General features: G+C 44.5%; 2 long non-coding RNA genes across 2 annotated transcripts; one reads left to right on the top strand and one right to left on the bottom strand.

Annotated features, from left to right (window-relative positions):
- Positions 1 to 11129: 11129 nt before the first annotated feature.
- Positions 11130 to 11855, bottom strand: LOC138917741 (uncharacterized). The gene is made up of 2 exons (XR_011426184.1): positions 11739 to 11855; positions 11130 to 11344 (listed from the first exon to the last, which is right to left on the bottom strand). It is a non-coding gene; the product is annotated as an uncharacterized lncRNA (long non-coding RNA).
- Positions 11856 to 19022: 7167 nt separating this feature from the next.
- LOC111768037 (uncharacterized) lies at positions 19023 to 25908 on the top strand. Its single transcript, XR_002800004.2, has 3 exons — positions 19023 to 19148; positions 22704 to 22795; positions 25418 to 25908. It is a non-coding gene; the product is annotated as an uncharacterized lncRNA (long non-coding RNA).
- Positions 25909 to 59129: the final 33221 nt, after the last annotated feature.

Genomic DNA, 59129 nt, shown 5'->3' with positions numbered 1-59129 from the left:
CTGGAGGAGCATCAGGCACTGCTCCCCACACTGCAGGGCGACAAGTACAAATAAGGAAATCATCATAAGAGTTGGGGGCACTCAGGGAGGGGCAGGAGGCGGAACATGGAGAGCCACAGGAGTCCAGGGCAGAAGGAAGCAGGCATAGGCAGCGAGTTCTGGAAGAAGAGACAGGACTGATGCCCACAGGGCAGTGTGAGGAGGGCCTGTGCAGAGCAGAGGGAGGAGGGATGTGCCAGGCCAGGGAGCAGCATGGGTGAGTCCCAGGGCCCAGAGAGCCTTTGATCTCTGTGGGGAGCAGGGTGGCTCCTGGGGCAGAGCTGGAAAGGCCAAGGGCAGGCTGGACTCAGGAAAAAAGACATAACATTCAAGGAGTATAAAGCATCTGTCAAGCTCAGTCATGCCCCCTGTTTGGCCCTGAGAGTGACAGGGCTCATTCTCTCTGCCCAGAGAGGGACCGGACCCTGCACCTCTGTGTGAGAGCTCACGACCTGCCCAGTGAGTTGCACCGGGAAATTGGCCCAAGTTGCCCAAAACATCAAATGCACAGAGCAGGGCTGGGCCACTGGGTCCTGGGAATGCAGCCTCAGGAGGTTGGGGCTGGGCTGCCTGTTCCCCAGTTCAGCACTTTCCTCCCAGGTTTCACCTACAGCCCCTGCAGAGCGCCTTTGCCACACAGCAAGCTCCTTAGACGGGGAAGCAGTTCTGAGGGAAGATCAGAATCTAGCAGGTGCCTCCTGGGACAGCCCTGGCCCCCACCTTTCACTCTCACACTCATCCTTCTACCTGGGCTTCCTCCAAAGGCCTCCCCATGGGGACTGACCCCTCATGATGACCAGGAGCCCACCTTCTAGAGAAGCCACCTGCCCTGCAGTCACTGAGAGAGTGAGGGAACCTCTAACCTCCCACTTACCGCACCAGTGGGCCCTGTCGGCTCTTGATTCTCAAGTTCTTTGCTCATTTTTGAATTGGGTTGTTTGCTTTTTTGTTGTTGAGTTTTAGGAATCCTGTCTATATTCTGGATATTAGTCTCTCATCAGATATATGATTTGCAAATATTTTTTCCCATTCTATGTCTTGCCTTTTTAATCTGTGGATAGTGTCTGTTGATGTACAATATTTTTTTAATTTTCATGAAGTCCAATTTGTCTATTTTTTTCTCTTACTGCCTGTATCTTTCGTGTCCTGTCGGAGAAATCATTGCCAAATTCAAATGTCATGAAGCTTTTGTCCTGTGTTTTCTTCAAAGAGTTTTATATCTGATGTTTAGATCTTTGATCCATTTTGAGTTAATTTTGTGTATTGTGTTAGGTATGTTACCTAACACAAACACAAGTTTGTTTGGCCACCACACAGGAGGGGGTCCAATAACTGGAACACCAGGCTTGTGGCAAGGAGAGAGGTTTATTTTCGGTGACGTCAGCTGGGAGATGGGAGTAACCACTCAGATCCATCTCCCCGAAAGAAAGATGGGAGGCAAGGGGTTTTAAAGGTGGTGGGGAATGCGACTATGTGTAGGTAGAGAGGTGGCGAGATAAGAGAATCTGCAGGGGAGTGTCCTTGGTTGTCTGCTTCCATGATGGATGGTGGATTCCAGCACCATGAAGCCGAGGAGTTGGGGTCTGGGAAGTTTATCTTCTGGATAGTCTCTGGACATGTTTTCTTGCAATAAACTTCAAGGATCTGTAATTAGCCAAGACTTCAGTATACGGCCACCTGGGTTTTAACAATTTGTAACCTCTATGTGCATTGTGCAGAAGGGGAGGTCAGTGCTCTCATCTCAACACTAGTTTCATGCATATGTGAAGCTTGGGGAAACAAAGTTTAAAGAAATTGATATTTATTTATGAATGCAACTAAAGAAAAAGCGAAAGGGGATAGGTGCTTTTGGTTTTAACCCCATATATGCTGGGGTTATTGTAGGGGAAACAATATCAGGGATGGTATCAGGTAAGGGTCCCAATTCATTCTTTTGGATGTGGATATCCAGTTTTCCCAGCACCATTTGTCGAAAAGTCTGTCCTTTCCCCATTGAATGGTCTTAGTACCTTTGTCAAAAATCATTTGACCATATGTGCAAGGGTTTACTTCTGGGCCCTCTATCCTGACCCATTGGTCTATACATCTGTCTTTTTGCCAATACCCCACTACATTGATTATTATAGCTTTGTAATGAGTTTTGAGATCAAGAATTGTGAGTCCTCCAGTTTGGGTCTTCTTTTTCAAGATTGTTTTGGCTGTTCACGGTCCCTTTAGATCCCATACAAATTTTAGGATGGGTTTTTCTATATCTGCAAAAACATCATTGAGATTTTGATAGGAATTGCACAGAATCTGTAGATCACTTTGGGTAAGAGTGACATTTTAATGTTAAGACTTCCAATCTGAACATGGGATGTGTTTCCATTTATTTATATCTTCTTTAATTTCTTTCAACAATGTTTTATAGTTTTCATTGCACAAGTCTTTCACATCCCTGGTTAAGTTAATTCCCAAGTATTTTATTCTTTTTGATGCTATTGCAAATGAAATTGTTTTTGTAATTAGCTTTTCAGATTGTTCATTGTTAGTGTATAGAAATGCACCTGATTTTATGTGTTGACTTTGTATCCTGCTAATTTGCTGAATAAATTTATTAGTTTTAACAGTTTTTTGGTAGAATCGTTAGGGTTGTTTACATATCAGATCATGTTGTCTACCAATAGAAATATTTTACTTCTTCCTTCCTTGAATGCCTTTTATTTCTATTTCTTGCCTAAATGTTCTGGCTAGATCTCATAGTACTAGATTGAATAGAAGTGGTAAAGGCAGGCATCCTTACCTTGTTCCTGATCTTAGAGGAAATTCTTTCAGTGATTCACCATTGAACATGATGTTCCCTGTGGGTTTTTCATACATAGCTTTTATTGTATTGAGGTCATCTCCTTCTATTCCTAGTTTGTTGAGTACTTTTTATAATGAAAGGGTGTTGAATTTTTTCCAATGATTTTTCTGCATTAATTGAGATCATCATGTGTTTTTTTTTTCCTTCATTCTGTTAATGTAGTGTATTACATGGGTTGATTTTCAGATGTTGAACCATCCTTGTATTCCAGGAATAAATCACACTTGGTCATGATGTACAATCCTTTTAATATGCTGCTAAATTCTGTGTGCTACTGTTTGGTTGAGGATTTTTGCATTAATGTTCATAAGAGATATCGGTCTATAGTTTTATTGTACAGTCTTTGTCTTGTTTTGTTAATCAGGGTAATGCTGACCTCACAGAATTGGTTTGGAAATGTTCCCTCCTCTTCAATTTTTTAGAAAATTGGAGAAGGATTGGCATTAGTTCTTCATTAAATGTTTGGTAGAATTCATCAGTGAAGCCATCAGGTCCAGGCTTTTCTTTGTTGGGAGATTTTTGATGAATGATTCCATCTACTCACTAGTCATTGGTCTATTCAGATATTCTATTTCTTCATGATTCTGTCTTTCTGTTTTTGTGTTTCTGGAAATTTGTCCATTTCATCTAGCTTATCCAATTTGTTGGTATATACTTTTTCATCATACTCTCTTATAATCCTTTTCATTTCTGTAGAGTTGGTAGTAATGTCTCCACTTCCATTTCTGATTTTAGCAATTTGAGTCTTCTCTCTTTTTGTCTTAGTCCATCTACCTAAAGTTTTGTCAATTTTATTGATTTTTTTTGAAGAACTACTTTCGTTTCACTGATTTTCTCCATTGTTTGTTAATTTTCTATTTCGTTTATCTCTGCTCTAATCTTTATTATTTCTTACTTTCTGCAAACTTTCCTGGTTCCTTAAATTGTAAAGTTAGGTTGTTGATTTGAGATCTTCTTTGTTTTGTACTTTAAGTGTTTATATCCGTATACATCCCTACTCTGCACTGCTTTCACTACACTCCTTAATTTTTGGTATATTGTGTTTTAGTTTTCATTCATCTCTAAGTATTTTCTAATTTCCTGTGTGATTTCTTCTTTGATCTGTTGATGGTTCAAAAGCATATTATTTAATTTCCACAATTTTGTAAATTTTCCTGTTTTCCTTTTGTTACGGATTTTTAACTTCACCCTGTTGTAATCAGAGAAGATACTTTGTACAAATACTGTCTCTTTAAATTGATTGAGACTTAATTTGTGGCCTAAAGAATGGTCTATCCTGTGCAAAGTCCTGTGTGCACTTGAGAAGAATGTGTACTCTGTTTTTGTTGGGCACAACATTCTGTGTGTGTCTGTAAGATCTGGTTGGTTTATTGAGTCATTTAAGTCCTCCATTTCTGTACTTCTTTTCTGTCTGGTTGTTTTATCCATTATTGTGAGTGGGGTACTGAAGTCTTCACCAAGGCTTCCCCTGAAAGTTGCAAGTCTTCATGATTCCAGAGTTCCAAAATAGGTACATCAGATGGATTCCACCATTGCAGTTTTTGTTCAGGTGGAGAGACAGATTCCTGGTTCTTCCTACTCCTCCATCTTCCCAGAATCTCTGACCAGCCATTGTACTTTTGTGTGTGTGTGTGTGTGAGGTTGATTGGTCCTGAGCTAACTCCTGTTGCCAATCTTCCTCTTTTTGCTTGAGGAAGAGTGGCCATGAGTTAACATCTGTGCCCATCTTCCTCTACTTTTGCATGTGGGTCACTGCTACAGCATGGCTTTATTGGTGGCATAGGTGCATGCCTAGGATCTGAACCTGTGAACCTGGGCCACTGAAGCGGAATGTGTGAAACTTCACTAGGCCATGGGACCAGCCCCACAACAGTTGCACTTTTTAAGTGGAAACCTTTGTAAATGGAAAAACAGCATCATTTATCGTATATAGAAAGATGCTTGAAAATAGATACCATGAAAACCAAACAGCAGGATAACCTTCCAGAAGATTCTCCGACCAAACCAGGGTCTCCATCAGTGCCTGAGAAAGTGTGGAAATGTGGCCCCAGTGTAAGCATGAGAAGTATGAGACCTGCCATCCCTCAGGGTCCAGCCTCATCTGCAGCTCCCTGTGGAGTTGGGTGAATTGACTCTCCCTCCCCAGGGTAGGGATCCTGTCACTCCACATCTCCAACACCTAGCATTGCCAAGATCTTTAAATTTTGCCAATCCAAGGACTCTGAGGTGATATTTATAGGTGTTCTTTATATTTTCAAGTACTAGTCCTGTGACAGTTTTATTCTTTGCAAATGTCGTTTCCAGTCTGTGACTTCCAGGTCAGAAGTTTGTTTTTAATGAAGTAGACTTTCTCAGCCTTCTCTCTCATGGTTTGCATTTTCTAGGTCATAAGAAATTCTGTCCTATCCCAAGATCATGTTTTGTTGTGTTTTATTTCTCATTTAGGACTTTAACCCAAATAGAAGTGACATTTGTCTGTGGTGAAGGTAGAGATCTAATTTCCTGTTTTCATATGATGGATCATTGTCCCGGCAACACTCACTGAACTGTCCAGACTCCTGCACTGCTCTGGAACCTGCTTTCAGATGCCTGGGACATTTTGGACACATGCACAAGAAGTTGGTGGCAGCGGATGTCTCCTGGGACATCCAGTGGGTGCTTACGGGAGAGGAGTAGAACAAAACATTATTTTTCCCCATACACTAATTTGTACTTTTTGAGTTTCATTTGCACTAATCAATAAAATAAAAAGAATCATTTATTTAAAAAGTTGAAAAGCGAATACTTTTCTCACCATGAGTTGATGCTACTTACAACCTAAAATCCACTTGCTAGGGAACTCAGTTCTGAGGGGGTAGGGAGTGGGAAGGAGTGTATTTACACCATAGAATGAGGAGATCGGCTCAAATATGGGGGCCCCTGGGGAACTGTCAGGCTACTCGCAACAGATCAAGAACTGACTTAACAAATCCTCCCTGAATATCTCTTGGTTATTCTTTTCTTAACAATCAAAGGACAGCTGGCTCTCTGGACTTTCCAAATAACTTGAAAACGTCTCAGGGAGCAACTCCCCCGGGACTTTCTAAGCACTGATAATACTAGTATTCAAAATAATAACTTTGGTACTAGAGTTTTCTGAGGCCCTAGTTTGGTATTTCCCCAAGAAACCCATCTGTCATAGACTGTTAGGCTAAGGTGTCCACTGCTAGATCAGCATTCACTGACATGGGTGGTTACAAATTTGAGAAATGTCACCATATTACAAATGTTACTCTGAGTTTCCCATGGGTTTCAATTGCTACTTTGTTTATATTAATTAATACAGCCTGAGAGTAATTTATGCTTTCATTTTTTGATTGCTTTGTTCCTGTGTCAATGCATCTTTTCTATATTGTTATGGTCTTTGTGGTCAACAAGTTCTTCCTGCATTGGAAAGTGGGAACCAGTCTGGTGGCTGCAACCCTTGGCTCAAAAGCCCACAAGGGGCCAGAATGTTAGCTGGTTTTTAGCTCCTCGTTCTCAGTTCTGTCTTCCAGGGCATCCAGTAGTGAAAAATAATGAGTCAGGTGTGTTTTCATCAGTTGTGGCCCAATCAGCAGAGTCGACAGCATGGAGAAGAGAGCCCAGCTCTTGAACAAGCAGGAGGAGATCCTGGGACTCTGCACAGGGCAGGGGATAAGGTGGGACCACCACATAAAAAGAGTGGAGTGGTGGGAAAGCAGGGCTTGTGGAGCCCTAGGAAGCAAAAGTGAGAGTGAACTGGAAGGCGCCTCCCTCCTGCTCTAACCCGGACCTGCGGACACCCATCGGGCAGCATGATTCCTCTCATCAGCTCTGCACCAAAGCCCGTGGAGTCTCCACAAGATCTCACCCGTCGGTCCGTTCTCTCCTCTCCATCACCGCCCTGCTCCAAGCCTGAAGCGTCCCTGGCTGCGGCCACTGGGGAGCCTACTTGCAGGTCTGGAGGAGCCTTCTCGAGCTATGCTCAGGGCACTTCAAGCCCGTGCTCACGCCTTCTGATGGCCTCTCCTCCACGGCGCTGCCCGGTTCCCCCGCCCCCCAGCCTCATCTCGGTTGTTGGGGCTGTTCAGGTCTCACCGCCCCTCCTCTCCACTCCTCAGACAGAGGAAGCCTGTCTCCATGTCAGGGCCTTTGTGCTCTCTCCACCCAGAACCCCTCTTCCCGGAGGACTCAGTCACGTGACCTCCTCTTAGAGAGACCTTCCCTGACACGCCAACCCCAGAAGACCCTTCCTCCCCACATCACTTATTGTGTCCCCCTGATCACTTCTCATGGCACTTTCTTCTATTGAGAATTGTCCAATGTTTACTTGTTTAATGAACGCTCACCCTCTGGAAGGCCTGCCTTGTCCTCCATCCTGGAATAATGCTGGCACAGAGAAGGCCCTCCACAAACAGCTGTTGGGTGAGTCAATGCATCTCACAGGGTAACGTGGTGAGACCCTTTGAGAAACTGGAAAGCAGGCTAGTTCAGAAAGCATGGCTGGTCTTTCATTCATACCAATGAGAACTGATGTGCGGTTCGCACTTGCTGCTGAGCTCTCTGGTCCTTCTGTTCACACTGATGAGAACTGATCTGCAGTTCGCACTTGCTACTGAGCTCCCTGGAGCCAGTGCCCCCCACAGAGTCCTGAGATGGAGATGCTGGGTCTGCGAGAGGGGTCAGGAGGCACCACGTTCTGGATGATCTACAGTCTGGCTCATGATCTGTGCTGCTTACGTGGGGCTGCCCCAGTTTCTTGCATCTCGGATCCACACCATCACTATCTCTCTTGGTGCACATTTCCTCCCCCTCGGAGATCCGTCAGAATTCCCTCAGTGTGCACTATTGTGCCCTAGAACTGGTGTCTGATGTGAAAGTCACAGGTTCCTTGCACAGTGACCAGAGCTTTCCTGCCCTTCTCTGCATCTGTGCATTTTACTTCCACTCTCTTTTCCACTTGCTTCTCAACCCCAGGTACCACCTGTGTAGCCACCATATGTCTCCTTCCTGCACCCACCAGGGCAGCTCCTTCCCAGACCTCTTGTGTCACTTTATTCATCTAGCATTTCTCTACATTAATTATTAACTAACCCCCGGAACAGGTCTGAGAGTTTTTCAAGGAAAGAACAATTTTTGTTTGTGTGAGGAAGATTGGCCCTGAGCTAAAATCCTTGCCAATATTCCTCTATTTTGGGCAGGGTGCAGACACAGCCTAGCTTGACGACCAGTGCTAGGTCCATGACTAGGATCCGAACCTGCGAACCCTGGCCTGCTGAAGTGGAGTGAGCGAACTTAACCACTGTGTCACGGGGCTGGCCCCAAAGAAAGAACAATTTTAATCACCTTTCTACCCTTAAGGCCTGGGGCATACCTGTCTGATAAGTGGGTGAATGACCAAGACCCTGAATACGTGAATGACTGAGGGAATGAATGAATGAGTGAGTGAATGAGTTGAGTGAATGAATATGTGAATATATGAGTAAGTGAATGAATGATCTATCCTCCCTGGCTGTCATGGCACCTACACAGTGGTGCTGACACAGGACCCATGGGGGACAGACGTGGGCTGAGAGCAAAGTTCTTCATTTGGGGCTGACCTTGGAGGCAGCCTACCCACATCCATCCCCATCTTCCTTCTTCCTTGCTCAACACTCAGATTTCCATCAGGTCCTGGGCCCCTGTAAGCTCCACGGCACCTTCCCAGACCCAGTGCTTCCCAACCACTCCTGAGTCAGACAGCATTTGGTGCACTGGTGTCTATAAAATTTAAAGATTCTTTGATGGTGAATACAACACACTGACACTTGGACAGATGAAAAGCATCTGGCAAGGGACTGAGTAGGGGAGGCCGACCCCTCCTGCAGAGGGAATATGCAGAGGGCCCAGGGGTGGCTCCATCCTAGATCAAGGAGGCCTCTGTAGCCATGCTGAGTTTGCCGGGTGCTGCTTTCATGACCCGAGGGCAGCTGGGTGCAGAGGGTCACAGGCTCAGGTCCGTGAGGGCCTCTGTGTGCAGGAGAGCCCGGGACGTGGTCAGCCATTGGTGCTCCACTGTGGGCAGACGGAGCTGAGAAGGGCAGGCTCTGCATCAGAAGCCCAGGGGCAACTGCGGGGCAGCACAGGCTGCCCAGAGACCCCAGGAGCCCGAGGGGAGGCTGGGACCACCTCTGCAGGGAAGGTGTTTCTAGGGCCCTGGCAGGAGCGCCTGTTGATGGTCACATAAAAGCTTCCAGAGCCTTTGGTTGGGAGAACCCCACAGAAGGAGCGCTGGTTTGTAAGGAGCAGCGCCAGTGAGACTAAGTGGAATTTGTCAGTGAGGAATTATTGCCTCCAGAGCTCAAATGGACTAAAAGATGCTGGACTGTGTGTCCTCAATGAAGCATTAAACACAGTTCCCTGGAGGAGGACGTCATCCCTGTAACGTCACAGCTGTGCTCCTGGGCAAAGCCGGTGCAGGTAAGATCTTGCCCGGAAGACTGTGCAGTGGCAGAGCTATGGGGTGACCCCTGGATGGCCCAGAAAAGGTGCATTGTGTCCTCTGGAGAGTTTTACAGTGTAGATTTTATGATTATTCAGGTCTGGCGAGGCCAACAGCTCAGTGTTCAGATGCCACTGAAAAGACAGTTTGCAGCTCACAGTCCCAGGAGGAGGGGCACGCCCCAGCACAGGGGTCACGTGGGGAGGCATCAAGGTCAGTGAGGGGGCAGAGGGAGCAGGAGCCTTGCTGTGGATTCGCAGGAAGGTGCGGGCAGGGCAGGGCGAGCAGGCTGAGGATGGGCCACTTTGAGTCACTTTTGTGGGCTCTGGGGCAAAGCGGTGGCCCTAGGTGTCTATGTCCCTGGCCCTGGGGATGAGGGAGAGGAATGCTGGCTTCTGGAGGGTGAGAGCCAGGCAGAGGAGGGGTGGGGCACGGGCTTTGGACTGACTGGTTTGCAAGTAAGTTGTCTGTATCTCTAAGAATTGGCCACCCTGGGAGGGGCCATCTCTCCTTATCATCAAGACCTCAGATGCCAGGGCATCAAGAACACAGAAAATGAGAAAATATAGTTACTCCACAGAGGGCCAGGCACCCTGCAGCTGGGAGGCTATTGAAACAGGCACTGAACAGCACACACCATCCAAATCCACAACAGCAGAGTAGTCACTGGCTGCTGACTGGATGGAGTCAGTGATTTCAACAACGGGTACTGGATATGGGGGTCTGACTGGATGGACCACAGCAGGAAGGCTGCAATAATTCACCAAGAGGGGCCAGATATCTTTTCAGGGGTAAGAGCAGGCAAAACTGGGCTGTCAATGGAGAAGCAGCGGGGATAACCACGCAGTCATTCATGAGTTTATGTAAGAAGTTTTAATCCTTTACGGCCTTGTTATAACTTACATAGGGCCATGGTAACTGTTATAACCGGGGGTCCGTGAGGTCGCATTTTGTCAAACTTATTTTTAAGTGCATATCCTAATTTAACTTATTACTCACTGTGTCAGAGCATCTGTGAGATATTTTAGAGCAATGGGTATTATGACTATGGGAAATTTAGCCAAGGCTACAGTTAAAGGGAGGGACACCTATCTTTTCTCTTATATTTAGCCACTTTCCTAAAATTATAGGGGTTCCCTGTTTAATGGCAGTGCGGCGTCCAGGTGCAACTATAATTTGAGCCCCAGTATTGATTAAGTCCATGAAACTTTGTCAATTAGTGGAGTTAAACAAATGTTAAAGTTCACTTAGAATCTATGCTGTACAGGCAAAAACCCAATCAGGACTCTTTTATCTCTGTTGTTATATAATTTTTTAAATAATGTTTAGATTTTCAATTGAGTCAGGTAATGGATTTTGTTTCAATTTAATTATACATATATGTATATAAATGTATAATTATGTGTATATATATATATATATATTCTTTTTTTTTTTAACCTCCTCCTCCCCCATATCCAGGTATCTGTCATTTTCTTTGGAAGGGAGGCTTCCAGCAGCCTAGAGCCCTGGTTTAGTTTCTGTCTCTGAGAACAGATGGTGCGGCCTTCTAGGAGGTTACAAGGAAAGGAGGGGCATTGGCCTCCCCTTCCAGGGATCCGGGTTTGCTCTGTGGAGAGAGAGCAGGCTCTCCTGGGACAGCACAGTTACCCCTGTCTGAGGTCTCAGGCCCTTTGCACGTGGACATGGGGGGCCCTCACTCAGGCCCAAGCACACTGGCAGGGGCCCTGCAGTATTTAAGCAGCTGGGTAACTTCTGTGGGTGTTGGGGTGGGGGAGGGTGTAACTCACAATACCCCTGAGGACCTGGGGGCAGGAAGTATGAGATGACATCAGCCAGGTGTAAGCAGCAAGGAGACAGGAAGGTTACAACCCCTACCTGAGCCACATCCACAGTGAGACCGGGGTGCCATTTCTCTCCCACAGGGGAGGCCAACCAATGCCTTCTTCCACAGGGATCACCCGAGACACACCAGGGTTCTGTCCCAAAACAATAATAAAGACAAATGACACAGAAGCAATGCCCTAACGTGGGCCTCCCCTGAGCTGGCATGCAGTCCCTGAGTTGGGACAATTAGCACTTCATGTGCAATATCCCCCACTGAGGAAATTGGGGTCAGGAGAGAGTGGTGAGCACTGGCAGACACAGCAGCGGGCAACAGGGCCAACACGCAAGCTCTGTGCCAAGCCCCTCTCCATGGACTGAACCAATTAACAAACCAAGAGCAGTCCCCCCATGAGGCCATCTAGGACCCAGAGGTCACAGCCACGCCATCCTGTCACAGCACCAATTGTCCCATGAGATCTAAGGGTTCCTCTGGTGGGGACACAATACAAAGACCCTCAGAGGAAAGGCAGGCTCCTTGTCACTTACAGCTCCAAACCAGGGCCAGCTGCCAGGCAGGGCCACACAGGGGCTTGCCCCAGGGACAGGGGCCAGGCAGCTGGAGCTGTGGGCCAGCCTGTGTGTGCCAAGTGCACCAGGAGGAGGAGAGTGGCAGGGGTTGTGGGAAGCAGGCTTCCCAGCAACCAGGGGTCAGGGGCGGTTCCCCAGAGGAGGCTGGATTGGCCTGTTTGAATGATCCCATGGGCCGGCAGGGAGCAGACACCTGCCACTCAGGGATAAACAGGAGCCATGCCTGGTCCCTTGATAAGGAGGCTGGTTGGGCAGGGCCCTCATCCATGGGCAGAGCGGGGAGGGGAAGGCGCAGTCAGACCAGTCAGTCCTCCTGTCTCACCAGACGTCAAGGCGGCACATGACTTTGGGCCTTAGTTTTAGGCCTCACAACACAAAGGGGTGCTCTGCACGGTGGCTTTTTCACGTCCTTGGATATTACTGTGTGAAGATATGATGCTTGGAGCTGCAGCAGCCTCCCTGAGATGATGAGGAAAAGCCATGGAAATAACTGAGAGGCTGAGCCAGGACCTGACTAGGGTTGAGCTACCGAATTAATCCACCCTGCAGGCAGCACGCCTCCGGGCTTTTCAGTACATGAGATCCAACAGTAGATTCCTTATAGTTTAAGCGACTTTGTTTGGGGATTCTGTTCCCTGCACTCAGAAGCAGCCTGATTGACTGTCCACACACTGCATGATTCCGTGCATTTCAGGGGCCCCAGCTCCACAAGGCTAAGGAGCTTAGACCCGCTGTGGGTCCCTCTGTCTCTCTGTGTCTCTGATGTGCCGTTTATACAAAGCCCCACAAGCCCCCAGTCTCCTGGAGTGTACTGGGGGACAGGTCCCCCGGGGGCTGCCCAGCCCTGGAGAGGCCGGGTGCAGTCCCAGGCAGGACGCCCACCTCTGACTTGGAGTCAGTGAGGCTGAGGGCAGTCACGGGCCAGCCTGGCAGTGGGGGAGGTCAGAGTCAGTGACTCACTGAACCAGACCAGGGGAAGCTGGAGGAGAGGGGACTGTCCCCTCTGCTGTGGTCACTAATGACCTGAGGGCCTGAGGAGAAAGTCGAAGTGCTGACCACCGTGAGGCCAAGGTGCTGGGACCAATGCCCTGAGCCCTGGGCCACAGGGGGCTCCGCACCCAGGAGGAAGGGAGCCCCTGGGAGGGTGAGGCCCTGGCAGCCTGTCCCAGGGCCAGAGAACACTCCCTGGTGGGCTGGGTGCTGTTGGGGGCTGTCCCTTGCAGCCCATGACTTCTAGGCAAGGTCGTTGGTGCCAGGAGCTGTGTGCCAGGTCTCCTGTTGGCTAGAGCCATGTCCCAGGTCCCTTCTGAGAATTAGAGGGTGAGAGTGGCCAGTTATTGGCTGTGTATTAAGTGTTAAGGGCTTTTACCCATGATCTCTGATCTTCACAACCATCCTTATAAACAAAGAAAGTGATGCTCAGAGAGGCCAAGTGACTTCCCTAAGCTCACACACCAAGGATGTGGGGAGCCTGCTTTGTCCCAGGTCAGTTCCAGAATGCAGAGCCCACCCTCCTCCTGGCCCCCATCCTGGGTTTCCAAAGCCTTGGGCAGTTGCTGCAGTGGCCAGCATGGTGATGAAGACACTTGGGGCTGTTACCTTGTCCCTGAGCCTCAGTTTCCTCATCTGTAAAGTGGGGGTGGTCCTGCTGTTAGAGTTGACAGGGATGTGTGTGGGGCCTGGCTCAGAGCAGCCCTTGACCGCTGCGTGACTGGCCTCCTGCTGGACCGCCTCCTTTAGAATTTACCTCCATCCGTTAGAGGAAAGAGAGGAGATGGAGCTATGACGGTATTATGGAGTCTAGCCGTAGGCCTTCAAGAAAATCACGATGACCCCATCATCTCATCTCCCCACTGCAAAGCCAAAGGTGCAGAAGCCCTTGTCCTCACCGCCACCAATGTGCCGGGAGCTGGGGGTACATAGGCGGCAGTGTACACACAGGGGTGGGACTGCCAACGTGCTCCAGGGTTTATTGGCTGGCAAGAGACTTTGGAACTTAACCTTTCTTTCCATCACTCTGCAGCCAGAACAGGACTGACCAACAGTGGCCCATGTTGGGCTAGGCCACTGGTCACTGGGTGCCTCTCATCCTCTGTCCAAGGCCAACTGGCAGGTCTGGGCCTCAGTGAGCCCACAGCAGGACTGATGAGCAGACCACGAGAGACCTGGGCCCCGCCCCTGCGGCTCTGCAGGCTCCCACAGCATAGGATGGAGTGGATGTGGGAAGGCCCATTCTAACTCCTGGCACCTGGAGTGGAGGGTGTGGTGGCTGTGGGGTGAGGACAGAGGGGGTCTAAGGAACGGGCCCTTGGTGGGTGCTGTGAGGCCTGCTGGGCGCTGGGTCACAGAGCATGAGTTCAAGTCCACTTCTGTCACCTGGAAGCTGAGGCAACTCACTTCACTCCCCAAGCCTCAGCCTCCTCCTTGTGAAACAGGTGCACTCGTGGTCCCTCCCTGTGGTGTCCTTAGGGACTCACTGAGTCTTTCCTGTGCTGTGCTCATCCCATCTTAGTGGCTAACAAAGGAGAGCCTCAGGCACTAGTTATCACCCAGAATCCTCTCCACCTCTCCCCCCTTGGTGCATCCACCCAGCCTGCATTCCCACCCCTGGGCCGCCCCCCGTCCTGGCTCAGGACGGCCCCTTCCCCCCACCCCCAAACCTTATACCTGCTGCAAGCTCCTGCTCCCACTTTCTGTTCTTCCAGACTTTTCTTAGCATGATTCTCCCCCTGCCATGTACCCTCCCCCCACACTCATTCTCCGTGGAGCCTGCAGCTGCCAAGGTGCTATGGGCTGAACTGTGTTCCCCCAGATTCACATGGGGAAGCTCTCACCCCACTGTGCTGGTAGCTGGAGGGGGGCCTTGGGAGGTGATTAGGTTTAGATGAGGTCATGAGAGTGGGGCCCCAGGATGAGATTAGTGTTCTTAGGAGAAGAAAAGAGAGACCAGAGCTCCCTCTCTCCACCATGTAAGGACAGAGGGACAAGGCAGCCATCTGCAACCCAGGGAGAGAGCACTCACCAAGGAGAGAATCTGCGGGCACCGTGATCCTGGACATCCCAGCCTCCAGAACTGTGAGAAATGAATGTCTGCTGTGAAGCCCCCAATCGATGGTGTTGTTACAGCAGCCTGAGCTGACTCACACACAAGGGGAGAGTCTCCACCCTTCTTGATGAAGGGTCCCTTTGATCATTATATATTGTCCCTCTGTGTCTCTCTTTACCTGTCTTATTTTGAAATCCACTTGGTCTGATATGAGAATTGCAACACCTGCCTTTTTTTCCTTGCTATTTGCTTGAAGTATTGTCCTCCACCCCTTCACCCTGAGTCTGTGTTTGTCCTTGGGGCTGAGGTGTGTTTCCTGGAGGCAACAAATTGTTGGATCTTGTTCTTTAATCCATTTTGCCACTCTGTGTCTTTTTATTGGAGAGTTCAATCCGTTCACATTGAGAGTGATTATTGATGCATGTGGACTTAATGCTGTCAATCTGTCGCTCATTATCTTGTTTTCCTGTGTTTCTTTTCCTGTGTGCTTTAGACTACCCATTTAATACTGCAATTTCTTATGCTGGGTTTCTTAGATTTTTCCTTATCTATGATTTGTGACTCTGTTCTGTACTTTATTTTAGTGTCTACCTTGAAGTTTGTATTTAGAATCTCGTGTATAATATAGTCTATTCTCTGGTGGTCTCTTACTTACTCGACCAATACTGATTTAGACCCTTTGCTCTTCCCCTCCTAAATAATTATTTTCATTTTTTATTCCAACTCGTCTTATTAATTTGTAGTTAGAGTGCTAAGATCATCCTTGTTTTGGTAGTTTCCTTACTTTTACCCTAATGCTATAGTTGAATATTTGCTATCCTGTTCTGGTTCTATCCATCGGTCTCCCTAGTCTGTGGCTTGTGTCCCCTTTCTCCCTTTTATCTTTTTTCAAGTATGAGAGCCTTCTTGAGGATTTCTTGTAATGGAGGGCTTTTAGTTACAAATTCCCTTAACTTTTGTTTGTCTGGAAAAGATTTAATTTCTCCCTCATATCTGAAGGAAATTCTTGCTGGATAGAGTATTCTTGGCTGAAGGTTTTTATCCTTTAAAGCTTTGAATATATCACTCCATTCTCTCCTAGCTTGTAGGGTTTCTGTAGAGAAATCCGCTGACAGTCTGATAGGGGCTCCTTTATAGGTTATTCTCTTTTTTTTTCTTACTTCCCTGAGTATTCTCTCCTTATCATTCCTATTTGCCATCTTTACTACTATGTGCCTTGTGGTGGGTCTTTTTACATCGACAAATCTAGGAGATCTAAAACCCTCCTCTACACACATTTCTCCAATGATCCCTAGATTTGGGAAGTTCTCTTCAATAATTTCGTTAAACACACTTTCTGCTCCATTTTCCTTTTCCATATTCTCAGGAATTCCTATGATCCTTATGTTCTTACTCCTCATTGAATCCATTATCTCTCGGAGATTTTCCTCATTTTTTTTAATTCTTAGTTCTCTTTCTTCCTCTGTCTGGCGCCATTCAGCCTGTCTGTCCTCGATTATGCTGATTTGCTCCTCTAGGTTTTCTACACGGGCATTCAGGGAATCCATATTCTGTTTTATCTGGTCCATTGTGTTTTTCATCTCAAGTAATTCTGTTTGATTCTTCTTTATGATTTCAATCTCTTTTGTGAAGTAACTCCAGAACTCGGCTTGTTTCTCTATCTTTCTGTCTACCTCATTGAGTTTTTTGATTATAGCTGCTCTGAATTCATTATCACTTAGTTTACCTAATTCCAAGTCCTCAGGACTTAATTCTGTGTTTTTATTGTTTTCCTTCTGGTCTGGGGCTTTTATAAATTGCTGGATGGTAGAGGGGCGGTTTTTTCTCATGGTGGTAGAATTCAGTTGCAGTTACAGCCTGTCGCCACTAGATGGGGGTCGAGAGTGGCATGTTAGCTCTCCGCCTTGGGCCAAGATGGCTGCGCCCACTGGCTTTGTTAGGGGGGAGGGGCTGTTACACGTGCCAGTCTGGGTTCAGATCAGTTCTGTTCTCTGGTCTCCCAAGGCCCTTGATTTATAGGGTCCCCGCGGACGGAAGCTTTCCCCCCGTCAGTGGGTCTCCACTGAATCAGCGGCAGGAGTCCTGGATGATCCCCCGGTCGCGCGGCCCCTCCCCTGCTCCTTCCCGACCCGAGCCGCAGCGATCGCAGACTCTAGGGGAGGGAGCGATGTTCTCTCCTACCGTTCCAGCACCTCCGAGGGTGTAAGCAAGGTTATGATCTCCGCCTTCTTGGTATTGTAGGTCTCTAACGAGCTGGCATTATGTTTATTCTCTGAAATTCAGTTCTTCCAATCTTTTGTTGTATTTTGGAGGGGAGAGAATCCTGGGTCAGCTCACCCCGCCATTTTACTCCCAGCAGTCTCCTCGAGAGTCTTCACCCTTTATTCCAGCTGTAAACCCACCACATCCACTAAGAGCCACCAAGTGTCCTGGGCAGCAGCCACTGCACTGAAGCTGATGGAGATGAGCCCACACCAGCTCTATCAGGAAGTCTGCTGGAACGCCCACTATAAGGACAGGAAACAGGGGCACAGAAAGATGGAGTCACTCGCCTGAAGTCACACAGCTGGAAAGTTGGGATTTGCACCTGGTTCTACTGGGTTCCAGAGTCCATGGTCTTAACAACAGTGCTGGATTCTGCCGCAACCCAGCGAACGTGCCTCTGGGTCTCAATAATTCGAATTTAGAATTGTTATTTATACACTCACAGTTTGCAAAATTTACATAAAACATAACTACTTGAGCCCAATACTAGGGGCCCCTCCCAGGACCATGGAAGGGCCTGGAAGCTGAGGCTTCACAGCTTCACAGCAAATCCTCCCCTGCTCCTGGTCTAGCCCTCTAAATCTTACAAACAACTGAAGAGCAGATTGATTAAATAATAGGATACATGATGGATTTTGAAATTACTGGCTAGATAATGCAAATTTAGAGCAATAATACAAACTGTGGCTCCTAGGGAGAAATCAGGTCTTACGTGGACTAGATTTCCTCTGTTATGACCACGGCCCCTTCTTCTTTTCATTGTTTTTAGTCCATCCCTCTGTCCACAGGGCTTTTGGCTTTGGGGTCACTGTGGTCCCTCTCCAGCCCCCCAGAAGGCCTCCTCCATGGCCCCTGTCGTCGTCCCTGAGGGAGGGGTTGGGGCAGGACCTGTCAGGCAGAGCTTCCTCCACTTTACAGTTTAACACCGAACCCACCAGACTCACAAACTCAACACCTAGTGTTACTGAAGCATTAATCTCAGCCAACACATTTTTAAATTTTCCATATTTTATCTAACATATTTAGCAATCAAAGTAAAGATGCCTTTATTTCTTGATCACTAAATTCCCTTAAGTCTTTAAAATTGCAAATATAAATGTAGTAGTTTCTCTTTTCCCTTTAAGTATCCCAATTATTTGATTTATACTAATCTACCTGAATATTTAAATAACTCAAAAATCTAATAAATTAAATTCAGAACTATGTGTTTTAAGTTTTCCAAGTATTCTATACTGTTGAAAAATTTTAAAGATTTTAACTTAAAATCACAAAACTCAATTGACGACACATTTTAAAATAATCAAACTTTTGCTCTATGAGGCCAAATTCTCTTCAGCTTGACAAGACACCTAGGATGTGAGATATGTACAAATTTACATGCAAACTTATTATCACAGGTTTAATTCTCAGGTAATTCTGTACTTCATTCTAAACCTTCCTGGGCCCTGGTTACACAGACGGGGCAGAGCCAGGACAGCAGAGCAGAGGGAAGGCTGGAGCAATGGCGCTGGTGGAGGTGACCAGCATGCCTGAGGGGCCTGCAGCCCTGGGTCAGGCCCGGCCTGTGGGAGGAGTGTGGCAGCTAAGGCTCCTCCCTGCCCTGGAGGGGAGGCTGGTTCCCTTTCAGGTGCCACACTGCTTTCCAGGCGGCGGACACAGAAACGGAGGCCTGAAGCCAAGCTGGAGGGGTTTCATCGCCCCTGCCTCGCAGGGATTCTGGAATCTGCCCCGTGGAAACTGCAGTGTGAACCTACAGGAACACCGAAAGACGTTCCAATCCGCTACTCGGAAGGGCATGTGCAGTGTCAGCCCGTTTACCTTCCCACGTGCGCAGCAGGCGTTCCCATGGAAACGTCAGTGGAGGCACCCACACTTCACAGTAGAGGCTTGACCCCTGGGGTAGAGCAGGGGGCGGGGCCAAGTGTGACCCACCAGAGCTGAGAAGCTGGGTTCTGACTCCACCATCGCAGGACATGGAGGGCACAGGTGCGCAGCTGTGCAGGAGGAAGATGTGGAACACAGACCAGAGAGCTCGCTCAGAGCGGGACCATCTTTAAGTGAGTGAGCACCGCGCCGTGAAGTCATGGTCTGAATGCACATTTGCAGGTGGATAAACCCCAGAGAGGGCCTGGAGGTGGCCCTGCGGCCGCTTCGGACACATTTAGGGAGCTTTTGCTGGACTGAGAGGGGAGACTCTCGTGGGCTCCCCAGGCCCACTGCGCCCTGGCTCTTCTCAGCATTGTCACCCCTTCCTGTCAATAACCTCGTCCCTGGACAGCTGTGCAACTGTGGTTTCATCCTGGGAAAACCACCTGCCGAATTTCCACTGAGGGGATGAAAACCCTTACAAGACTCCTCACAGCTCCCTCTCATGAGATAAAAGGCTGAGAAATGAGGAAGGGCTTTTGGGAGCCAGGGGCTGATCCCCAAGGGGAGGGGGAGGGGCCCACCTGCTTGTCTCCAGTCGGGGCTGTGAGGAGCTGCAGGAAGAGTTTAACCTGTGACCCCGCAGTTTGAGGGACCCAGGGGCTGGTCTCAGAGTCAAGCCTGAAAAATCAGAGTGAGTGACAGGCTGGCTGGAGCCCAAGTGGGTCATGGCGAAGGATGCCAGCAAGGTTTGCCACAGACCAGACGGGGGCCAGACAGGACGGGGGCCTGTGGTGCTTTTGGCTCCTGTGGGAGGAGGACAGCACTGAGGGGCTGGAGGCGAGGCTGGCTGCCCAGGGCCTCCTTGGTAAGCAGCCCAGGTGGACAGAGCCACATCCTCCCTCCTTCAGGGTCTGCAGGCCAAAGGGGACAGCAGAGCACCTGGGGGAGGGGAGGGGAATGTCCTCAGAAGTCATGGAAACACCTGTCTGAGGAAGAGGCATCTTCCCACCTCTGCCAGTGCCCCTCACACCACAGGACCATCTGGAAAAACCTTCCCCTGCTGTTCCTTCCTCTTTCCTGGCTCACCCTGGGAGGGTCAGAAACTGCACTGGCAAGAAGGGACCTGAAGAAGAGTGGAGGAGCCTGCCATGCCCCCTCCTGGGCTGCAGCAGGCTGAGCCGTGGGGCTGGGAGGGAGCGGGGGAGACGGGACTGAACACAGGATCCAGTCTCCATGACCTAGGAACACCTGACAGCTGGCCCTCCTCTGCATCCAGGGTAAGAACCAGCCCCAAGAGTGAGTTAAAGGGACAGAGGGAAATTCAAATGCAGCTGCTTTCCGATTGCTTACACAAGTCCCCCTGAACATCACAGGCTGTTGGAGGGGCCGGGCTGGTAGGAAAAGTGGAAGCAACTTTCCTCCTTCCCCCTCCTGCCTCTTCAAATGCCAAGCAGAGTCCCTCCCACCCCCTCCTGAGTGAGGTCTCAGCTTATCTGCTCCCAGCATCCCTGTCCTACAGAGAGAGCTGGAGCCAGCTGTGCAGACCTGAGTGTCAACATTCTGGGATCCACAGGAGAAAAAGTAGAATGGAAAGGTAGAATTAATTTTAATAATGTATTTTATTTAGCCCAATATGTATAAAACATCATCATGTAAGCATATAATTAATATAAAAGTTATGGAGAATTTTACATTCTTACTTTTTCCATACTAAGTCTTTGAAATGCTGTGTGCATTTCACACTTCACAGCACTTCTCTGTTCCGATTGGCCACATTCCAAGTGCTCAGTAGCTGTGTCTGGCTCTGATGTCAGGGATGGGTTTGTTTTCAGGTGTTAAAATATCCAGTCAGGTCTGGAACCAAAGCTGTGTTGTTTTATCCCATTTGCACGTCCCCCTCCCAGCCCAGGGGGACTTGGGCTCAGACCCCTGCAGTGGAAGGGGCAGCTGGGGGCTTTCTCTCTCCCTCACCTTTTTCACCTTTTCTTCCACTCGAGAGCTGCTCTTTGTGCCCCCAGCACCCTCTTCCTCTGCCAGGACCAGGGGGCAGAGGCAGTTAGAGGACAAGGACAGAAGCCTGGGCGCCAGGTCTCCCTGCAGTCCTCTCTGCCTGGGTCATGTCCTGGGCAGCCCTTCCCTCACTGGGGGCTTTTGTGCTGGGGACTCCACCTGTGGGTGTTTCATGGGGCTCCCCATTTGTTTGCAGCTCAGCTCTGTGCTGCTGGCTGTCCACCCCAGGCTGGATTCCCCTGGGGGAGGTCACCTGTCTCTCCAGACCTCCCAGGCTCCTTGGGGATGCTCATGCCTGGGGCTGCCCCTGCTGCCCAGGGAAGGCAGTGCGTGCCCTCCATCACTGTCTCCTCCCTCTGCAGGAGAGGGCCCTCCAGCCACCTGTCCTGCTCTGAGATTTCCCAGGCATAAATCTGGAGCTGGGCCCTGGAGCCCACCTCCCCACACTCCTGGGGACCCAGACAAGTTTTCTGGTAACTCTCTTGCTGCCCCTTTATTTGGCTTGGGGGCACCCTCCATTCCCCTCTATCATCAAAATGGGTAAGGACCCCATTGTCACCCTGTCACATCCTCAACTACAGCCAGGAAGGGCTCACCAGCACCAAAAGATTAACATTGGCCATCCCTGGGGAGGAGCGTTCCAAGTGATTTTTATTTTCAATTTTTGTATGTTTAAATTTTCTAAAATATTTTTTAAATATCTACAGTTTATTATTCCTATAATGAGAATTTTTTTCTGAGAAAACCAATGACTCCTGGGAGTCAAATAAGATAAGGATATGAGTATCAAAAAAATATACATCAAGAGCGAAGTAAACAGCTGTTGTTGGTGTGCAGTGTCTGTGCACACACATATGGAAGGAAAACTTCTCAGACAGCCCCTCCCCTCCTTCCTCTGCTCTGCGTCATCTCCCAGGCTCCTGGCTGCAGGGTTCTGTCGCTGGCTGAGGTGGGCTCTGGCAGGACAGCGGAAGGAGGGTGGAGGTGAGAAGCCCGTGTTCTCTCCCTCTGCTGCTGGGGGTGGCACTGGCTGCAGCAGCCATGGGCTCCAGTGGCTCCTGTGGCCGTGGTCCCACTGCAACAGCATCAGCAGCAGTGTCCCCCTGGGCTGTGGTGTCACCACCTCCCTCTTGTGTCCCTCTGGCCCTCAGGGCTGTCCCCACTTCCTGCAGTTACTCATCTCTGGGTTCCCTCTCGTTCCCCTTTTGACTCCTTCGGCCCTTTCACACCTTTTGTAACCAGTTCCCTGCATTAAACCCCTCCTGTGAGATACCTAACATGGCTGCTGTGGCTGCTGTTTTCTGAACTGGACTCTGGCTGATTCAGTCAGCCGAGCACTGTCCCCACGTCAGCCTGGGCAGCTGTGTGGGCCAAGCATCCTCCTCCTCACTCTCCACTCTGCAGCTCCTGGCTGCTCCCCCTCTGGCCAGGTGCTCTGCCTCCCACAGGGGGCAGGTGTGTGGTCATGATGTGGAGCATCTGACCTGGGCCTGCAGTGCAAGTGACCCCTCAGGCCAGGACTCCTGGTCTCTGGTACCTAACATCCTGTGCCATGCCTGGCCCTGAGACCCTCCCCCCCACCCCAGGGGGCAAGGCAGCCCCTGGAGGCCTGTCTGTTCTGTACACCTGAGGACTCTCTCACTGTGGCCTCAGGCCACACCAACCCCACAGCCGTGACTCCAGACTGTCCACACTGAAGGACACCTTGGGACATTTGAACCTTTATTTTCCAGATAAGGAAACAAAAGTGAAATGGAAGCAGAGGGAGAAGTGACATGCCCAGATCACACAGTGACTTGATGGAACAGCCACGGCCAGATCCCAGGTCTCCTGCCTCCTCATCCAAAGAACTTAAAAAAAACCCCAAGTTCTAATTTTAAATCATTGTAGAGTCCCATACAGTTATAGGAAATGATACAGAGAAATCCCATATGTCCTTTGCCCTGTTTCCCTCAATAATAACATCTTGCAAACCACAGTGCACCATCACAACCAGGGTACGAACATGGACACAGTCCATGGATCTGTTCAGATGGTCCCAGTGTTACTTGTACTTGTTGTGTAGGTATGCCTGTGTATTGAGTTCTATACAATTTTATTACATTGTAGATTTGTGTACCCACCACCACAGTCAAGACACAGAATACATCCATCCCCACAAGGACCCCTCCTGAGCCCTTTATAATCACACTCACGTCCTTCCTGCCCCACCCTCTCTTTATCCCCTGGCCCCCCAATCTCCTCTCCATTTCTAGCATTTTGTCATTTTAAGGATATTATTTCCATGGAGTCATACAGTGTGCAACATTTGGGGATTGTTTTTTTTCAACTCAGCATAATTCTCTGGAGATTTCTCCAGGTTGTTGTGTATCTCAGTAGTGTGTTCCTCTTAATTACTGAGTAGTGTTCCATGGTGTGGATGGACCAAGGTTGTTTAAGCATCCTTCTGTGCAAGGACACCTGGCTTGTTTCTGGTTTGGGGCTGTTACAAATAGAGCTGCTGTGAGCGTGTGAGTACAGGTGTCGTGTGAATGTAAGTTTTCGTTTCTCTGGGGTAAGTGCCCAGGCGTGTGATTACTGGATCGTGTGGTAGTTTCACGTTTAGTTTCATAGATTTTACATACGTTCCCATCAGTGATGTGCAAGTCATCCAGGTTTTTTGCATCCTTGCCAGCTTTTGGTGTTGTCATTATTTTAAATTTGAGCTGTTCTGATAGGTGTATGGGTTTAATTTGCATTTTCCTAGCAGTGAATGAAGTCAAACAATTAATGTGCTCATTGGCCACTTGTCTATATTGTTTTTCAGTAAAATATATTCTCTACTTTTTAATGGGATTCTGTGTTTTTATTATTGAGCTGTCAGAGTTCTTTACATATTCTGATACAAGTCCCTTATCAGATATATGATTAGCAAATGTTTTCTCTCATCTGTGAGTTGTCATTTCACTCTTTTAATAGTGTCCTTTGAAGCATAAACCTTTTTAATTTTTGTCAAGTCCAGTTTATTTTTTCTCTGTTTTCCTTTGCTTTTGGTGTCATATCTACGAACCACCACCTAATCCAAGGTCACAAACATTTACTCCTGTGTTTTCTTATAAGGCTTTAGTAGTCTTAGCTCTTACACTTGGGTCTTTGATCCATTTTGAATTAATTTTTGTCTCTGATGTGAAGCAGAGTTCAACCTCATTCTTTTGCATGTGGATACCCAGCACCTTTGGTCAAAAAGATGATTCTTTCCCCATTAAATTGTCTCAACACCCTCGTTGAAAATCAATTTACCGTAAATGTGAGGATTTAATTCTGGATTTTCATTTCCACTCCTTTGATCTATGTGTCTAACCTTTTGCAGGTCCCACGCTGTGTTGATTACTGTACTCTGTATTAAGTAGACCTCAGGCCCTGAGTCCCTCAACTTTGTTTTTCTTTTCCAAAATGGTTTTGGCTATTCTGAGTCCTTACATTTCCTTATGGATTTTGGGGTCAGTTTATCAATTTCTGTAAAAACTGCCAATGGGATTGTGATAGAGATTGCACTGAACCTGTTGCTTAGTTTGGAGGAATGTTGCCATCTTAACAACGTTGAGTCTTCTGATCCGTAAACATAGGATGTCTCTCTGTGTATTTAGGTCTTTTAAACATTCTTTCAATAATGTTTTACAGTATTCAGTGTACAAGTCGTGGACTTTTTAAGTTAAATGTATTTCTAAGTATTTCATTCTTCTTGATGTTATTGCATATGGAATTGTTTTTTAATTATATTTTTTGATTATTCATTGATAGTGTACAGCCAGAAATCACTTTCAATGGGTCTTTCATTAACATTTGCTTTCAGTTGAAAACTTGGTAAAGAGAAACACCTTCCAATATTTTTAACTGCCTTTATAAGTTTAATATCCGTGTTTTCCTTATCGAGTACTTCAATGGTCAGACAACAAAGTCATTTTTAGCCTTTTAATTTCAAACACTGGCCAGGAAGGCAGCTCAGCTACCTTGTGAGCCCCTTAGTGGGTCACGGTGCTTGCCCGCACCCCTTTCTGATGCTTGGGACACCACCCCATGCTGGACCCCTTCCTCCTGCCACCTGATCCCTCAGGAGCCCCCAGCCTGACACAGGACTCCACCTTTCTGGTCACGGTGACTGGTCAGGGGTGGACTCAGACCCAGTCCTTCCTGGGGAGTTTTCAGGGGAGGATTAAGAAGGAAGGTCAGGCTGCTCCAGAGGAGGACTCTTCTGGCTGTGAGCTCCCTGCCACGTGAGGGCGCCACTCCACCCACAGAGAAAGAGGCTGCTGTGCAGAGCCTGGAGAAGGGAGGCAGGGCTTCCTTGAGTCTCTGGTCCCAGGTGGCCTGAGGTCTAGGAGTCCTGCTCGTCTCACGATTTGGCTGGACTACCTTGCCTTGGGGTCATCAGCCACCATCTGCCCCCTGTGGACTTCTGTCATTGCAGGACCCACAGGTCAGCCATGCTGGGGAATTGGGGCTCCATCCACAAGAAGAGGGAGCCACCGAAGGTCTTCATTTGGAAAGAGAGACATGTTCCAATTTCTGTTTTGGGAAAAAACATTCTGAGTGGAGTGTAGTGGATATAAGAGGGCACGAGGATGAGATGGGAAAACAGAGGATAGAGATGACACCTGAAATTGAGCCTTGAAGTTTCCAGAAGAAGTTTGTTGAATCCTGGGTTAGAGCAGTTAAGCCCCCACTCACTGACTAATGCAAGTTCCCTTTGGTAAGGACCACACCTCTACGACAATGTAAGCACAAGCTGTGAACTTTTGGATGTCTGATACAGCATAGGCCAATTCTTTTTCCTTCTCCTTACCTGATGTGGACTTGAGAGAGAGAGGAATTTTTTGAAAACAAGAGAAATTTGATAGCCAAGTGGAAGACTTTGGTTTAGAAACTTTCCCTCAATTAAATAAACTCAGTGGTCTGAAATGACTGTATTGATGAAGTGTTTCTTTCCACCTTAGAAATTGATCACCCATGCCCTTCATGGAATGTGTCTTTGTAACCACAATGACTCAGTTTATCTCATTAAGAGGGGTTATGACTATGGCTACTTTAGCTAAAACAGAGGCATTATTAGAAGGTGCAAGCAAACAGTGAGCACTGCAAACATGGATTTCATCACGGAAAATCAGATTATCTTCTCTGATCTTTTCAATGTGCTTTCTTTGTCAGCCCATGAAATCTAAAAAGAAAATGGAAATATTATAGTAATCCGAGTATTCACAAGTCTTCATCACACTTCTGCAAGGTCACTGTAATGAAATCTATGAACAGGGTTAAATGCTGTATAGAACCTGCACATGTAAGAAGTGGGTCTGTGGCATCTATTCCAATAACCCAGAACCAGACTGACTGGGCCATGAAAGATACCTCAGAAGCCCATGATTCTTACAAGTCAAAATTAATTTAAGAACAGAATCAGTGCAACACTAACACATCCATGAAAACACAGGATCTGAACAATATAATATTCATGAGTCTTTAAGGTGAGACACTAATGAAAATAGAAAACTGCCAAATACCATACTTCTGTACAATTCTGTCTGCCATGATAATGCTGACTGAGATAAATTGAAGGACAGCTTTGCAAGTAAATATTCTCAATCTATCCACAAGGCTTCACAAAGCTTCTTTGAAGAAGTAAGAAACCGAGAGTTCAATTAATCCCATAGAAGTGTGAACTGAAGGCACTCAGTCCCGGTTCTGGGCAGACTATGAGCGTGGGGCAGTGTGTGCAGTCTCCCGGCTGCTCCTTCCAGGACCTCGGTTTCATGTCTGTCTGCAGGTTCCCTCCTGCTTGTGCCTGATTTCATGGATTACATGAAAGCATCGGCCCTTTTCACTAGGGAGGCCCTGGGATGAATGTGACATATGGCACCAAGAAAGAGATGCTCCATGAAATAGAGGAGAAATTTCCCCCAGGAGAACACAGGCTGTGCACTCAGGAGCTGCATCTTGGAATGGTTGGTTGTTACTGTGAAAGAACTAGCTTACGGGACTGTGGTTCTCCACCCTATTGACTGCTGTGCCTGTGGGTCCTGGAGAGTTTGAAGAGGACCCTTAGAGAGCCAGAGTGTCTTACTGAATAGGCCGGGTGCCATCTTTATTATTAAAACCCCAACAGCAAACTGAACTTTGCTAAATTGACACTTAGCCAGAGGCTCACACACTTCACAATGTGAACTTTAAGAGGCATCTGTCTAAACATGAATATCACTAGGCTGCTTTAGATGCATGGTCGGCTAATATTTTCCTACTGTTTGTCAGTTAGGCATCAAGGTCCCACCTCACTTGCACTGAGCCCCAGCCAGCTGTAGGGTGTTGCACTTATGGTAACTCAGTGGGGAACAGCAAACGTGGGGGAGTCACCACTATGCACCAAGATCCCCTTCTCCCTTCCCTCTAGAGCAAACAGAAGACAAGACCTCCCAGCTCCCCTGAAGTTAAGTGGGGCCACGTGACTGGTTCTGGCCAATGAAATCTGAGCAGAAGCGCCCATGATGCCTAGGGGCAAGGGCAGTGGAGAGTCCAAGGGCGAGTCTCCATTCTCTCTTTTCCTGGAGGGTGACTGGCAAAGAGGAAGCCGCTCCTTCCAGATGATGCCATAAGGAAGTGGAACCTCCACCAGCCTGCACCCTCAGGTGACTATGGAGCAGGGTCTCCCATTGATCCATCTGGAAGGTACCATGAGTGAGAAATACACCTGTGCAGCTACCACCACACAGCCTGGCTTATCCTTAGTGACACAGGACGCCATGAAGAGAAGGCTCAAGGGTGGGGGAGCGAACCACTCTTTATTTCTATCATTCATTATACAAATAACCCACTGTGTGGAAAAATTAAGAAATATAGATGGGAGCTGGCCCCATGGCCGAGTGGTTAAGTTTGCGTGCTCTGCTGCGGCAGCCCAGGGTTTCGCAGCTTCGGATCCTGGGCGAGGACCCGGCACCACTCATCACGCCATGTTGAGGTGATGTCCCACATGCCGCAACAAGAAGGACCCACAGCTAAAAAAAATATACAACTATGTTCTAGGGGGATTTGGGGAGAAAAAAAATGAAATACAGATCAACATAACCCAAGATCCAGAGGTAATCATTGCTACCTTCCTAGTGTTTATTCTTCCAGACCTTTCCACAGTCAGATATATAAATATAAATATATATGTTTAAATATACTTATTATACCTCAAGTATTTTTTTCACTTCATAGTATCTGTGAACAACTTTACCCACAAGCCTTTTCTGGAAGAGCCTGTGGCACATCTGGATGCACCCAGAGCTGACCTGCAGTGACAGCCCTGGCCTGGCCACGGCTGAGCTCCATGGCCAGCCAGGTCACTGTACTTCTCTGAGCCATCTACTCATCAAGAAATGCAGAATTTAGACTACAGTAGCCTTAAGGTTCCTCCTAACACCAAAGTCCAGATTCTGTGACTGTTCCACTTCTTGAGAAATGTTCCAGAGCCTGGCACAGGGCCTTAGCCATAGTGGGCTCTTGTGAAATATTTGTTGAATGAATCAATGTATGTATGTTCTGTATAATAAGTAAACATTATGATACTGTTGATATGAATAATCCATAACCAATCTATAAGTAAAAATTGGGGTGAGTTTACTATGAGCCAATTCTGAGGACCATATAGGCCAAGGAAGTTCTTCCACAAAGGAATGGAGCACTCCAAAGAAGTGGTGGTGTACAGAGTGGTCAGATACCACCAAAGGGCATGTATCTCATAGGATTAGAATGTCCCTTTTACAACAGTTGTGAGATTGCTTTGCTGGCCCAGCAATTCCATGCACACAGCAGGTCAGTGGTCTCAAGGCAGGTGGTCACAAGGTGAGCACAGCAGGCCAGCAGTCAATCCCTAGGCTAGGGAGAGATGCTTATCCTTAAGGAAATGCCAATGAAGGAAAGTTACATCCTTATCTTTAAGGGCGTTATTCTTGTCTTTGGTACACAGTAAATACTTAAAGTGGATATACAATGCATGATCAACGGCCACATAAGGCTCTTTTGGAAAAATAAGTTCAGGCTGAATTAGGTTCACACCAAATGGCTTCCACAGATACTCCAATATATCCTATTGCTTGTCATTTATTTGTCATCTTCCCCCTTTTTATTTATAATCTTTCAATGTAAAGCATTGATGATCAAAATATTGTCCCTCAAGGCCAACATCATGCTGATACCAAAGCCTGACAAGAACACACAAAAAAGGAGAACTATAGTCCAATATCACTGATGAACATAGATGCAAAAATTCTCAACAAAGTTTGGGCAACCCGAATACGGCAATTCATCAAAAGGATCATACATCGTGATCAAGTGGGATTCATACCAGGGGCACAGGCATGGTTCAACATCTGCAAATCAATCAAGGTGATATACCAAATCAACAAATTGAGGAATAAAAACCACCTGATCATCTCAATAGATGCAGAGAAGGCATTTGACAAGATCCAACAACGATTTATGATAAAAACTCTGAACAAGATGGGGATAGAAGGAAATTACTTCAACATAATAAAGGCCACATATGACAAACCCACAGTCAACATCATACTCAATGGGCAAAAACTGAGCGCCATCCCCCTGAAAACAGGAGCAAGACAAGGATGCCCTCTATCACCACTCTTATTCAACATAGTACTAAAGGTTTTGGCAGGATCAATTAGTCAAGAAAAAGAAATAAAAGGAATCCAAATAGGGACGGAAGAAGTGAAACTCTCGCTGTTTGCAGACGACATGATCTTATATATAGAAAACCCCAAAGAATCCATTGGAAAACTTTTAGAAATAATTAACAACTACAGCAAAGTTGCAGGGTATAAAATCAACTTACATAAATCAGTAGCATTTCTATACTCTACTAATGAACTAACAGAAAAAGAAATCAAGAACACAATACCAATCACAATCACAACAAAAAGGATAAAATACCTTGGGGTGAATTTAACTAAAGAAGTAAAAGACTTATACAATGAAAACTACAAGGCTTTTATGAAAGAAATGGATGACAACATAAAGAGATGGAAAGACATTCCATGTACATGGATTGGAAGAATAAACATAGTTAAAATGTCCATACTACCTAAAGCAATCTACAGATTCAACACAATCCCAATCAGAATCCCAATGACATTCTTTAAAAAAATAGAACAAAGAATCCTAAAATTCATATGAGGCCACGAAAGACCCTGAATTGCTAAAGGAATCCTGAGAAAAAAGAACAAAACAGGAGGCATCACAATCCTTGACTTCAAAACATACTACAAAGCTACATGGTACTGGTACAAAAACAGGTGCACAGATCAATGGAACAGAATTGAAAGCCCAGAAGTAAAACCACAAATCTCTGGACAGCTAATCTTCGACAAAGGAGCTGAGGGCATACAATGGAGAAAAGAAAGTCTTTTCAACAAATGGTGCTGGGAAAACTGGAAAGCCACATGTAAAAGAATGAATATTGGCCATTCTCTTTTACCATTCACAAAATAAACTCAAAATGGATCAAAGACCTAAAGGTAAGACCTGAAACCATAAAGTTTCTAGAAGAAAATATAGGTAGTACACTCTTTGACATCAGTATTAAAAGGATCTTTTCAGACACCGTGTATTCGCAGACAAAGGAAACAATAGAAAGAATTAACAAATAGGACTTCCCCAGACTAAAGAGCTTCTTCAAGGCAAAGGAAAACAGGATTGAAACAAAAAACAACCCACTAACTGGGAAAAAAATATTTGCAAGTCATATATCCGACAAAGGGTTAATCTCCATAATATATAAAGAACTCAACTCAACAACAAATAATCAAACAACCCGATCAAAAAATGGACTCGAGACATGAACAGACATTTCTCTAAAGATGATATATGGATGGCCAATAGGCACATGAAAAGATGCTCATCATCACTGATCATCAGGGAAATGCAAATCAAAACTACACTAAGATATCACCTAATGCCCATTAGAATGGCAAAAATAACCAAAACAAAAAGTAGCAAAAGTTGGAGAGGTTGTGGAGAAAAAGGAACCCTCATACACTGCTGGTGGAAATGTGAACTGGTGCAGCCACTATGGAAAACAGTATGGAGATTTCTCAAAACATTAAAAATACAAATGCCATATGACTCAGCCATCCCACTACTGGGTATCTATCCAAAGAGCTTGAAGTCAGCAATTCCAAAAGTCCCATGCACTCCTATGTTCATTGCAACATTATTTCCAATAGCCAAGACATGGAAGCAACCTAAGTGCCCATCAACTGATGATTGGATAAAGAAGATATGATATATATATATATATAGATAGATAGATATAGATATAGATATAGATATAGATATACAATGGAATACTATTTAGCTATAAAAAAGAATAAAATCGTCCCATTCACAACACGGATGGACCTTGAGGGAATTATGTTAAGTGAAATAAGCCGAATAGTGAAGGACAATCTCTGTATGACATGATTCATATGAGGAATTTAAACATATAGACAAAGAGAACAGATTAGTGGCTACCAGTGGAGAGGGGGTGTGGGGGTGGACACAAAGGGTGAAGGGGTGCACCTGCAACACGACTGACAAACAATAATGTACAACTGAAATTTCACAACATGGTAAACTATCATAAACTCAATAAAAATTAACTTTAAAATAAATTGTCCCTCAGTGCCAGGGTGGTTGCTGTCTGCCCTCAGTCCATCATGTCCCTAGGCTGTTATCACATTTGTTTGCCCAGTTGTCCACATTTGGGGGAAATAATTGGATATATTGGGCAAGCATAGAGGTATGAATATTAACAAAGGAAGAATCTCATAGGTTATATAATTTTCAATTAATTTTCAATTAATTTTAGATCATTGCACAAACATTGTACATGTACTTTACATGGCTCCTCGTGCTCACATTGATTACAGTTATAAAGGGTTCATTCAAGACATTCACCTGCTTTTTCGTGTGCTTTAGCAGAGATGACACACGGGAAGAGTTGTTAGGCATAAAAACACAGCATTCAGTTTGAATGATTGTACATGTGCCACCTTGGGATGCTGTAAGAATATCTACGGTCATTCTGTTTTGAAGGATAGCCTTTTTAAGTAGCAACATTTAGGATTTAATAAACTTATTTCCGCTTGAATATCATTAAGGGTTTGTTAACTAAATTTAGTCAGGGCATCTGTATGTGATGTGACATCCTACAGCCCCAAAGAAGGAACAAATATAACGAGTTGCTCAGTGGCCATACCAGTGGAAAACTGAATGGGCCCATCTGGCCTTAAAGCGAGGGAGACTGGCAACAAGTGTTAGCTCAGTGTGAATCCTTCCCTGCATCCAACAGAAATTCAGTGCAGTGTTTTAACCATCCAGGTGGTACCCAAGGCCAGAGATTTGTTCCACATAACCACTGATTTCCAGTAGGAGCCACTCAAAAAATTCCTGGCCTTCAAGAGTAGTCTGTTCCAAATAAATCACTTTCTTTAACTATGATAGTATTTTGAAAACCTTAAATGGAACAATTACAAAATAGATATACAATTTAAGCATGACAAATGTTTAAATGAGGAGATATAAGGTTGTGAATAGGCCTGGTCCAGAGTCTTGGGGCAGCTGTCTACAATAGATGTTGTTTTCTTCTCACCTTGGTTTGGAGATATTTACATTGGTCAGTTGAAGTCAGGTATCGGAAATAGGAACTGAAATCCACTCAGGTGGATAAACATTTTATTAAATGAGAAATGTGAATCCATGAGTCTATGCCTTTTGATTCTGCATCACATGAATTGGTTAAAAGTACCTGGTATGGTCCTTTCCAACAGGACTGCAGAGTCTTTTATTTGATGCTTCTTATGATAAATAAATTCTCAAACATTCTTCTCAACTGTACATGGAACATTCTCAAGGATAGACCATATCTTGGAAAATAAGGCCTCAATAAATTTAAGGAGATTGAAATCACATCAAGCATCATTTCTGACCATGATGTTATGAAACTCTAAATCAAGTACAAGAAAAAAAGCTGGGGAAGTGACAAATATGGGGAGAATATACAATATACTACTGAACAAACAATGGGTCACTGAAGAAATTAAGGGAGAAACAAAATATCTGGAGACAAATGAAAATGTGAATACACCATGTCAATTCATATGGGATGCAGCAAAAGCAGTCCTAAGAGGGAAATTCACAATACATGCCAACGTTAACAAGTAAGAAAAATCTCAAATAAGCAATCTTAAACTACAACCAACAGAACTAGAAAAAGAAGAACAAATAAAGCCCAAAGTCAGCAGAAGGAGGGAAATAATAAAAATTAGAGCAGAAATAAATGAAATAGAAAGCAAAAAAGAGTAGAAAGGATCAATGAAACTAAGAGCTGGTTCTTTGAGAAGATAACCAAAATTGACAAACTGTTAGCCACACTTCCTAAGAAAAAAAGAGAGAAGGCTCAAATAAATAAAATTAGAAATGAAGGGGAAGAAATTACAACAGATACCACAGAAATGTGAAGGATTATAAGATAATACTATGAAAAGCTACATGCCAACAAACTGGACAATCTAGAAGAAATGGATAAATTCTTAGACTCATACAACCTCCCAAAACTGAATCAAGAAGAAATAGAGAATCTGAATGGAGCAATCACAAGTAAAGAGATTGAAACAGTAATCAAAAACCTCCCCAAAAATAATAGTCAGGACAATATGGCTTCTCTAGTGAATTATACCAAACATTCAAAGAAGACTCAATACCTATCCTTCTCAAGTGATTCCTAACGCATTTTACAAAGCCAACATCACCTTATTCCCAAAGCCAGACAAAGACAACATAAAGAAGTATTACAAGCCAATATCACTGATGAACATAGATGCAAAAATCGTCAACAAATATTGGCAAACCAAACGCAGCAATACATTAAGGATCATACACCATGATTAAGTGGGATTTATGCCAGGGATGCAGAGATGGTTCAACATCCACAAACCAATCAATGTGATACACCACTTTAACAAAATGAAGACTAAAAATCACATGATCATCTCAACAGATGCAGGGAAAGCATTTGACAAGATCCAACATCATTTATGATAAAAATTCTCAATAAAACGGGCATAGAAGGAAAGTACCTCAACATAATAAAGGACATATATGACAAATCCACAGCCAACACCATACTCACTGGGGAAAAACTGAAAGCCATCCTTCTGAGAACAGGAACAAGACAAGTGTGCCCACTCTCACCACTCTCATTAAACATAGTACTGGAGGTTTGGGCCAGAGAAATTAGGCAAGAAAAAGAAATCACAGGAATCCAAATAGGCAATCAAGAAGTGAAACTCTCACTGTTTGCAGATGACATGATTTTATATATAGGAAACCCTAAGGAAGCCACCAGAAAACTATTAGAAATAACAACTACAGCAAAGTTTCAGGGTACAAATCAACTTACAGAAATCTTTTTCATTTCTATAATCTAATAACAAACTAACAGAAAGAGAACTCAAGAACACAATCCCATTTTCAATCATAACAAAAAGAATAAAATATCTAGGTATACATTTAACCAAGGAGGTGAAAGACCTATACAATGAAAACTAGAAGACATTATGAATGAAATCGATGATGACAAAGAAATGGAAGGATATTCCAAGCACATGGATTGGAAGAATAAATATAGCTAAAATGTCTATACTACCTAGAGCAATCTACAGATTCAATGCAACCTCAATCATAATCCCAATTACATTCTTTATGGAAATAGAACAAAAAATTCTAAAATTCGTATGGGGCAAAAAAAGACCCTGAATAGCTAAAGCAATCCCGAGAAAAATTTGAAAAAAGAACAAAACTGGAGGTGTCACAAGCCCTGACTTAAAAATATATTACAAAGCTATAGTAATAAAAACAGCATGGTACTGGCACAAAAAACAGACACACAGATTGATGGAACAGAATTGAAAGCTCTGAAATAAAACCACACATCTATGGGCAGCTAATCTTTGGTAAAGGAGCTAAGAAAACACAGTGCAGAAAGGAAAGTCTCCTCAATAAATGGTGTTGGGAAAACTGGACAGCCACATGCAAAAGAATGAAAGTAGACCATTATCTTTTGCCATACATAAACACTAGCCTGTAAGGTGTTTCTGCTGAGAAGTCAGCTGATAAGCCTTATGGTTTCCTTTGTATGTCACTTGTTGCCTTTCTTCTGCAGCTTTTAGGATTCTCTCTTTATCTGTAATTCTTGACATTTCAATTATAATGTGTCTCAGTGTGGGCCTCTTTTGGTTCATCCTGTTTGGTGCTCTCTGTGCTTCCCGTACCTGGATGTCTGTTTCCTTCCTTAGATTAGGAATGTTTTAGGCTATTATTTCTTCAAATAGATCCTCTTCCCCTTTGTCTCTCTCTTCTCCTTCTGAGACACCTATAATACAGGGGTTAGTATTCTCAATGTTGTCCCAGAGGTCCCTTAAATTGTCTTCATTTTATTTTTTTAAGTGAGGAATATTTTGAAGGGGCTAGACTTTCTATTTGTATTCAAAGCTGGTGCTAGAAGATTGGCCTTGAGCTAACACCCGTTGCCAATCTTCTTCTTCTTTTTGCTTTAGGAAGAGTGGCCCTGAGCTAACATCCATGCCATCTTCCACTATTTTATATGTGGGTCACAGCCACAGCATAGCTTGATGAGGGGTGTAGGTCCACACACGGGACCTGAACCCACAACCCAGAGCCTCCGAAATGGATGTGACAAACTTAACCACTATACCACCAGACCAGCCCGACAGTCCTCATTTTTTTCAATTCTTTCTCTTTTTTCTGTTCAGCTTTGGTGATTTCCTCTACTCTTTTGTCAAGTGTACTGACCCATTCTTCTGTGTCAGACACTCTGCTGTTGATTCCCTCCAGTGAATTTTTCATTTCCTGTATTGTATTCTTCAGTTCTGATTGCTTCTTTTTCATATTTTCCAATTCTTTGCTGAAGTTCTCACTGTGTTCATCTATTCTTCTCCCAAGATCAGTGAGCTCCTTATAACTATTAGTTTGTACCCTTTATCAGATAGATTGTTTGCTTCTGTTTCACTTAGTTCTTTTTCTGAGGATTTGTCCTGTTCCCTTATTTGGAACATATTCCTTTGTCTCCTCATGTTGTCTATTTCTCTGTGTTCACATCTGTGTATTAGGTAGATCAGCTATGTCTCCCAATCATGGAGAAGTGGCCTTATGTAACAGATGCCTTATGAGGCCCAGCAGTGTGCTTCCCTCTCATCATCAGTTCCAAATATTCCAGGAGTGTCCTCTCTGTGGGCTACATGTGCCCTCCTGTTGTGGCAGGGCTGTTCTTGTTGCAGGTGCCCCAGTAGGCTGGCTGGTCCATGAACTGGCTCATTGTAAGGCTCAGCTGTGTCCAGCTGCTACAGTCACTTTAGTCACTTTATTGGGTGGTGAGGGAGCCCCAACACAGCTGATTGCACATACCTGCTGTTAAGTGAGTCAGGGCTCCAGCATGGCTGGTTGCTAGGCTCAGGGCCTCACAACTGCTGTATGCCTCTGGTCTTAAAGCTGTTGTCAGCTCTCTCAGGAGTGCAGCTGGGTTGGGCTGGCCCCAGGCATGGCAGCAGCCAATTGTTTCAGGCTTTGGGAGGTGGGGCAGATCCCCCATGTGGTTATTTGAGAAGGCGAGCAGCACAAATCTGCTGTAGCCCACATGCCCCAACCATGGGCCAACACACACTGTCAATGCAGTCATGCCCCACATGTACACCATGCCCCACCAAAGTGGGCCCACTTTCCCAGCTGCAGAGGTCCCACATACACCACCTACTTGGGTCCACAAGTTCCCCATGGGCTTACCAGTCCCTAGGGTGGGCTGTCTGCCCTGGCCGAGCTGGATTAAATTTCTGCTCTAGTGGGTGAGGTAACCCCCTGTGCTAACAGGCCAGAGGAAGAAATCTAGTGCTGTCTGCCAGTGTCTGTGTCAGCACTCTTGTTCTAGGTCACAATGATGGCTGCCACCAGTGTCAGTCTCTGGGGAGGTGAGCCCAGCTGCCTCCTGCCTCGCTGAGATGCACTTGGAGCTTATCAAGTGAGTCTCTTTTACCAAAGACTGTGCACCTTTCTTTCTGATGATTTTGTGTTGGTTTCCAGAACCAGTGAATTTATACAGGGGCCCCTTAAGAGCAGGCTTTTCTTTCTCTTTTGGTGATAGCTTTTCTGGGAGTATTTCCCATTGGTTTTCACAGCCAGCAAAGCCAGGTATTGTGATACTCATCTTGGTTGTGCTGAATTCAAAAGCTGCTTATTGTGGCCTAGCTCTCCCTCTCAGATCTCCTGCTCCTCCAGGAAAAGCTTCACAACTTAGGATTCTTCCCTGCAATGGAGCGCTGTGTCTAGAATATAGTTTTTTCCTCAGCAAAGGGTTATTTCTGCCTCTTCCACCTCAGTCAGTGTTGCCCCTTGTTATGGGGGTTCTTTTAATCCAGTTTCTGGTTCTCTCTCAGGGGTAATTGTTCCACAGGTAGTTGTAAATTTATTGTGTCTGTGGGAGGAGGTGAGTTCAGAGTCTTCCTGTGATGTCATCTTCCCAGCAATCTGTGGACAATTTCTGTCTTTTAATTGGTGTATTTAGGCCTTGATGTTTAAAGTGATTATTGATATAATTGGATTAATATCTACCATATTCCGTTTTCTATTCATTGCCCTTGTTCTTTATCTTTACAAAATTTAAATCTGATAAAACACATATACCATAAAATTCACCATCTTAACTGTTTTTAAGAACACAATTCAGGGGGATTAAATGCATTCATAATGCTGTGCAATCATCACCACCATCCATCTATAGAATTATTTTCATCTTTCAAGGCTGAAACTCTATACCGATTAAACAACAGCTCCCCATTCCCTCCTCTCCTAGGCCCTGGAAACCACCAAGCTACAATTGTCGCTATGATTCTGACTACTCCAAGTACCTTACATAAGTTGAATCATACACTCCTTGATTTTTGTGACTGGCTTTCACTAAGCATAATGTCTTCAGGCTCAACCATGTTACAGCACTTGTCAGAATTTCCATCCTTTTTAAAGCTTAATAATATTCTATTATAGGTATAGACCAAATTTTGCTCATTTACTCATTTGTTGATGAACGTTTGGGTTGCTGCCACATTATAGCTACTGTGAACAATGCTGCTTTGGACATAGGTATGCAAATAACTCTTAAAGACCCTGCTTTCAATTCTTTGGGGTATGTGCCCAGAATTGGAATTGCTGAAGCATATGGTAATTCTATTTTGAAATTTTTGAGGAAATCCCATACTATCTTCCACAGTGGTTGTACTATTTTACATCCCAACAAACAGTGCAACTGACTATCTGTTGACTTTGTATCCTGCTATTTCGCTGAATTCATTACTTGAAGAGTTTTTTGTGGAATCTTTAGAATTTTCTACATATAAGATCATTTGGTCTGCAAACAGAGATAATTTTCTTTATTCCGTTCCAACTTGGATATCTTTTATTTTTATACATTAAAAATGAATAATCAAAAAGAAATTATGAAAAAAATTCCACTTAAAATAAGATTAAAAAGAATAAAATACTTAGAAATTAATTCAACCAAGGAAGTTAAAGACTATTACACTGAAAACTACAGAACATAGTGAAAGAAATTAAAGACATAAGTTATGGAAATACGTCCCATGGTCACGGGTTGGGAGACTTAATATTATTAATACGTCAATGCTGCCCAAAGAGATCTACAGATTCCATGCAATCCCTGTCAAAATCCCAATGACATCTTTTTGCAGAAATAGAAAAATCCATCAAAAAATTCATAAGGAACCTCAAGGGACCCCAAATAGCCGAAACAATCTTGAAAAAGAAGAATGAAACTGGAAGACTCATATTTCCTGATTTCAAAACTTACTACAAAGCTATTCATCACACAGTATGGCACTGTCATAAAGACAGACACGTAGACCAACAGGATAGAAAAGAGTGCCTGGAAATAAACCCTGTTTTATATGGTCAAATGATTTTTGACAAGAGGGCTAAGACCATTCGATGGGGAAAGGACAGTCTTTTCAACACATGGTGCTAGGAAAACTGGATATTCACATGCAAAACAATTAAGTTAATCTCTTACCTAACACCATATACAAAAATTAACTCAAAATGAATCAGAGTCCTCAATGTAAGACCAAAACTATAAAACTCTTAGAAGAAAACACAGGACAAAAGCTTTTCAACATGGGATTTAGCATAATGTCTTGGATAGAAAGCCAAAGGCACAGGCAACAAAAGAAAAACTAGACAAGTTGGACTTCATAAAACTTTTAAAATTTTGTGCATCAAAAGACACAATCAATACAGTGAAAAGGCAACCCCCAAAATGAAAGAAAGTATTTGCCAACCATATTTCTGTTAATGGGTTAAGATCCAGAATATAGACAGGATCCCTAAAACTCAACAATGAAAACACAAGGAACTCAACTGAAAAATGAGCGAAAGACTTGAACAGACATTTCTCCAAAGGAGACATACAAATGGCCAATGAGCACATAAAAAGATGCTCAACATCACTAACAATTAAGGAAATGCAAATCAGAACCACAGTGAGATACCATCTCACACCCACTAGGATAGCTAATGTCAAAATACAGTAAATAAGTGTTGGAGAGAATGTGGAGAAATTGGAATTCTTGTGGACTGTTAAACATGAAAAGATGCTTCTCAATCATTAGGGAAATGTAAATTAAAACCGCCACACCCCTATTAGAATCTAAAAATTAAAATTCTTATACCAAAATTAAAATTTTAAGTTCTTATACTAAATGTTGGTGAAGATATGGGACAAGTGAAACTCTCAGATGTTGCTATGGGGAATGTAAAATGTCTCAGCCACTTTTGAAAATAATTTGGCAGGTTTTAAAATGTTAAAGATATACTTACCAGTATATTCTGGCTATTCCCTCCCTAGGTTTGTATCCAAGAGAAAAAAAAGCACCTGCCTTTACCAAGACTTTTATAGAAATGTTCACAACAGATTTATGTGTAGTAGACGACAACCAGGAATAACGTAAATGTATCTCAACAGGTGAGTCTAGACACAGATTGTGGTCCAGACAGATAAAGATATTACTCAGCAATAAAAAGGAATCAACTATTGACACACACACAACACAGATGCATCTCAAAATAATGATGTGGAATGAAAGAAGCCAGACAAAATGAGCACATACTGTATGATTCCATGTATATAAAATTCTAGAAAGTGCAAACTAATCTATAGTAACAGAAGTAAATCAGTGAATGCCTGGGGTTAGGGGAGGGTGGGGAGGGGTAGGAGGAGGATGACAAAGGGACACAAGAGAACTTTTGGGGTAATAGATAAATTCAGTGTCTTGGTTGTGGTGACGGTCCCACAGTGTACACATATGTCAAATCTTATCAAAGTATATGATGTAAATATGTGCGGTTTGCTATTTAACCTCATTAAATCTGTTTAAAAGTTATAGTTACAACCACCAGGGGGCAGGAGCACTCCTCATGTAGTCCCTGTTCAGTTTATTGAATGAGGGAGTATCTGCTGTGATGGAGAAATTGATGATTTTAATAGAAACCCAGTTCTCCTCCAAAAGAAATACTCTGCAGTTAGAAATGCTTGCCGGCTGTCCAGGCTTAAAAGAGCCCCTTTTGAGGATGGCCAGGGATTTCCAACAGATGATACTACTGAAGCACAGGGTGGCTTAGTAATTTCTTCAAGTTCACCAGATGAGGAAGATAGGTCACTGATTCTACAAACCCTGAACCATTTTCATACATCCTCTTACCCCTCTGAGCATAGACTGAAATCCTCTGATTCAATGTACAGAGGACACCAGAAATCTATTCTGAGGAATTCAATTAGACTTAGGTTGAGTGTGCTGGATGGCTGGGTGGGAGGGAAATCTTGAACAACACCATCCTGTGCCGAACTCAGTCATCACTCATCACACATCTTGATACTCAGTCATTTTCTCCAGGCTAAACTTCCACACCTCAAATTCTTCCCTTATGAGCTCAAAACTAAATCTAAAGGAAATATGTAGGAAAATGCTGAGAAAACAGTCTAGCCAGGTTGATGTCAAGATAGCCATGTAGGCAGACTCTGAACTCATTTTCTCCCATGAACACAACCAAGTCACAACTATTCTTGGAACAATTCCCCCTGAGTGAGAACTGAAAACTGGATAAAAATAACCTCTGCAATGAGGGACAGTCCTGCCTGATGTGGAAGAGGCAGAAAGCACTTTCTGGAGAGGAAAAAAAGCCATCTTCACAAGCCACAGAGCTGCATGGCCTGTTGGGAGCAACCCTAAGGTATACAGCCTTCCCTGGAGGAGTGAGGGACCTGACTCGGGGAGCCTTACTACTTTTAACACTCTTTGGACTCAGCACAACTGAGATAAGCCTCTTAATATCTGGTTTTGCTGGCTATCACCTACAACAGAGACTACCCTTAGAAAAGCTTTTGGACATAAGTGGAAAAAAAGCCAGCCCTTAAAGGGCCCATGCACAACTTCACCCATTTCAGAAAGCAATCTAAAATCACCAGAAAGAAACATGCACAGTCCTTTCTCGTAAAGAGAATCACCTGATAGGCTCTGGTCACATCTCAGTGAGAGGTGAGCACTCTCCAGGGACTGAGGCATTGGCAACTTCCATTATTGTGACCTAGTACAGGTGTGCTGACACAGACACTGGCAGATGCCATTGGATTCCTTCCCCTGCCCTGTTAGCCCAGGGTCTGCCCTGCCCACTAGAGCCTGATTTAATCCAGCTCAGCTGGAACAAGCAGCCAACCCTTGCGACTGGCCCCATCAAACAGCAGGCTCTCAGGCAACTTATTGGCCTGCATAAGCTGGGTGCCTGGATCCTCTGCAGATTGGCAAGTGGGTCCACCTCTGAGGGACAGGGTGTGTGTGAGGAGCAGATGGAGTGTGGGGGGGCCTCTGCAGTGGGGAGACTGGGTCTGCTCCAGGGATTTGGGATGTGAGCATGGGCCAGGACTGTGTTGACCATATGTGTGGACCTGTGGGCAGTGGGGCATATCAGTGGCAGTAGACCTGTGCTTCTCAAACAGCCCCATAGGGGAGTGAGCCAACCTTCAAAAGTCTGAAACAATTGGGTGCTCCTGTGCCTGGGGCCAGCCCCACTCAGCTGCAATTTTGAGAGAGCTAACAACAGCCTTGCAGGCCGGAGGCCTACAGAAATTGTAAGTCCATGAGCATAGCAACCAGACACACTGGGGGCCTACTCACTTAATAGAAAATCTGCAACAGGGATGTCCTACTAGACCTTGCAGCCAACCATGCTGGGGCCCCAGCAACCTGAAAAAGTCACTAAAGGGTCCATAGAAGCCACATGCAGCTGAGACAGGGGGACAGCCTAGCCTCCCTGGGCACCTGCAGGAAGAGCAACCCTGCCACAACAGAAGGAAACATGTAGCTCACACAGGGGTCACTCCTGGAATATTTGGAACTGGTGACAAGAGGGAAGTACACTGCTGGGCCTCATAAGGCATTTCTTACATAAGGCTACTTCTCCAAAACCAGGAGATGTAGCTGACCCACCTAATGCATAGATATAAGCACAGAGAAAGAGGCAAATTAAGGAGCAAAGGAAATGTTCCAAGCAAGGGAACAGGACAAAACCCCAGAAAAAGAACTAAATGGTAAAGAAATAAACAATCTACTTGACAAAGAGTTCAAACAAAAAGTCATGAGGATGCTCACAGATCTTTGGAGAAGAATGGATGAACTCAGTGAGAATGTTAACAAAGAATTGGAAAATATAAAAAAGGACCAATCAGAAATGAAGACTACAATACTGAAAAATGAAAAATTCACTGCAAGGACTCAATAGCAGAGTAGATGATACAGAAGAACAGAGCAGCAAGCTGGACAAAAGACTAGAGGAAATCATGCAAGCTGAACAGATAAAAGAAAAAAGAATGAAAAAGAACAAGAACAGTCTAAGGGAACTCTGGGAAACATCAGGTGCACTAACATTCGAATTTAGGTGTCCCAGAAGGAGAAGAGAGATTCGACGGGGTAGAGAGTCTATTTGAGCAAATAATAGCTGAAAATTTTCCTAACCTAAGGAAGGAAACAGACATCCAGGTACAGGAAGAATAGAGAGCAGCAAACAAGATAAACCTGAAGAGGCCCACACCAAGGCACACTATAATTAAAATGTCCAAAATTAAAGGCAAAGAGAGAATCCTAAAAGCTGCAAGAGAAAGGCAACAAGTGACATATAAAGAAAAGTCCATAAGGCTATCAGCTGACTTCTCAGCAAAAACATTACAGGCTACAAGGGAGTGGCACAATGTATTTAAAGTGCTGAAAGGAAAAAACCTACAGTCAAGAATACTCTACCTGGAAAGGTTATCATTCAGAAGGGAAGGAGAGATAAAGAGTTCCCCAGAAAGGCAAAAACTAAAGGAGTTTATCACCAAGAAACCAGTTCTACAAGAAATGTTAAAGGGACTTATTTAAATGGGAAAGAGAAGACTACAAACTGGAATAAGAAAATTACCAAAAGAAAAGAAAAGGCAATAAAATCACTGGTAAAGGCAAAAATACAGTAATGGTAGAAGATCAACTACCTATGAAGATAATATGATGGTCAAAAGACAATAGTGCTAATATTAACAATGTCAATGATAAGAGGGTAAAAGATACACACACAAAAAATAAGAGGTTAGATATGATATCAAAAACATAAAATGTGAGAGGAAGGGAGCACGAGAGTAGAGCTTTTAGAAAGAAGAGAAACTAAAGAGACCATCAACTCGATATAGATTGCTATACATGTAGATTATTATATATGAACCTCATGATAATCACAAACCAGGAAACTATAATAAAGACACAAATAAATAAGAGAAAAGAACCCAAACAGAATTCTAAAGAAAGTCATCAAACCACAAGGGAAGACAGTAAGAGAGGAAGAAAGGAACAGAGAAGAACTACTAAAATACCCAGAAAAAAGCAAAAAACTGGCAATAAGTATATGTTTATCAATACCTACTTTAACTGTCAATGGATTAAATGCTTTAATCAAAAGGCAAAGTGTGGCTGATTGGATTAAAAACAAGACCCCCATATATGCTGCATACAAGAGACATACTTTGGACCTAAAGACACTCACAAAATGAATGTGAAGGGATAGATCAAGATACTCCATGCAAATGGCAGTGAAAAGAAAGCTGTGGTAGTAATATGTATATCAGACAAAATAGACTTTAAAACAAAAACTGTAACAAGTGACAAAGAAGGGCACAACGTAATAAGAAAGGGAACAATCCAACAAGAGTATCTAACACTTGTAAATATCTATGCACCCAACATAGGAGCACCTAAATATATAAAGCAATGATTAACAGACATAAAAGAAATAGACAGTAAAACAATAATAGTAGGGGAGTTTAACAAGCCACTTCTACCAGTGGATAGATCATCCAAACAAAGATTGAGAGGGAAACATTGGCCTTAAATAACACACTAGACCAGATGCACTTAGTAGCTACATATATAGAACAGTCCATGCAAAAACTGCAGAATACACATTCTTTTCAAATGCACATGGAACATCTTCCAGGATTGATCACATATTAGGCCATAAAACAAGTTTCAATTAATTTAAGAAAATTAAAATAATACTGAGCATCTTTTCTGACAACCAGGGTATGAAAATAGAAATCAACCACACGAAGAGAATCAGAAAATCCACACATATATGGAGATTAAACAAAATGCTACTGAAACATGATTGAGTCACTGAAGAAATCAAAGGAGAAATCCAAAAATACCTGGGAACAATTGAAAATGAAAATACAACAAGCCAAAGTTTATGGGATACAACATAAGTGGTTCTAAGAGGGAAGTACGGGTCCACCTCAACAAATAAGAAAAATATCAAATAAACAATCTAACAGTGCAGCTAAAGTCACTGGAAAAATAAGAACAAACAAAACACAAAATCAGGAGAAGGAAGTAAATAATAAAAATCAGAGCAGAAATAAATGAGATAGAGACTAAAAAAACAATAGAAAAAATCAGTGGTTCTTTGAAAAGATAAACAAAATTGACAAACATTTAGCTAGACTCACCAAGAAATAAGAGAGAAGGCTCTAATAAATAAAATCAGAGGGCCCAGCCCCATGGCTGAGTGGTTAAGTTCGTGCACTCTGCTTTGGTGTCCCAGGGTTTCACTGGTTCAGATCCCGGGTGTGGACCTAGCATTCCTCATCAAGCCATGCTGAAGTGGCATCCTGCATAGCAGAACTAGAGGGATCTACAACTAGAATACACAACTATGTACTCGGGGGCTTTGGGGAGAAGAAAAAAAGAAAGAAAATCAGAAATGAAAGAGGAGATATAACAACAGACAGCTCAGGAATACGAAAGATTATAAGAGAATATTACGAAAAGCTATACACTAACAAATTGCATAATCTAGTAGAAATGGATAACTTCTTAGAATAATACAACCTTCCAAAACTGAATTAAGAAGTAAAAAAGGAATTTGAATAGACCAATAACCAATAAGGAGATCGAAACAGTAATCAAAACCCTCCCCAAAAATAAAAGTCCAGGACCAGATGGCTTCCCTGGTGAATTCTACCAAATATTCAAAGAAGACTTAATCCCTATCCTTCTCAAACTCTTCCAAAAAATTGAAGAGGGAGGGAAGCTTCCAGCCTCATTTGATGAAGCCAACCTTACCCTGATACCAAAAGCAGACAAGAAAATTACAGGCCAATATCACTGATGAACATTGAAGAAAAAATCCTCAACAAAATACTAACAAATCGAATACAACAATACACCAAAAAGATCACACACCATGATCAAGTGGGATTTATTCCAGGGATGCAATGAATGGTTCAACATCCACAAATCAATCAATGTGATATACCACATTAACAAAATGAAGACTAAAAATCACATGATTGTCTCAATACATGCAGAGAAAACATTTGACAAGATACAGCATCCATTTGTGATAAAAACTCTGAAGAAAATAAGTATAGAAGGAAAGTACCTCAAAATAATAAAGCCCATATATGACAAACCCACAGCTAATATCATTGTCAATAGACAAAAACTGAATGCTACCCCTTTAAGAACAGGAACCAGACAAGGATGCCCACTTTCACCACTCTCTTTTAACATAGTATTGGAAGTCTTATCCAGAGCAATCAGGCAAGAAAAAGAAAGAAAGGTGTCCAAATTGGAAAGGAAGAAGTGAAACTGTCACTATTTGAAGATGTCATGATTTTCTATATAGAAAACCCTAAAGAATCCACTGAGAAACATTAAGAAATAATAAATAGACACAGTAAAGTTGCAGGATACAAAATCAACATACAAAAATCTGTTGCATTTCTATATACCAACAACGAAGTAGCAGAAAGAGAAATTAAAAATACAATCCCATTTACAATTACAATGAAAAGAATAAAATAGCTAGCAATAAACTTAACCAAAGGGGTGAAAGATCTGTACACTGAAAACGATAAAACGGTTGAAAGAATAGAAGAAGACACAAAGAAATGGAAAGATATTCTATGCTCTTGTATTGGAAGAATAAACATAGTTAAAATGTCCACGCTTCCTAAAGCAATCTACAGATTCAATGCAATCACTATCAAAATTCCAACAACATTTTTTACAGAAATAGAACAAGGAACCCTAAAATTTATATGGAAAAACAAAATACCCTGAGTAGCCAAAAGAATTCTGAGAAAAAAGAACAAATCTGGAGGTATGATACACACTCTCTGATTTCAAAACACACTATGGAGCTATAGTAACCAAAACAGACACACGAATCAATGGAACAGAATTGAGAGCCCAGATATAAACCCACACATCTAGAGAGAGCTAATTTTCGACAAGGGAGCCAAGAACACACAATGGAGAAAGGAAAGTCTCCTCCATAAATGGTGTTGGGAAAACTGGACAGCCACAGGCAAAAGGATGAAAGTATACCATCATCTTACACATACACAACAACTAACTCCAAATGCATTAAAGACTTGAATGTAAGACCCAAAACCATGAAACTTTTAGAAGAAAACATAGACAGTGTGTTCTTTGACATCAGTCTCGACAGCATATTTTCACATATCATGTCTGACCAGGCAAGGGAAACAGTAGAAAAAATGAACAGATGGCACTACATCAAACTAAAAAGCTTCTGCACGGCAAAGGAAACCATCAACAAAACAAAAAGACAACCTCACAATTGGGTGAAGATGTTTGCACACCAAATAACTGATAAGGGAATAATATACAAAATATACAATAACTCATATGTCTCAACAAAAAAAAATTAACAACCCAATCAAAAAATGGGCAAAAGATCTGAAAAGACATTTCTCCAAAGAAGATACACAGATGGCCAACAGGCACATGAAAAGATGTTCAACATCACTACTCATTAGGGAAATGCAAATCAAAACTACAATGACATATCACCTCACACTCGTCAGAATGGCTATAATTGAAAGACAGGATACAACAAGTGTTGGAGAGGATGTGGAGAGAAGAGAACTCTCATACACTGCTGGTGGGAGTGCAAACTGGTGCAGCCACTATGCAAATCAGTATGGAGAGTCCTCAAAAAATTAAGAATACATCTACCATATGATCCAGCTATTCCACTGCTGGGTGTTTATCGAAAGAACATGAAAACACGAATGCTTAAAGATACATGCACCCCTACGTTCATCACAGCATTATTCACAATAGCCAAGACTTGGAAGCAATCTAGGTGCCCATCGAGGGACAAATGGATAAAGAAGATGTGGTAAATATACACAATGGAATACTACTCAGCCATAAGAAATGATGAAATCCGGCCATTTGTGACAACATGGATGGACTGGGAGGGTATGATGCTAAGTGAAATAAGTCGGAGAAAGTCAAATATCGTATGATCTCACTCATAAGTAGAAGATAAAAACGATGACAAGCAATCACATAGAGACAGAGCTTGGATTATGGGTTACCAGAGAGGAAGCGAGGAGAGAAGAAGGCGAAAGAGGTGATTAGGCACCTATGTGTGGGGATGGATTGTAATTATTCTTCGGGCAGTGAACATGATGTACTCTACACAGAAATCAAAATATACCAATGTACACCTGAAATTTATATAGTGTTGTAAACCAATATTACCACAATAAAAAGATAAAAAATGCTTCCCGACTCCATTAGTAAATCACCCCCCAGCCCTGCTTCTAGAGTGAGAGTCCATGGAATATGTGGTTTGTCCACCTGCACTTCCCCTGCTGGCTGTCCCTTCCTGGCCTGGGTGATAGGATGAGTCCTGGGAGGGGCCCCCGGGGCCGTTCACTTCCTCCTTCTGCTACAGACCATCCTGGGGGCTGAGCAGAGCCCCTGGGTCCTGCTGGCCTCCCTCTGTCCTGTTGGGGCTGGGTATGGGCGAGCATCTGCAGAGAACCTGTCAGGGCATCTGCCTGGGAGGTGGGGGATGGGAGGGGGTGCTTGCAGTTCTAAGGAGCAGAGGCGGGGGGTGTGGAGAGCCAGGATAGCCAGGAGCAGGAGCTGACTGGGGATGGGGACTACTGCCTGGAGAACAAGACGTGCCAGCTGAGCAGGGTTTAGACCGGTGAATGACATCATCACCATCATCACTGACATTCATGGTACACTGGATGTAGAGTGTGCTGGGTGATTTGTGCATGATGCTCAGGGACAGCCGTGCCCCTCACTGTAGCCACTGGTGGATGTGTGTCCTGTGTGATTCACAAAATTGTCATCAGGTCTAACCCCAACAGTGGGGGACAAAAGGTCCCCCCATGGGCCACAGAGTCTGGGCACTGTGTCCTCACACTCACTGGGTGGCTCTTTCCCCCCGGCCCCCTCAGTGTAGGTCCCTAATTCAGCCCCTCTCTCTGTTCGGCCTCAGTGCAAGTGCAGAAATCAGGGGGGCATCTTAAAAGAGGAGGGCACAACGCCCTGGAGGTCCAGTCATGTTGTCTCAAGTGGCAGCATGTCCTTCTTTTTATAGCTGAGCGGTATTCCGCTGTGTATATACCACATTTTCTTTATCCATTCCTCTGTTGGTGACACGTAGGTTGTTTTTAGGTCTTGGCTATTGTGAAAAATGCGGCAATGAAGGTGGGGTGCAGACGTCTCTTTGGGATAGTGATTTCCTTACGCGAATTGAGATGAGTCAGACAGACAGACAAATACTGTGTGATCTCACTATGTGTGGAGTCTAAAAGAAAAAAAACTACTCAAAGAAACCGAGATCAGATCTGTAATTGCCAGAGGTGGGGGCGGGAGAAGTGGGTAAAGGGGCTCAAAAGGTACAAACTTTCAGTTATAAGATAAACACGTTCAGGGATGGAATGTGCAGCATGATGACTACAGCTGACAACACTGTTCTGTATATTGGAAAGTTGCTAAGAGAGTAGATCTTAAAATTTCTCACCACAAGGAAAAAATACATAACTGTGTAACTAGACCTATTGTGGTGATCATTTCACAGTATATACAGACACCAAATCATTAGTGCTGTCCACCTTAAACTTATACAATGTTATCTGACAATTGTATCTCAGTAAACCTGGGGAAAGAGGAGGACAGCAGGGGCAGGAAGCCGAATGGGCGGTGGCAGAGGAGGGTGCCTGAGGCCGAGGCCCAGCTCCAGCGCTAACCTGCCAGGTGCTCTGCAGGAGTCTCTGGGCCTCTGGGGCCCCCTGTTCTTCATCGTTAACGTCCCTGCTCCCTCCCGGCACTGCTGTCCCCGAGGGGTGAGGCTGCTCCAGGCTGGCTGCTCAGGCCCAGGTGACAGAGGATCTGAAGCATCTGCTCAGACAACCCTGTCCCTCTGGGGCCCTCACGGTGCACTTCACTGAGTGGTCAGAGGGCTCTGGCAGAAACGGCCTCCTTCCCAAGGGACAGAAGTTGGTTTACTAGATGGGGCCATTTTAACCTCTGACATGGCCGATTAAACTTTCAGTTCTGTGAGGAAAAGCAAAACTATCAATCCAAGTTTATGCCAATGTCAGGGACATGGTTGATGAATCCTGAACACAGAGTGAATAACCATCATCTGGCCAGGGTAGAAACTTCAGGATCATTCTAGACCTTTCCCTGCTTCGTTCCCATAATGGTGACCGCAACTGTCACGTCCTCAGCTTTCCTCGGTCTGGGGCTGACCTGAACCAAGTCCTCAAATCCTCCAACAGCCCACGAGGCAGGATAGCTGTTCCCCGCTCTGCAGGCAAGGGAGCTGCGCTGAGAGAGGCGCACACTCAGGCGGCTCAGGGGTCCGCAGAGTCCCATCCACTGGCTCTCAGTTCCCCAGCACTGGTCAAGTCTGTCCCCTCCCCAGCCCAGCCTGTCTGCCTGTCCTGCTGCTGCAGCCCAGACCCACAGCGTCTCTCACCTGGCCAGCTGCCACTGTCCCACAGGCAGTCCCCGCAGGTGCCTCTGGGTACCCGCCAGGCCGCAGCCTCACCATCAGGGCACCTGGGCCTCGTAGTGTCCTGAGCCCTCTCCTCCCCACCTGCCTGGCTAAGTCACTCCCCGCTCTGCCTAGGAAAGCCCTCCTGCCTTCTCTGCCTGGTAAAGCCCCTCATCCCAGACACTCCTCCCAGGAGAGTGGACTCCTGGCTGGGTTTCCCGACACTCCTCGTGTGCTCTTTGGAAACTTCAGTATCATGCGTCAGTGTTGTCAGTGTTGTGGGTGTGAAGGACTGGCTGGGCATGTCTGTGGGCCCTACACCCAGAGGGACAGGGACGTTGTCACAGTAAGATGTAGCACTTGACAGGGAATTCTGCTGCTCTGTAACCAGACCCTTGGAAAACCCTCTTTGTTGCTGTGTGACCTTGAGTAAATCATTTAACCTCTCTGTGCCTCTGATTCCTCATCTGAATGCTATCCACCCTGCATGGCTGTCACAGGGGTTGAGTGAAGAAGTACAGCACATCCAGCAGCCCCGGGCACCCAGTGCTGTTGGGGGTCCCGTCCCCGGGTGTCGGCCTCCTCGTGGGCTCTTGCAGACAGTGTGTGGGCTGAAGGAAGTCCTGGAAGCTATGCGCTCTGCATGGACCACACCTCTCAGGCCCATCTGTAGAGCCTGCACTGGGACTGTCCCCACGTTACTGTGAGGGACGAAAATGGTCCCAGCTGGGAGCTCCGGGTCTGCCTGCAGCACCCCTGCTCTTAGAGGCTGCCGTGACCGGGGATGATGGGGACAGAACACAGGCCTCTGAGTCACAGAGAGGGGGAAATCACTGTGAATCTGTTTTTCCAAATCATGTTATTTTAACTGCTCTGGGCCGATGCCCACGTGAGCAGGGACACTCGACGAGGCTAGAAGCGCTTTGTCCCCTGAAAGGCCCCATTGTGACCCCGAACTGACCTGAGTGATTCCGGAACAACAGGCCCTTGTGTGGGCCCCACAGGCATGCTCATTCCGCCCCCCGCTGGCGTGAGAACCCTCTGCTGCCTCTATACGGTCAGCACAGGAGCCTTAAACCCCAATTCCGGCTGCTGCCGGGTTCTGATCAGAGATGCTTCTTAGAGTTTGGTTCTAGGATGTCGATGAAGCTCAGCTCCTGTAAACTGCGTCCTCTCCAGGAGAAGGGCGGGTCCAGTGGGACCAACTGTGAGCAGAACAGCGGCCAGGGGGCTGGTCCCAGAGGAGGACTGCGTGTGGATGAAGCCCCTCCCAGGCCACCCTGCCCTGCCCTGGGAAGGCCACCAGGAGAATGCCCCCAGGAGGTGCCCCAGAGCCCCATGAACAAGTGGGCCCCAGCCACTGCAGTCACAGACGACAGCCTCCAACACGTCCCGGGTGGACGTGACCCACAGCTGCCTCTCGCTGTGGGCCCTCCCCTGACGCACACCCTCAGCACATATTTGTAGGGACCGTGGTTTCTTCTGTCCTGCAAGCTTTGGCTCCTGGTCACATCAGAGACATCAGTTTCTTCTTCATCCTTTCTCAGGCCCGTGGAGGCATTCAGCTCTTTGTTCCAGGAGCTTAAAAACACCCAGTTACTTGTCTTCTTTACAAGGCATCAGCTGGTCTGGGTGGGCCTTCGGCTTTGTGGGGACTGCAAAGTAGAACTTGGCAGCTGCCTGAACTGGCATTGTCGTGACTTTGCAGCTCACAACAGCCAGCCCCTTTCAATAAGGACCTGGACTCGGCCACGTGGGCTGCCAGTGATCTGGGGCTGTCCTAAATGCCCAGCTTCTTCTCCCTCTGAAGGCCCCTGTCCACTGGCATCAGGGCCACAAGCTCTCATCTCAGTATCATTTCCTGAGAGGCTGGAGAACAGACCGGCACGGGGACAGGTCTGGACTTCCCAGGGCAGTAAGTGAGCACAGGACCCCAGGGACAGAAGGAGCAGGCCCCCAATCCAGCTCCAGTTCTCCCAGCTGAGTCTGTTTCCTCACCTGTAAAGGACAGTCATGGCATCTCCTATGGCCACAGGCAGGAGGACAGGAGGCTATAGAGGTGGAAGGTCCTTACCCAGTGCCTGGGCCAGGCAAGAGATCCAAGAATGGCAGGCAAGATGGTTACACAGGGGCAAATGTGGATCCTTTGTGCTGTTGTGTTTGGGTGTTGGTGGTTCCTGACCTTTGATCCAAGTCAGGGCTACCAAGTGGTCAACATCTAAAGAATGTGCCTCCTGGCTTGGGGTGGCAATAAGCTATGCCCAGGAGGCTCCCTCTTGCCCAAGACCCAGAGGCAGAGAGGTGAGGCATGCTGGCCACAAGAAGCTTTGGGGGCCAGACACCATCCTACATCTCCAGGGAACAATGTCCCCAGCACACAGTAGGTGCTCAGTCAATGCCCATTCTCTGCAGTCTGACACCTTTCAGCAATTGCCTGGCAGGCTCCTTTTTTTTTTTTTAATTTTTATTGAGTTAATGATAGGTTACAATCTTGTGAAATTTCAGTTGTACGTTATTGTTTGTTAGTCGTGTTGTAGGTGCAACCCTTCACTCTTTGTGCCCACCCCCCACCCCACCGTTCCCCTGGCAGCAACTAATCTGCTCTCTTTGTCCAGAGGTATAAATTCCTCATATGAGTGGAGTCATACAGAGATTGTCCTTTTCTATCTCGCTTATTTCACTTAACATAATTCCCTCAAGGTCCATCCATGTTGCTGCAAATGGGATGATTTTGTTCTGTTTTATAACTGAGTAGTATTCCATTGTATATGTATACCACATCTTCTTTATTCAGTCATCTGTTGATGGGCACTTAGGTTGCTTCCACATCCTGGTGATTGTAAATAATGCTGCAATAAACATTGGGGTGCATAGGACTTTTGGAATTGCTGACTTCAAGCTCTTTGGATAGATACCCAGTAGTGGGATAGCTGGGTCGTATGGTAGTTCTATTTTTAACTTTTTGAGGAATCTCCATACTGTTTTCCATAGTGGCTGCACTAGTTTGCATTCCCACCAGCAGTGTATGAGGGTTCCTTTTTCTCCACAACCTCTCCAACATTTGTTACTATTACTTTTAGATATTTTTGTCATTCTAATGGGTGTAAGGTGATATCTTAGTGTAGTTTTGATTTGCATTTCCCTGATGATCAGCGATGATGAGCATCTTTTCATGTGCTTATTGGCCATCCATATATCTTCTTTAGAGAAATGTCTGTTCATGTCTCCAGTCCATTTTTTGATCGGGTTGTTTGATTATTTGTTGTTGAGTTGTGTGAGTTCTTTATATATTATGGAGATTAACCCTTTGTCGGATATATGACTTGCAAATATTTTTTCCCAGTTAGTGGGTTGTTTTTTTTCAATCCTGTTTTCATTTGCCTTGAAGAAGCTCTTTAGTCTGATGAAGTCCCATTTGTTTATTCTTTCTATTGTTTCCCTTCTCTGAGAAGACATGGTGTCCGAAAAGATCCTTTTAATATTGATGTCAAAGAGTGTACTGCCTACCTTTTCTTCTAAAAGACTTATGGTTTCAGGTCTCACCTTTAGGTCTTTGATCCATTTTGAGTTTATTTTGGTGAATGGTGTGAAAGAATGGTCAATATTCATTCTTTTACATGTGGCTTTCCAGTTTTCCCAGCACAATTTGTTGAAAAGACTTTCTTTTCTCCATTGTATGCCCTCAGCTCCTTTGTCGAAGATAAGCTGTCCATAGATGTGTGGTTTTATTTCTGGGCTTTCAATTCTGTTCCATTGATCTGTGCACCTGTTTTTGTACTAGTACCATGCTGTTTTGATTACTGTAGCTTTGTAGTATGTTTTGAAGTCAGGGATTGTGATGTCTCCTGTTTTGTTCTTTTTTCTCAGGATTGCTTTAGCAATTCGGGGTCTTTTGTTACCCCATATGAATTTTAGGATTCTTTGTTCTAATTCTGTAAAGAATGTCATTTGGATTCTGATTGGGATAGCATTGAATCTGTATATTGCTTTAGGTAGAATGGACATTTTAACTATGTTTATTCTTCCAATCCATGTACATGGAATGTCTTTGCATCTCCTTATGTCATCATGCAATTCTCTCAGAAAGGCCTTGTAATTTTCATTGTATAGCTCTTTCACTTCCTTAGTTAAATTCACCCTGAGGTATTTTATTCTTTTTGTAGCGATTGTGAATGGTATTGTGTTCTTGAGTTCTTTTTCTGTTAGCTCGTTATTAGAGTATAGAAATGCTACTGATTTATACAAATTGATTTTATACCCTGCAATTTTGCTGTAGTTGTTGATTACTTCTAAAAGTTTTCCAATGGATTCTTTGGGGTTTTCTATATATAAGATCATGTCGTCTGCAAACAGCGAGAGTTTCACTTCTTCCCCCCAGTTTGGATTCCTTTTATTCCTTTTTCTTGCCTGATTGCTCTGGCCAGGACCTCCAGCACTATGTTAAATAAGAGTGGTGATAGTTGGCATCCTTGTCTCATTCCTGTTTTCAGGGGGATGGCGCTCAGTTTTTGCCCATTGAGTATGATGTTGGCTGTCGGCTTGTCATATATGGGCTTTATTATGTTGACGTACTTTCCTTCTATCCCCATTTTGTTCAGAGTTTTTATCATAAATGGCTGTTGGATCTTGTCAAATGCCTTCTCTGCATCTATTGAGATGATCATATGGTTTTTATTCCTCAATTTGTTGATTTAGTATATCACGTTGATTGATTTGCAGATGTTGAACCATGCCTGTGTCCCTGGTATGAATCCCACTTGATCATGATGTATGATCCTTTTGATGAATTGCTGAATTCTGGTTGCCAAAATTTTGTTTAGAATTTTTGCATCTATGATCATCAGCGATATTGGCCTGTAGTTCTCTTTTTTCGTGGTGTCCTTGTCAGGCTTTGGTATCAGCGTGATGTTGGCCTTGTAGAATGTGTTAGGAAGTGTTCCATCCTCCCTAATTTTTGGGAATAGCTTGAAAAGCATAGGTATTAAATCCTCTCTGAAAGTTTGGTAGAATTCCCCAGGAAAGCCATCTGGTCCTGGGGTTTTATTCTTTGGGATGCTTTTGATTGCTGTTTCAATCTGTTTCCTTGTGATTGGTCTGTTCAAATTGTCTGCCTTTTCTTGAGTGAGCTTTGGGAGATTGTAGGAGTCCAAGAATTTATCCATTTCCTCTAAGTGATCCATTTTGTTGGCATATAGTTTTTCCTAGTATTCTCTTATAATCTGTTGTACTTCTGCGGACTCTGTTGTTATTTCTCCTGTTTCATTTCTGATTTTGTTTATTTGGGCTTTCTCCCTTTTTTTCTTTGTAAGTCTGGCTAGGGGTTTGTCAATTTTATTTATCTTCTCAAAGAGCCAGCTCTTTGTTTCATTGATCCTTTCTCCTGCCTTTTTCGTTTCAATAGTACTTATTTCTGCTCTGATTTTTCTTATTTCTCTCCTTCTGCTGACTTTGGGCTTTGTTTCTTCTTCTTTCTCTAATTCGGTTAGGTGTAGTTTAAGATCGCTTATTTGGGATTTTTCTTGTTTGTTAAGATGTGTCTGTATTGTGATGAATTTTCCTCTTAATACAGCTTTTGCTGTATCCCATATGAGGTGGTATGGCATGTTATCCTTTTCATTTCTCTCCAGATATTTTTTGATTTCTTCTTTAATTTCTTCAATGATCCATTACTTGTTCAGTAGCATATTGTTTAGTCTCCACATTCTTGTGCCTTTCTCAGCTTTTTTCTTGTAATTAATTTCTAGCCTTATAGCATTATAATCAGAGAAGATGCTTGTTATTATTTCAATTTTTTAAAATTTGTAGAGGCTTGCCTTGTTTCCCAACATATGGTCTATCCTTGAGAATGTTCCATGCGCACTTGAGAAGAATGTGTATTCTGCTGTTTTTGGATGAAGTGTTCTATATATGTCTATTAAGTCCAATTGGTTTAGTTTTTCATTTAATTCCACTATTTCCTTGTTGATTTTCTGTCTGAATGATCTGTCCATTGATGTGAGTGGGGTGTTGAGGTCCCCTACTATTATTGTGTTGTTTTTAACATCTTCCTTTAGGTCTGTTAATAGTGGCTTTATGAACTTTGATGCTGCTGTGTTGGGCGCATAGATATTTATAAGCGTTATTTCTTCTTGATGAAGTGTCCCTTTGATCATTATATATTGTCCCTCTGTGTCTCTCTCTCCTGCCTTATTTTGAAATCCGTTTTGTCTGATATAGTTATTGTGACACCTGCTTTCTTTTGTTGCTATTAGCTTGAAGTATTGTCTTCCACCCCTTCACTCTGAGCCTGTGTTTGTCCTCGGGGCTGAGGTGTGTTTCCTGGAGGCAACAAATTGTTGGATCTTGTTCTTTAATCCATTTTGCCACTCTCTATCTTTTTATTGGAGAGTTCAATCTATTTACATTGAGGGTGATTACTGATGTATGAGGGCTTAATGCTGTCATTCTGTCATTCATTTTCTGGTTTTCCTGCATCACCTTTGTTTCTCGTCCTGTGTGTTTTAGCCTACCCATTGACTTCTGCAATTTCTTATGCTGCATTTCTTAGATTTTTCCTTATTTATGTTTTGTGTCTCTGTTCTGTGTTTTAGTTTAGTGGCTACCCTGAAGTTTGCATTTAGAATCTCGTGTATAACACAGTCCATTCTCTGGTGGTCTCTTACTTACTTGGCCTAGACTGATTTAGTCCCTTTGCTCTTTCCCTCCTAAATAATTATTTTCACCTTTTGTTCCAACTCGTGTTATGAGTGTGTAGTTAGAGTGATAAGATCATCTTTGCTTTGGTGGTTTCCTTACCTTTATCTTAATGCTATAGTTGAATATTTGCTATCCTATTCTGGTTCTATCTATTTGTCTCCCTACTCTGTGGTTTGTGACCCCTTTCTCCCTTTTTTTCTTTTTTCAGGTATGAGAGACTTCTTGAGGATTTCTTGTAATGGAGGATTTTTGGTTACAAATTCCCTTAACTTTTGTTTGTCTGGAAAAGATTTAATTTCTCCCTCATATCTGAAGGATATTTTTGCTGGATAGAGTATTCTTGGCTGAAGATTTTTACCTTTTAAAGTTTTGAATATGTCACTCCATTCTCTCCTAGCTTGTAAGGTTTCTGTAGAGAAATCCCTCTGAAAGTCTGATAGGAGTTCCTTTGTAGGTTATTTTCTTCTGTCTTGCTGCCCTGAGTATTCTTTCTTTGTCATTCATTTTTGCCATTTTTTACTACTATATGCCTTGCAGTAGGTCTTTTTACATTGACAAATCTAGGAGATCTGAAAGCTACCTCCACACACATTTCTCCCTCAATCCCTAGATTTGGGAAGTTCTCTTCTATAATTTCATTAAGCACACTTTCTCTTCCATTTTCCTTTTCCATGCCCTCCAGTATTCCAATAATTCTTAAATTCGTTCTCCTCATTGAACCCCCTATTTCTCTGACATTTTCCTCATTCTTTTTAATCCTTAGTTCTCTTTCTTCCTCTGTCTGGAGCCTTTCAGCCTGTCTATCTTCGATTATGCTAATTTGCTCCTCTATGGTGTCTACACAGGCATTCAGAGAATCCATATTCTGTTTTATCTGGTCCATTGTGTTTTTCATCTCTATTATTTCTGATTAATTCTTCTTTATAGTTTCAATCTCTTTTTGAAGTAACTCTAGAACTCGTTGACTTGTTTATCTTTCCCTCTATCTCATTGAGTTTTTTGATGATAGCTACTCTGAACTCATTTTCACTTAGTTTACCTATTTCCAAGTCCTCAGGACTTAATTCTGTGTTTTTATTGTTTTCCTTCTGGTCTGGGGCTTTTATAAATTGCTGGATGGTAGATGAGTTGTTTTTGTGCACAATGGTAGTATTCGGTTGCAGTTACAGTCTGTCGCCACTAGATGGGGGTCGAGAGCTGCTCGTTCTGAGTCCTCCACCTTCACCTGCGAAGGCAGCACCTAGCACAGGTTGGGGGAGGAGGGGCACTTTCTCTTGCACGCCGATCTGGATTCTGATCAGCTCTCACTCTCTGGTCTCCCAGGGCCCTGGCTTGATCTGGTCTCCGTGCGGGGAAGCATTCCCCCATCAGTGGGTTTCAACTGCACTGGGTGGCAGGAGTCCTGGATGATGCCCTAGTTGTGCGGCCCCTCCCACGCTCCTTCCCTCACCCACGGCAGCGATCCCAGTCTCTAGGGGAGGGGGTGAAGTTCTCTCCTACCCCATTCCAGCTCCTCTGAGGGTGGCACCTGCCTCTCTGTCCTCTGTCTTGCTGCTGTAGGTCTCTGATGGTCTTGGTATTAGGGTTATTGGTTGAAATTCAGTTTTTCCATTTCTTTGGTTGTAGTTTGGAGGGGAGAGAGTCCCAAGTCAGCTCACCCCACCATTTTGCTCCTATGTCACTCTCATAAGTTATCTTTTTTTAATAATCAAGTCTCACTTGATACATTGAAACCTTCGTCTGTACACCCTTTTCCACACACTGCAGAGTCCGGGGATGGAGTGGGAGTGCTGCCTTCATGCCCGCAGAGGAGGCGCCAGCAGCACCATGGTCCCTGGTGCCACTGCCACTCCTGCTGCCCCTGGCCTGCTTGCTTGCCGCACGCTCTCTTCCTCTTGCAAACTTTCGCATTCCGCTGCAAATGGTCTCTCGGTGCAAACTAAGGTATTTTCAGGCCTTCC

Source organism: Equus caballus, chromosome 15 (assembly GCF_041296265.1).
Source record: "Equus caballus isolate H_3958 breed thoroughbred chromosome 15, TB-T2T, whole genome shotgun sequence".
NCBI classification, from domain to species: Eukaryota; Metazoa; Chordata; class Mammalia; order Perissodactyla; family Equidae; genus Equus; species Equus caballus.
This window is presented reverse-complemented; position numbering and strand designations above follow the sequence as displayed.